The following is a 72,089-nucleotide window of genomic DNA, read 5'->3' on the forward strand; positions in this document are numbered from 1 at the left end:
TTCGTACGATACCATTTCCTTTAAGTCCGTGAAATGTAAAAAAATGGACATTCCTATGTTTTGCAAGAATTAAACGCAATGCCTTATTCAGTTTCTTGTATGATACGTTTTTTTTTCTACAGATCGATTTACTCTTATAGAATACAACAATGCCTAATCAAACGCAAATTATAGCTGTAAATTGCGCTTTTACAAAAAATACACAGTTCTTGAAATATTCTCCAATGAAAGATAAAATTGCTTTTAAAGCAAAATATTACTTGGGGATCAACACTAATTGACTATTATAAAAGAGAATTTATCGTTTTTAAGTTAAGGATATTTATTCGTCAAGATACACTGATATTAATGCATATCGTTCAAGAAAAAAAAGCCTTCATTTGCAGCTTTTACAGTTGCGAATAATACATGTACCAGCATCTGCAAATAACGATCATTTTGCCTTTGTATATTTCGAAAACAAACGGCCTCCATTTAAGAGCAGGTGACGATTGATACAAATAGGATTAAAGACTTTTTTGCATTTCTATTGAAAAAAGCGTCCATCGTACATAGTAAATACATGTATGTTCAACAAACTGATGTGTTGTCTGATATAAAGTTTTTGTTTTGTTGTCGATTTATAGGAATTTGGGGTTTTATTTACCTCTAGTTGTTGTTTATCTTGATAATAATTTTGTTTTGGCATGCATGTTTTATTTGTGTTCGTTGGATTTTTTTCTAATGTTTTGTTTCTTCTTCCGTTTCTCAGTAATGTAATTTTGTTTGTTTTACGGCTTTTTTTTAATTTATTAACTGTTATTTGGTAGGTTACTGTAAAGTGTAGACGTTGGTTCAGATAAATATAGAGTAGGATAATTCAAAACAAACATACTGACAAATTCCTGTACCTACAACAATTCAGACCGCTAGTAAATAAATGCAACCATTTTGATGTCAACACAATTTGAAATGTCTCAACATAAAATTCCTAAGTGTTTTGAATATATTTTATTTCAAATATTTCCTTAAATGCTGAAGCTTGACGATTGTCGCTGGACTTTAAGCCCTTACAAAATATATACTTACTTGTACCAATTTGTTTGTTAAACAGAAAGTGTCATTACTAAGCTAGACTGTGATATCCATTCGACAATTGTTTCAACAAGGACCTTTTTCAGAAAATTCTCAAAAATCATAGGACTTTTTGTGTTTAACTTGTTTGATCTTAAGGTGCATGTATCTTTAAAAATAATATTTATTCCTACCGAAATTGTACAAAAGTACAGCAAACAGAAATAAAATCAAACAATTTAAAGGTGTTTTTTTCTTTGATACATTTAAACGTGTAAGATATGTCATGTTTGATGCATTTATAAATTTAAACAGCTGTCGTTGTCCTTGTTCCTTGAACCCGCTGACGTGCCAAATGAATAAAGGGGAGTTTTGGTAATGTAAATTAAATTTTGATTTTCCATGACAGACTTATACTTGTATTATGGATGTGATTAATTAATCCTTTTAGGTATAAAACATAGTAGTTTACAACAGGTAAGTACAATGAAAAAAATAAGCTCACAAACATAAGTTAATGATCTTCGCTCCTCTGTTAGAAAATAACAAGTTTTTTAACACTTTTATAAATTGATAGTATATAAATAACGAAACTTAAAAAGCAGAAAAAAATGAAAGGTCCGTGTCCTTGTTTTTGAAATATCATCAATTGAAAATTTGGCGGGAAATGATTCTCTTTATATTTTTCATACATATAACATGGACACTTTTTTCTTTCGAAAACGATGAAAATATAACAAGGGTTTTCAAAAGTGGCTTTGTAAACCATATGTAATAAAATTATGAAAAGAAAAGTAAGGGTGAGCGGCAGCATTTTTTTAGGCTATTTATGGATTTAAGTAGAGAGTTCCGAATATCTGACAAAAAGTCACAAACAAGAGTAGTAAACATCCTTAATATATGTGTATGATGTAATGTATTCAGCAGATATTAAGATAAATTATTGCTATCACTTCTTTTCGAAAACGTCAGCAGATTCCAAAGGGGCAATCAAAACCTATAAGTCCTCGGAAAAGGTTTCAAGGGAGCATTCAGAAATTATTAGTCCACGGACAAGATTCCAAGGGAGCAATCAAAAACTATTAGTCCACGGACAAGATTCCAAGGGAGCAATCAAAAACTATAAGTCCACGGACAAGATTCCAAGGGAGCAATCAAAAACTATTAGTCAACGGACAAGATTCCATGCGGGCAATCAAAAACCATAAGTCGACAGAAAACAACAGCATAACAAATAGAAAAACACCAGAAAGACAAAAGTTGAAATAAAACAAATCTTTCCAGTTGATGTCAGTTCAGCATTAATTTCATCAGGAACGACCAAACCCTCCCCCCCCCCCCAAAAAAAAAAATGAAAGCCAATGACGCATAAGTGCTTCAATATGTGAGGAGCTATAAGCCCAAAAAAGAAAATTCCAAATATGTACATTGCTTCAAGACTAAAATGATCGCAAAAAAAAAAACCCCACATTAAATCAGTTACAGACACACTGTGGTCCGATTAGGATATCTAAATTTAATGCCTTGTGTAACTGTTTGGAAAGTGTCACGCTCTATGCACGCAAAGGAACCTTTGCTATAACCTCGTACGCATAGGCGAACTTTTGCAAAGCAAAATGATTGCCTCTTCCAACCATTCCCGTATAATTGTTTGATTCTACAATAAAACACATGCACTATAGCCCTCTTCTAAATCCCCTCACTGATGACGAATAGAACGTCGCTTTAATAGTTCATTGCCAATTCTATATATATATATATATAAACCATATTAATAAAGAATGCTAAAATCACTGTATATTTGACAGTGAATTAGAATATACACTTATAGTTATCTAAGAACAAATGAAGATGTGTGGTATACGTATATAATTAAACTGCAATCACACGACAAAAAAAAACGAATACATTTAAAGGGCAACATGTATTTTCTATTAATAAATAAGTGTCTAATATTATAGAAATGTTTTACCTCTCAATCGTCCTGAATTACCACTTTTAAAAATAGAAATCTTGAAACTTATACAGTACAAATTTTAAAATTTAGCTAAATCAGAAAAACTACATGTAGTAATAAAATATGTCTTTTGGGGTTGTTCTGTATTGTTTGGTTGCTGAATTATTAAACTTATTATATTATATCAAAATGAAAATAATTTCCCGATGAAAAAAATATCGGTAACCAGGTAATTCTTTTTGATTGCTTTTGTCGTCTGTCTCTTATTAGAGGGGGCGGACAGGGTCCCTAATTCCTTCTTCCATACCCTCCAACTTCCAATTTTCTCCCCCTTACTCCCAGATGAAAATCGGTCAATTCTTTCCCCCCAGAATATCCCTATGTTTTGCCCTCTACCCCGGTTTCCGCCCCCTTATTCCCATGTTCCCTTATCCCTGTCCATTCCCTCTTATTGTCTATTTTGAAAGAGTTATCTTTCACATTTTAAGTAACAGAGCGGTAATATAATTACAGTATATGACAAGTTACGTGATTTAAAATATATACAGATCAATAAACTGTTTACTAAAAATTGTTCAAGTCACCAGAATGACAATTTGACAAACACATTAGAAGGAATATCGAAATTGTCCTCTGTAATGTTATGTGTGTTCAATAAAATTTAAATAGCTTGCACTTCTCATCCCCTTTACCTTTAAAAGGTTTAAAAATGCAAGACAACATATTCAGTTCCGAAATGATTGAAATGTCAATGCTGCAGCCTTTTAGAAATTCATACGTAGCATCCATATTCCAGTTGTATCAACTTTTTTTCCGGAAAAGGGAGGGGGCAATTAAAACTTCCCGCTTTTAATCTAGGTGGATCCATGAACTTTGCAGAATCGCCCGAATTTATTGAAATGTTAATTTTTTTTCGTCCTAAAATACCTTAAATATTTGCAACTGAACATACAGCAAACATTTACTTCATAAATGCAGATTTTCGATTTTATGTTTTTTTTTTACATATCTCGAAGACGAATAAATAAGGTTAGATTGAATGTGAGTATGTATTTTATTCAGGACAAACAGAAAAACTGCACTGCCGCCATCAGAGAATCAATTTAATGCTCTCGTTGTTTTATTTAGTTTAAAAAAAACTAATCCACTATATATATTGGGGTACGTAAAATCAGCATCGACAACAATGTATTTGTGCATATTAACTAATGGGAATTTGAAATTGAGAATGAAAATTTGGAATGTGTCAAAGAGACAACAACCCGACCAAAGAGCAGAAAACAGCCGAATGCCACCAATGAGTCTTCAAATCAGCGAGAAAATCCTGCATCCGGAGGCGGGTTTCAGCTGGCCCCTAAATAAAAAAAGTGTACTAGTTCAATGAAGATGGAAGTCACACTAAACTCCAAAACATATAAATGAACTAAAATTAATTATATAAAAAACATACAAGACTATCAAAGGCCAGAGGCTCCTGACTTGGGACAGGCGCAAAAATGCGGCGGGGTTAAACATGTTTTGTGAGATCTCAACCCTCCCCCTATACCTCTTGTCAATGTAGAATAAACAAACACACAGCAATACGCACAGTAAAACTCAGTTTAAAAGAAGTCCGAGTCCGATGTCAGAATAGGTAACAAAATAAACTAAGCAAAATGACAATGATACATAGATTAACAAATGACTACTACATGTAGCAGTTACTGACATGCCAGCTCCAGACCTCAATTAAACTGATTGAAAGATTATGTCTTCACCATATGAAAATCAAGCACAATCCATCCCGTTAGGGGTTTAGTATCATACCATCATAAGATATATGAGAAGAACATAACCCGTATCATTCCAACAACTGGTTTTAGAATACATGTGTTTATTTCCGATGCAAATACCCTATGAGTGAATCAATATTAATACCAAAAAATGCCATCTTTAATGACCTGACAACAGTAAAGTAACTATATCCCTTCTGAATAAGTCTGTTTAAAGGTTTGGTTAGCTTTTGAGGTGAATGTCGACATATTTGTGCTTTGTATAGAATATTACCATAACAGATTGGATGTGAAATACCTGAACGTATAAGATGTCTGCATGTTGATTTATATTTACGAATGATATCCTTGTATCGATAATACAATTTAATAATGTTTTGTGATATCGAAAACCCTGGTGTAATAATTTTTCAGTAATACAGTGGTTTCTTTGGTTAAAATCAAATACGTTGTTACATACACGAGCGAATCGAACAAGTAGAGATATATAAACACTATAAGATGGTAACAAGGGAACGTCACCATATAAAAATTACATTTTAATAAAACTTTATTTCGATTCGGCATAGAAAGGTAAAACAGAATTTGGACACATTTGCTTTCGTCACATATTAAATGTTCTCCTGACTATAATATTAGGGTAAAAGTAACTACTTTAAAAGTTACAATTTACCCGTCAGGAAAATACATTTCTGTAATATATCAAACAATGACCGAATTCAATCGCTTAATATTCTTTAAATCATAATACAAGTAAATGTATTAAAGAAACAAGAATTTCATGTTTATTTTTTTTTTTTTTTTAATATATCGGTTGATATTGCGAACTTAAATGCGTTTTACTTATTAAAATATTTACAATGGCCAATCAAAACGATTGAGAATACTATAGTATGAGTATATAAATATTGCTTTGCTGAGCAGGAAACTCAAAGATTTTACAGGTTTAAGCATTAATTTTTCAAATCAACTGTAAGTATATTTAAACTACATTAAGATTTTAACTTTCAAGTAACAGTCAGCATTCTCTAAAATCTTTTCAGACCCAATTCACTGGGTTAAACTGCAGTTAAGGAAAACCAAGATTTCAAACGAAAAAACTAGGAAAAATTAATTGAAGATAATAAGAAGCCTTTTTTCAGAGTTCAGCGTATATCTAAACTGGAACAAAACTGTAGCATATCTCGTGCAGAAGTTATCATTTATGAAATAAATCAATTGTAAAAAAAATCGGGATGATGCCAGTAATTGTCGAAATTCATGACTGTAAACTGAGATAGCAATTATGTTTTTATGTCCGTATCTGTAAATTTCAGGGAAAGAGTTGACGTGTTTATTGTTAAGAGAATGTTATAAGAAATTTTCAAACATTATCTACAGTTAAAAACATTGTCATAAAAAATTTTACGTTAGGAACTATCATAAACTGTTGTTTCGGAAAAACAATAAATTCACTGACCTTAATTTAAATTTAAATACTTACGCCGAAAGCTAGTTTTGAGTTTGACTTGTTAAAGACACTATGCAAAAAATATGACCAATATACTCGTCTTGTATAAATTGAAGTTCATGCAGATGTATATCTATATTATTGAATAGTTATAGAAAGGTAATGACAATATTAGGTCCGTCGTCATAGATTTGCCTCAACATCCTCAATTTTATACTATTTAAATACCGGAAAAGATGGTTTGACTCTTTTAGGGTGAGCGATGAATATTGGTTGCTTAATGCTCAGTGACAAATATGTCATGCATGTTCCAAATAAATTCAGATATAGGTGCTGCAATATTTATAACCATATTTCTATACCTAGGTCGACCTTTGGGTTGCTAGGTGTATTTAAGTACCGAGTTTTAAGTCAGTTAAAATGTATGTCAATATCTTAAACATATAAGTCATTTGCATTTGCCTGCAGCAGATTGTTATTTATCGTTCTTTTGCTGAACTAGTATACATTATTGTTAAGGAACCAGCTAAAGTCAGTCCCGGGTGCGGGATTTTCTCGCTTGGTTGAAGACCCATTCGTTTGGCAGTTTCTTCTCTTTGATCGGGTTGTTGTCTCTTTTACACATTAACCGTTTCCATTCTCAATTTTATTATAATGCTTATATTTTCCACATTATTATGACGATTTTCTCATTGCTATGATATCATCGTAACAATTCAACTACAATTTGGACCTATCAGAATCATTTTCTAGTTATTCATTGTTATCAGTTACGGACGTTAATTATTTTTCCCCTATTTACGTGACATACGCCCGATTTTTTTAACGGATGATTTCTTCATTAAAGAGTAACTTCTGCAAGAGATACATTCCTGGGGCTTTTTTTCACCAAAAAATGGATCGTAAGTTATATTGAAATGTTCATGTAATGTATTTTCTGTCTTAGGATTTTTTGTGAGATGAGTCGCAGTGTTGTTCCCTTTCTAGATTTACCCATATTAATGCCAAAATGCATAAAGACAATTTTATCTTATGAATTGAAAGAAAGTTATTTTACCTCATTTACCGTCAAACATCTAATGATGCAGTTACAGATTAAGTTTAACTCCAGTTTCAGCAAAATATTCGGTGATATCGGAAATTTTCCCTTTTTTCAAAGGTTATTATTATTTTTGTTTGTAATTTTTTAGCTTTATGAACTGATGTTAATATTAGCGCGTGCCAATTATAATAATATATTTTATTATAATATGTAATGTCGGGTATAATCGTGTATAAAAATACTACCCGAGAATATGATATGGGCACTGTGATCAAAATATTTTAAATTTTACCTGTAATACTATACATGTTTGCATTCCAAATCCTTTACTAGTAATAAATTTTTCCTCGACCTGTATAATTGTCTTTCTGAAGACAATATGTTACTTATATATTTGTAATAATAACTACGGAAATAAAAAATGTAAATTCCCTAACTGCCTGAGACCTATTATATACATATGAAAGTATTTTTTGATTGAAAATTAATTATAAACGTTGACAAATAACAGAACTAAGCATTACACGACTGTAATAAGTTTTACTATTTAATAATTTTATTTAAAACATGACTTACAGAGTAAATTCAGTCCCTGTTCTTAATCACGATCAGCGAACTGTTCTAATTGAATTATCAGTGATACTTTCATAACAATAAATTACCAAAACTTTGATTTTTCCAAAAAACTAAAGATTTTCTACCACAGGAATAGATTATATTAGCTGTATTTACCAAAACCTTTTGGAATTTTAGGTCCTCAGTGCTGTTCAACTTCGTACTTTTTTGTCCTGTTTAACCTTTTTATTCGAGCGTCACTGATGAGTCTTTTGTAGATGATACGCGCGTGTGTCGTGCACAAGTTTAATCCTGGTATTTATGATGAGTTTATTTACGGTCAAGGCTAGTTTATTAAAGTTCTACCTAATGATTGATCCTGACAGTTCTATATTTAACAGTTTTAGACATTACTAGGGTAAAACTGATGCAAACAGATCTATGACTTATTAGTCTGATAGTTTTAAAGAGAGGTTAGAACTGATTCAAACTGTACGTCAATGAGATAACAACCCAAAGACACAATCAACAAGGGACATTATGCATGAAATCAACATACAACCTATTTTAACAGTCAAAAGCAAAATTTAGTACATTAAAATCGACTCATTATTTACTATATAAATGTTCTGACTGTTAAATACACTGTTCAAAAACAAAGAGAGCTAAACATTGGAGGCTGCTATTAGAGCGATTTAAGTTATCTTAATTTTGATTATTGAAATTATGATTTTTAAATTTTTTAGATATTTATCCCTGATCCCTGATTATAACCAATAATATGAAGTATTTCGTCGTTGTTTTGGTACTTTCACTCTGTGTTGCAGGTAAGAGGATTATATATCAAATATTTTGCTGTACATATACAGTTTGAACCTTTATCAAATTTGCATGCGTGTGTACGGTTATTATATGCTACTAGTAGGGTATCTCTGCAAAATTAGGTAAAAGTTGTGCAAAGTGTATATTTTAATACTAATTAGTGCATACATGTATATATCTTTCCGTAAATTTCAAATCTGAAAATTAGTTAAAATTCAAGAACAATACATGTTAGGATTTTGTTTTTTTTTGTTTTTAGTGCCGATCTGATGGATCAAGCCTTTGCCAATTGATTTTCATTATTTGTTCTAAAGAATTCTGTTAGCACACTGTTCCAGTAAGGAGAGGGTTTATCGTTTAACATGCTAAACATTTTGTACGTGCTGGTCCTAATTCAGGATCCTGTAATTTAACGGTTGTCATTGGGTGCTGTATACATCATATATTTGTCGTTGGTTTTTGTTTTTAAATTGTTTCATATTATGTTATCCCGAGCCTTATATAACTTACTATAAGGTGTGGGTTTGCCCATTGTTGAATGCAAAAGAGTGCCCTATATATCGTTGTTTACATCCTCGTCTTTTGATCACTGGTGGACAGTTTTTTGCAAGCATACCACATCTCCGTTTTTTTATCTACCAATTTTGAAACATGAAGTTATGAACTAATTTTCAAATGAGTATAGTTGGTCATTAAATGTAGGATGAAGTTCCCTTAAACTTATATCAAACCAGGACATGTTGCAATGCAAACTTTTTGCCCCTATCCAATATATCCTTATTTCCCAATGGCAGTCAAAATTTTAAAAATTCATCCAGATCGACTCACTTAAAAGAACCTACCTATTGCATTTATTGTTAATTTGTTCTCGTCCTGAACATGCATGAATATTTGTTATGGCTGTTACGTGTAAACAAACAACACACTATCAAACAATTGTCATGCAATGCAAATTCAACTAGCCCGTGATGAACATCAGGTATATAGTGTGACATTTAATGTCAACAAAACTACTATATTGATCTGAAATCGATTTTATATTAGACAAAAAAGAGCATCAAGACGGCACCGCCAGTTCAGCAGAAACAATTTGCCCTTCCATGGCAACTTCAAATTCAAATTGAATGAGTTCGTATTGATCAATATAAATGTTTATTTTAGTGTTTTGTTGATAGTTGCTGGTCTTTTCGTCTTTTTTCTTACAGTCATTGCGGTGTCTTATCTATCTTCAACTGAGAGGTTTTATTGTCCTTTTGGTGTTCTTAATTTCTTTATGAATTTTTTGTATGAAACACAATCGCCTCCAGATCAATAAAGCAGCTTTGTTGACATGAAATGTCTAATTTGTATACCGGATATGTATAATTTAATGAAACAATAAAGATAAAATATTAATCTGCAGCTACTTTGGGTCTATACTAAAGGATGATAGTTGCCATACTGAAATGCCAGTTATACTGATTCAGAATATAAAAATGTGCGGCTACTAAGCTAAACATTTTAACCCAATATCAAAAACTAATAAATAAAAAGACTTCTCTCAAATAAAAGCACTATCTGTATTCCCCAGTCATAGGATTTACTGCTGGATTTAAAAAATCCAGAAAATCATATTTCTTTACCACAGTTAAAACTTCGAATAACATTTTAATGAAAATATATCATAATAAGAACTGTCATTTTACACTTTGGTTATTGGATGAATTTATCCTTGTATACTGCGTATATCAACAAATTAATGATCATGTTTTCAGGATTGCATGCTAAAAAGCAGCATATGGCCCGCTATAATTTCGACCAGTTTTGTCCTCATGCACAACTAAGATGTCATTGGTGGTGTCGATCCTGGGGATTTGATAAAGGAGTGTGCGAAGGGCCTGGAGACACCATGTGTTGGTGTTTTTGGAGTATTGGACCGTAAGTACCGCAAACGTAGCTAGATTTGACTCTGTTTACGAACTACTTGTCACAGAATGTTGAATGATAAAAAAAGCTTATGGTTTATCACAAGTGCCTAAAAAATAGGGCGAGGAAACAAGGGGCAATCAAACATAAGTCGAGGAAAAATAGACATCACCCTAGCCAAAAAGATTCAAAGACGAAATGACAAAACAATACTGAATAATCCACAAAACGAAACCCGGTAGATGAACTTAGTGCACCGGGAGGGAAGTAGTAACTGCTCCCCTAGTTGCTCATAGAAAGGAAATAGATAAAAAGTCGCATTTGATAATGTTATAAGTCGGTAAGAAGAGGAGCAACGTTGGTTCCCATACGAAGGCCGATTGTCCGTTGAAAAGCACGTCCTCCAAACATATTAAGGATTTGGTGGATAAAAAAAACACCCAGTTTTTTTATGATGTCTGTTTCAATTTTGTTTTAATCGGAATTTGTTTTCAACGTATGATTTGTATCTACGTTGGCATTTTTTGTATACAAAGTTTACATTTGTCTTTAAGTTCAGAATAAAGATTAAACGTTGAAGTAACAGTTAGTCTATCAACATGAAGTGTTGGCAATTTATTATTCTGATATATCATATTCGAAAACAGCAAAAAAGAAGAAAAAAATGAAATCAGAATCAAGTTTGATTGAAAAAATAACTGTTAAAACATATAATGTCTGCTTGTACATCTTGCAAACTGAACTTAACCTAAATACAGATAATATGAATAAAATTATATTTGCAATATACGCCTCATGAGACAGCAACCCGACAACAGAAAACTCCGAAAACATCGAGGGGTCAATATTACTGAGATTGCAATAAACTTTTCAGCAGAACCTTTACGTGTATCTTATTATTTCGAGTTAAAAATTGATTCACGATAAATTGTATTAAACTATTATCCAAGCATATGGAAAACGACTACATTTAATTTTGTTTTTAAGAAATAAAATGTTGACGTGTGCTCTATTTGGAAAATTTCACCTCTTAAAATACACAAACGTGAACAGCAGAGTGTTTTATATTGACTGTGATTGAACACTTACATGTAAACTAACCAATACATGTAAGAAGAAAATTTGGACATTAAAGTGTGCATACCAATCAGTGCACACAACATGCATTTATTATACTATAGTGACTTTAACACATACAGTAAACACTTATATGTACAGAAGTTGTGAATATTTAAAACGTATCTAAAACCAAGTAGATTAAACAGAGAAAGATGCAATTCTTAGAATATTTAGAATACATTTTAAGGATTACAGTACCGTCGAAAATATCAACAAATTGAATATATATGTGTGTTATATAAATAAATTATGACATGCAGTTCAGTTCTTAAGTAAATGTGTTGGTCGTTTGAACAATTTCTATTAATGAAATGTTTATATTTTCAGAATGCCTAGTCTTCAAGGAAAGTCAAAAATTGCACATGAAAAGTAACACTTTATTTAATGAATAAAGTATCGTAAACACAAGTGTTACATTTCTCACATAACCTTTTTACTGAAATGCTGTTAATACAATGTATAACTAAAATACTAAGAAGAAATTTCTCACAACTTTCAACAGCAAGGGATACAGGCGTTAAATATATATACTAATTCGTTTAAAATGGGTCTTGATTCAAATAGTCTAATGTTTTTGAATACTATCTGGTCGCTCACAAATGGTGTTTAGTTTTTTATATTTCGTTGTTCCAGTTAGAAGTACTAGTCCTATTGTTACCTGCACTATGCGTTTTTTAAATGTGTTATAGTTTTCAATATATTGCCTAGATAGGCAAACTAGAGAGGTCCGTGTGTAAAACTGGTTAAACACCACCACATTTTGTGCCTATAGTGTACATGTACCAGCTCCAGCTATTAACAGCATGTGGTGTTTGTTGTTGTTTGCCTTTGTTTGAACGTCTTTTTATCGGATGAGTCGGGTGTCCGGAATTGATGGGATATGTTGTATAGTGATCATTAATTTGATGTATTATTACATACATTACATTTCATAGTTTGATAAACTGTTAGTATTACCTTCTCAATGTATTGTCTGACATTCGTATTGAATTTTGGATAGTATTAAAAAAAAACATATGTCATTTAAAGTAACATTTTTATCAAGTTTATTTCAATTGACACACTTGTTCCTTAGTCACGGCCTCCAAACATCGGATTGTCAACTCCTCTTCAAATGTCAACAACAATAAAAAAGATTGATTAATCGAAATATTTAGTCAAATATATATAAAACAAGTGTATTCTGACAAAAGATATGGATACTCAAGTTGTATTCCTAAATACAAAATCAATGTTTAATAATTGTCTCATTTAAGTGGTGTAATAGACTGCAATTTGTTAAGTATTGCCGTGTAGTTAAAAATGAGAATATTGTCGGTTCTCAGTGTTATTTTAGATACTCACAGTTCTTGCTTAATTGAGTTCAATGTTTATTTTTGGTGCCCCTTTTTAACCTTTAAAATTCTATTCTATTTATTCTACCTTTTACGATGTTTTCATCAATGGCAGAAGCAGATCCTAGATTTTCCGAAGAAATTAAAAAAACAAAGGAGACGGTGTACATCCCAAAATGTTTACTTACCATTCTCATGATTCTGTAAAGAGATAGAGGTACGTGACAAAAAGGTTTGGACTGAAAAACAACTGTGAAGGTATAGCAGTTGAGTTCTCCACCTGAGAACTGACCTCCCACCTTCTCACATTAAATCACAAAAATAAAAATGTTTTCCCTGTCTGTGAAGTACATTTTAAAATGATAACAGGAACTTTGAAAAATATTGGACAGGTACAACTGACTACACCAAACACAAACAACCGACTCCTCCGAAAATAAAGGAGGAAAAACAAACAAAAACAAAAGCAAACATAACAATATTATTTGTAAAAATATTACACTGCTCTAACACAGGTTCTAACATGGCGTGCATATGAAAACACAATATGACAGGGGTTCGTTGAAATCATTAAAAGGAGAAATAAATCACTTTTGTTAACCTTTCGATTGGAGGAGGGACGTATATGTCCATAAGTTTAATTCATGCAAGCACCTGTTAATTAGTGTATCTCTTTCAAATAAAACATCGAAGATTATACAGTGTAATATCTTTCTGCAATGGTTACAATGTGACGTCATTATAACATGAAGTTTTAATAGCAGACTTATTCTTGTACTGTTATGAATCACATATTATGGCCAAACTCAGTAAAGACCCTTCTAAATTGTATTTAATTGATAAATTCAACAACACTTACCGTTATCTTAATGATACTTTTTCGTTAAATAATCAAGAATTTTCTGAATATACTGCCGAAATTTACCCAAAGGAACTTATTTTAAATAAATCAAATACAAACGGTAATAACTGTCCTTTCTTAGATTAATGTATTTCAGTTTTACACAGGAAACTTTACATTAACATTTACGACAAAAGGGACAATTTTTCGTTTCCTATTGTTAATTTTCCATTTTTGGACGGTGGTGTTCCTTTGGCACCATCTTCCGGTGTTTAAATATCATAACTCGTTCGCTATGCCCGTGTCTATTTTGACGTTTTGGATTTCAATAAACGTAATCTATGTATTACTGGTAAATTATTAAGTCATGGATTTCGTCATGACAATTTCTTAAAACCTTTACTAAATTCTTCCATAGATACAAAGATTTGGTTTGAAAATTTGGTTGTACCCGCAGAAAACTTATTTCAAACGGGATAACACATCCCAATTTTTACAGAGATGTTGTTTACCCAGTCCGGAAATTTAGATACGATCCAGGTAAACTTATCAATCTTTTAGATAAACTTATTCTAAAATGTTACCAATTCAAAACTGTAATATATTATTTTTATATACATTTACACATCCATGGCTCTACAATATGTCGATACCTGTATCTTTATATTGCACAATGTCATGTTTTTCTCTGACCATGCTGACTGTTCATGACAACTTTACACTAAATCCATTGGATGTTTGATGTGTACTGATTGATATTTTTGTCTTAGATGCATGATTTTTTGGGGTTGTTATTGGCTTTGAACTAGCTGTCCGTAACTGCGAGTACTCTCAGATCTGTACTTGATGTCTTTTTTGTTGTGGGGATGTATAAGTAACCTGCCAAGTCCAGTCTGTTTTTATTTTTTGGCACATGAAATGTGACCATATTAAATTTGCGGCTGCAAGGTTTAAAGTTTTTATCATAAATTTATGGGAGAACCAAATTTTATACGTAGAAGCTTGATCCAAATATGTTACAATACATACACCCTTTCACTTTTTTATGGCGTTTTATTTGAAAGTCAATTTATTGGTTTCATTTAAGAGTTGGATTTTTTTCTCTCGCTTATACAATTGGGAAAGTGTACTAGTACGGCATGAATAGTGGTAAGTTACATTTTACCCGAAACAGCCATGACACTTCACGGAAAGAGATCAAATTCTGAAAATAAATCATGCAAGTAAGCAAATAATGCACATTAAATTTGGAAAATAAGTGAGGACTGGTTATATTTGTGTAAAAACAGATTTGTGTTATACTAGTAGACTAAGTATTTGTTAGATACTCTAATTTTTTGTAGGATATAAGTAGCGAAGAAAAGAACATCGTTATAGATTGCTTACCCTGCAATTTTCTTGATGACATAAAATCCCGTGCCAAAGTTGAAAATTAATACGAAAAAGTGCTAATTTAATCCAAAATTGAGGGTTTTCGAGAACGTCTTTCAGTTAATCAAGAAATAATTCATTGTGGCTTGAATTTATATTGATTTTACCAGGGGTTGGTCCTTTAACCTGAATAGTTTACCTCGTGCTATAGCAAAAGATAAAATATCGCATGAAGGGCCAAGCCGTTGTAAAATCGATATAAATTCCAGCCTACATTACTTATTTCTTTTCCAATGTGACAAAGATGGTAATTATATAAGATTGAAGTGTTATAGGGGAAAGCAAATATTTACTTTGAACAAAAAAAGGAGAAAAAAGTTAGGCAAAACCAGAAGTCGACAAGCGCCTGACTGACGGTGTGTGTCTGGTGCGTTTTATATCCGATCTAACAAAATATCCTACTCGATACGTCCCATTCTAGTTTCAAATCACAGAGGGACAGTTGTATTTAAATCAAAACAAATTTTAAATTTGACTTATATGACCATATATTTTTGTCTTTTGGTTCTTTGTATCGCTTGGAAGCTGTCTCATTGACACATATCCGACATCTCCTATTTATTTTTATTGGAATCTAAACCTTAGTTACTTTCCATAAACTTTATAGCTATCTCTACAATGAAATTCATTACTTGATTTATATAATATATAATTATATGTACAATCTCTACCTATCTGTAACATTTTAGAGATAATAGGCAGACACTGTAAAATTAGTCAAAAATCATAACGATAGTTGCGTGCAACCGAGTTATTGACCTCGGTGTCTCTGAGACATATTTGTTGCAGTCTTATTTTTCAAAGCTGTGATATGGAGATTGAATTGATGTGTAGAAACTTGAATATCTGCAAAATAAGATGCGAATTTACGTTTGATGGGAATAATGAGTTTAAGAACTCGAGGTCAGAGTTTCTCTTTTCTGTTCGAAGTCAGAGAGAACGGTTGTTTGAATTTAAAGCACTGTATTTTGAATGCAGTTTATCGTTTGAAAGTTCAGATTTGATTCGTGTCCAAGAAGAAATAAGGAGAAATATGTTCTGTCTTCTAAAACATTCTATTTACTTAGATTATTGCTTCATATTTCATCACGGGAATCTCAAAACCGACTCCAAAAAAAAAAAGGACAGAAATACAAAAAACAAAACATCAACACCAAGTGTTTGGTAATATGATCGATCTATTAAAGTTTAGTAATATCAGTGGCATCAGTCGTCCTTACCAAATATATCAAGGATCAAATGTTGAATCTGCCAGAGACATCAATAATAAGAAAATGACATTTCTTATATTACATAATGCTGAAAAATACAATATATTGTCTGAACATTTAAAACGATATCACTATAATATCATATCATTTCGTCTTTTACATTACAAACTATGACAAGCATATCATTATTAGTGGATGTGTGTGCTGTGAGTGGATGATGGTATTGCAAGAAAACATTCAATTATTTCGGAGTTCTGACTTGTTTTATCGAGACCTGATCAGAAATAAATTGATGACATGCGGATATGATGCATCACAATAATTTCGGTGTCCTGTTTTTGTATTGTCTCGCCAATGCATTTGAATGGAATCATGGTTTTAATTTGCTCTGTAAAATTATTGTTATTATATTAATTTCACCGTGTGATACTATTGAAACGTTTTTAAAGTAGGATGATAACAAGTCGAAAAACATACAATACAATGGCCAAAAGAAAAACGACAAATAACTGTTTCAATATTACAAAAACACCTGATTCTATATCAAAATTTAGATTCGGTCAAATTTTAGTGGTACAAAATTTACATGGCAAATGGTTAACGAGTTAGGTGATGTCTTAGTGTAAAAAAGGCAAAAGATACCAAAGGGACATTCAAACTCATAAGTCGAAAATATACTGGGAAACATGTACCTCACAAAAACCCGGGGGTGATATCAGGTGCTCTGAAAAGGAAAGCATATCCTTCTATTCATTTAGAACCAGTCGTGTTGCTCGTCTGAGTATAAATCCGGTGATAAGTCTTATTCGGTAGTATAGGTCACATTCGTGGAAAAGGAGGACGGGATTGGGTTACGACGATTGGAACATATCTGTCAAACAGCTATTCTATAACGGTCAAGCAACTCGTGATGGCGTCCGAAAAATTTGTAAAGGGATGATTTCAACTTCACCACTTGGAACTATTGGTGAAATAGGCCTTTTGAGCAACAAACCTCCATCAAAGAAATTCTGATAAGAAACGCAAGCCCTGGAAGAATATTGTATCAACTGGGAGATATATAATACGAATCAATTACAAATCTGATACTACATTATGCTTAATCAATTAATACAATTACTAATAAACGTATTTTAGGAGTAGCACGAAGAATGGCACGTGGGAAGCAGGATCTTCTTACCTTTCCGGAGCACCAGAGATCACCCAAGTTTTAGATGGGGTTCGTGTTGCTCAGTCTTTACTTTTTATGCAGTGTTTTGTCTATTTGTCGTTATTATTATAGCCATGAATCGGTCTCTCTTTGACTATTAGTTTTGATTCTCCCTTTGGTATCGTCCGCCTCTTTTTGACAGTACTCTAAACACTACAAAGAAAGAAAAAGATGGAACAAAAAGAACGCACCAGGGTATGGGTATGTATAAAAGGATGACAAATGTATGCTCCACTAGGCAAATGATAAGCAAAATAATGTTTCCAACGTATAGATTGTGTAAAGACGTTATCAACTGGTCATTCTGTTACAATAAATAAAATGTCTGTCACTATACATCAGGAAAAAAACTTCAATTATGTTGTCTTAACGACTTTTAGAAAAGATGTCATTTATCAGATTAATTAATCGGGGAAACACACGTGTTGCAAAAGGGGATTTTTTTTTAGGACACTAAAGTTTTCCTTTTCTAGGAAATAGTTTATAATTAGGATCACGGGTTGTTACAGCGTAATTAGATACCTTAGACAGGATACAAAATATGTTGAAAACAAGTGCAAAGCTACATTCACAATAACCTTTAAAGTTTTGTATTGTTTAACATAGTAATGAAATGAAGGAATTTTTCTTTAAAACATTAACAATAGGATGGTATATTTATGCATATTTCGATTAAATATTCAGATTCAAACCTGTATTCTAATAATATACTACAACTATAGCATGTGACAAAGCATAAACAAAAAACAACAAAATACATGTACAATACTTTAGTAAATTTTTCAAGAGTCCCTTGTCGTCAGTCATATAGACAGTTTTAAAAAAGGAACATATTTATTTCAATGTATGATATATATAGGGTTGAGGATATATGTCATTTTATCTATATATTAAGTTAATCAATAAATTGTATATTCTCATCTATCAATAATCAAAATAAACTTTTGTAAATTTTCATCAAATTGCTTTAATTTTAATTGTTTTTGGTCTTTTATAGTTTAAATTTCTACTACATTTTTTTGGCATAATAAAACCAACAGTAAATTCCTAAATAAACCAGATTTCGGGAACACATTAAATAGGATCACAGGTATAACATATTTAAATATTTTAGACATTATATTAATATTTTAGGAACAATTCAGGATTTAAGGAAAATAGGTTTTCAAGTTTACAATTATCTAAAGCAGTTATGAGCGAAAAGAATGTTTATTGAAATATTTTACAATTACGATAGTATATATTTATGCATGTTTCGACATACAGGGAAACATTTACATGTAAACATAATTCCTGACATCACATTCTCTTAACTTGGCTCGGTTATCCAGAATGAGTAATTGCCTATATTGAGTCCCGACCATCGTCTGTCGTAGTTAACTTTTGACTAAATTAAAGGTTGTCAGATTAAACAATATTTCCGGTGAAAACAACAGCATCCGATGAGCTACCATATCAAGTATGGCAATCATGACTATAAGAGCTCGACACTAAAATTTAAAGAAATCATAAGTAAGATGCTTGACAATATTCATTCCGTTGCGAAAATGGATACATTAAAATATTAGTCAAATTGGTTCAATAATAAACCATGACCAGTGCCATTTTAAGCATTAGACTAAAATCTTTCAAGGTATTCTACCATTAAATGAAACTTGGTACTGTTCCGTTCAGTACATGTTATGGAGTGTAAATTTCTCTTTCGGTTCGATATGGCGTCTTAGATTGATGAATGTAAAACGTCATTACTCAAAACCATTAATAATTATTGATAGCATAACTTGTTCAAAAACGTTTATCCAATGTTATTGTAAATATACAAATATATCCGGAAATAATAATTTCACAGGCAGAAAATTAACAAAAAGTGGATTCTCAAATCACTGGGTTATCGAGTTGCATCAGGATTTTATAAAAAGAAATAGGGTCAAAACTATTTTTCTGAGGTACATATTATACTCAGGAAAATATTATAAACAAGAAAGAGATGTAGATTATTATTGAGGCCCCTCATGGGGGTGTCCAAGTAATCACATTATATAAATGTTTTGCCAATATAATCACATAATCATTAATTATTTTTTTAAACAAGATAATCAAATAATCAAAAATACAGTCCTAGATTATCAAATAATCAAAGAATCATGAAATATTTGGTCTGGTAATCAAATAATCACTATAAAAACGGCCAAGTAATCACTTAATCAAAAACCCCATGAGGAGGCTCATTATTCTACCTGTCGCATTAGCTCCATACTCTTTTCCTAGATTGTGACATCACTGAATGAGACTAATTATCGAATGAGTAACACGACAGGTAGCACTCATGGAGCAGGGTATGCTTACCGTTCAAGAGAATCTGAGATCACAACCGGTTTTTGGTAGGGTTCATATTGGTCAGTCTTTAGTTTTCTATGTTGTGTTTTGTAGACTATCTTTTCGTCGTTTTTAGTCATGGCGTAGTCAGTTTGTCTTCGATTTATTATTTTGCATATTCCTTTGATAAATGCCACCTCTCTTTTACATCATTATAAAGTAAATATCATATCAGTCTCATTATGATTCCAAATCACTTTTACCTTACCTGTTTTTGGCAACACTTTTCGGAATTTTGGGTCCTCGTCTGACCTGATTCCTGGTAATTTTACATGTCAACAGTTGGAACGTTTGGATGGGAATAGAAAAAGCAAAAGTTATTACACCCGCTTTTATAAACAAAAAAGGAGGGAGAAAGGTGGCATCAGATGATAGACGTCAGTAAATTAATTTGTATAATTCATTGTTGTTGTTCCGAAATCCAATTATTAAAGTATATAAAAGAAAAAAAAAAACCATTTCAATTGCTTGCATTTTAAAGATATACTTATCAGACCACATCTCCTTATTTTTATGTATAAATATTTTGTATTCAAATTCTATGGCTTACATGTACCTTCGTAAGTATGCATTTGTAATTGCAGGCATGTTACACAGATTGCTGCTGCATGTAGGATACTTTTTTAAAGTGCATTTAACAGAACTAATGAATGTTCTATCCAGGAATGACATATCAATACCATAATGAATTGATCACTTGGCTACCAAAGAACACTGCATTATTTAGGCAAAACATAAAATCTTTTTGATGCACGATTTCTAAAAGCTCTTAAGCAGTTACTAATGAATTCAAAACAATAAATAAAGGGCTTGTGATACAGTTGAATGTCTTCAGTGCTGAATACTCTGAATGAAAGAGTAAAACATTTTCAAACAGGAAGAACATGTAAAGAATTATCACGGTGAAACCTTATTGTATGATCACATAACAAATTGGAAGATGCAGTGCCTTTGAAGAAACTATTTACAAACGCAGGGTTTTCTCTTGCTTTTGTACAGCCCATAATTTTTCCAATCGATTTTGAGTCATTGATCAGGGTGAAATATCAAATAGAATTTTTGAATAGTTGAAAGAATTGCAAATCTCAGAGGGTAAGACAAGAAAAATGGCTAGATCAGCACCCATGATTTTAAAACTGGCCTTTAATCGTAGAGTATTAAATGATCTATATACAACAACAGGGCGGAAGAAATCAAAGAAAAGGTGCGAGTTACAAAGAACAAGAAAATTTGACTTGCTGCTTCTCAGTTGTCAATAAAGAAAATAGAGCAAACGGAGATTAAATTAAATACATAATCAACACTATGATTTGGCTTTTTTGGTACTAATGAAAATGAATCTTGAAACCTTCTCAACTGTCCTCATTTGACATTTGATATTTGTTTTCTCATAGATATTTCTTGGATTTGTACATATAACTTGATTTTTTCAGTATATGTTATTAGCGATTTTTAATTGATTGTAGATTTTTGTCAATTTCTACATTCTACAGAGATTGAAAAGATATAAATGTATAAATATCATACGCAAATTTTGCATGTTCTTTCGTATATGTACTGTGTGCACTCATAATGACAGGCATTTTACACAGATCGCTGATGCGTGTGTGTATGTGAAGGGGTTAAAATAATGACACAACAAACCATTACTCCATCTGCAGTTAACAAAACTAGGTAACTGTTCTAAACAGGAATGGCATATCAATGCCATAACAAACCAGCTACAATAGGTCACTTCGCGATTATTGCAGCCATATTTAATAGGGGCAGATTTTGTGGATGGACCGGAGGTGGAAAAAGTAAGAAAGTATGGAAAAACCTATTCTATACCTATTCAATATGGCTGCAATAACTTTGAAAGGGCATATTTTCAAATGAATGAACTACTTGCTTACCAAAGAATGCTGTTTTGCTTCAGCAAAACATAAAATATGTTGATGCACTATTTATTATTTACGATCTTCAGCAAAAAGTTACTAAATGAGTTTAAAACTGAAACGTTAAGAGTTTATGGATACGTTAATGCGTTTAGTGCTGACTACCATGAACGATAGCTTTGGAAAACTTCATGCAGGAAGAACTTGTAAAGAATTTTCTCGGTGAAAGTTTAACAAATGATGCATATACAACATTTGGAGACTAAACAACGTCATTTTGAAACAAATCATAGGAAAGGTGCGAATGACAAAGTACTAAATAGTTTTAGCTGATGCTACTTAATTTATAAAAAGCAAGGTAGCAAATGAAGAGAATGAGTTAAATTAAAAATATAATCAACACAAAATAGACAAGTGACATTTTTCAAAAAGCCTTTTAGTTAATGACTCCAATGCAACGATCTAACATACGGTTATTTTAGTATCTGTACTTTTTTTTTGGCCGTCGTCAAAAATTCGTACGATACCATTTCCTTTAAGTTCGTGAAATGTCAAAAAATGAACATTCCTATGTTTTGCAAGAATTAAACGCAATGCCTTATTCAGGTACTGGTATGATACGTTTTTTTTCAACAAATCGAATTACTCTTATAGAATACAACAATGCCTAATTAAACGCAAATTATAGCTGTAAATTGCGCTTTTACAAAAATACACAGTTCTTGAAATATTCTCCAATGAAAGATAAAATTGCTTTTAAAGCAAAATATATCTTGGGGATCAACACTAATTGACTATTATAAAAGAGAATTTATCGTGTGTAGGTTAAAGATATTTATTCGTCAAGATACACTGATATTAATGCATATTGTTCAGGAAAAAGCCTTCGTTTGCAGCTTTTACAGTTGCAAATAATACATGTACCAGCATCTGCAAATAAGGATCATTTTGCCTTTGTATATTTCGAAAACAAACGGCCTCCACTTAAGAGCAGGTGACGATTGATACAAATAGGATTGAAGACTTTTTTGCATTTCTATTGAAAAAAGCGTCCATCGTACATAGTAAATACATGTATGTTCAACAAACTGATGTGTTGTCTGATATAAAGTTTTTGTTTTGTTGTCGATTTATAGGAAGTTGGGGTTTTATTTACCTCTAGTTTTGGCATGCATGTTTTATTTGTGTTCGTTAGATTTTTTTCTACTGTTTTTGTTTCTTTCTTCCGTTTCTCAGTAATGTAGTTTTGTTTGTTTTACGGCTTTATCTATTTTTTTTTTTATTTATTAACTGTTATTTGACTGTAAAGTGTAGACGTTGGTTAAGATTAATATAGAGTAGGATAATTCAAAACAAACATAATGACAAATTCCTGTGCCTACAACAATTCAGACCACTAGTAAATAAATGCAACCATTTTGATGTCAACACAATTTGAAATGTCTCAACATAAAACTCTTAAGTGTTTTGAAGACATTTTGTTTCAAATATTTCCCTAAATGCGGAAGCTTGACGATTGTCACTGGACCTTAAGCCCTTACAAAATATATACTTACTTGTACCAATTTGTTTGTTAAACAGAAAGTGTCATTTCTAAGCTTAACAGTGATATCCATTCGACAATTGTTTCAACAAAGACCTTTTTCAGAAAATTCTCAAAAATCATAGGACTTTTTGTGTTAAACTTCTAAGTTCTGATCCTAAGATGCATGCATCTTTAAAAACAATATATATTCCTAGCGAAATTGTACAAAGGTACATCAAACAGAATTAAACCCAAGCAACTTAAAGGTGGTCTTTTTCGTTGATACATTTAAAACATGTAAGATATGTATAGACAACATATATCTAAAATTCATCTGTCATGTATGGCGCATTTATAAATTTGTGCTTACAGCTGTCGTTGTCCTTGGTCCTTTAACCCGCTGACGTGCCAAATGAATAAAGGGGAATTTTGGTAATGTAAATTAAATTTTCGTTTTCCAAGAAAGACTTATACTTCTATTATGAATATGATTAATTTATCCTTTCGGGTATAAAATATAGTTGTTTACAACAGGTATGTACTATAAAGAAATAAGCATCACAAACATAAGTTAATGATCTTCGCTCCTCTTTTAAAAAATAACAAGCTTTTAAAGGACTGTTATAAATTGATAGTATGTAAGTAACGAAACTTAAAAAGCAGAAAAAAATGAAAGGTCCGTGTCCTTGTTTTTAAAATATCATCAATTGAAAATTTGGAGGGAAATGATTCTCTTTATATTTTTCATACATTTAACATGGATACCTTTTTTTTCTTTCGAAAAAGATTAAAATATAAAAAGGAAGTTCAAGGATTTTTAAAAGTGGCTTTGTAAACTATTTGTAATAAAATTATGAAAAGAAAAGAAAGGGTGAGCGGCCAAATTTTTATTGGCACTTTATGGATTAAAGTAGAGGATTCCGAATATCTGACAAAAAGTCACAAACAAGAGTAGCGAACATCCTTAATATATGTGTATGATGTAATGTATTCAGCAGATATTAGGACAAATTATTTCTATCACTTCTATTCGAATACGTCAGCATAAAAAAGGGGGACAAGATTCCAAGGGAGCAATAAAAAATTATGAGTCCACGGACAAGATTCCAAGGGAGCAATCAAAAACAATAAATTCACGGACAAGATTCGATAGGGGCAATCTAACCATAAGTCGACAGAAAACAACACCATAACAAAAGGACAAACATCAGAAAGACAAAAGTTGAAAGAAAAGCAATCTTTCCAGTTAATGTCAGTTCAGCATTAGTTTCATCAGGAACGACCAAAAAACCAAAAGAAAAAAAAAAGGAAAGCCAATGATGCATAAGTGCTTCAATACGTGAGGAGCTATAAGCCCAAAAAGAAAATTCCAAATATGTACATTGCTCCAAGACTAACATGATCGCCAAAAAACACCACATGAAATCATTTATAAACACACTGCGGTCTGAATGGGATTTCTAAATTTGATGCCTTGTGTAACTGTTTGGAAAGTGTCACACTCTTTGCGCGTAAAAGAACCTTTCCTATAACCTCGTTCGAATAGGCAAACTTTTGCAAGGCAAAATGATTGCCTCTTCCAACCATTCCAGTATAATTGTTTGCTTCTACAATAAGACACAAGCACTATAGCCCCTCTTCTAAATCCCCCACTGATGACGAATAGAACGTCGCAATAACAGCTCATTGCTAATTCTATATATATATATAGAAACCATATTTTCAACAAAGAATGCTAAATCACTGTACATTTAACAGTGAATTGGAATATCAACTTATAGTTATTTATGAACAAATGAAGATGTGGGGGTATTCGCATATAAATAGACTGCAGTCCAACGACAAAAAAAAAACCGAATTCATTTAAAGGGCAACATGTATTCTCTAACAATATAGAAAAGTTTTACCTCTCAATCATCCCGAATTACCAATTTAAAATTAGAAATCCTGAAACTTATACAACACAAATTGTAAATTTAGCTAAATCCGAAAAAATATAGGAATAAAATATGTCTATTGGGGTTGTTCTGTATTGTTTGGTTGCTGTCTTTTAGTTTTATTAAACTTATTATATTATACCAAAATCATGATAATTTTGCAATGAAAAATATATCGGTAACCAGATAATACCTTTTGATTGCTTTTGTCGTCTGTCCATTATTAGATGGGGCGGACAGGGGTCCCTGATTCCCTCTTCCATACCCTCCAACTCCTAATTCCCTCCTCCTTACTCCCAGATGAAAATCGGTCAATTCTTTCCCCCCAGAATATCCCTATTTTTTCTCCCACTCTTCCCCCGGTTTCCGCCTCCTTAAATCCCATGTCCTCTTATCCCTGTCCATCCCCTCATATTATCTTTTTTGAACGAGTTATCTTTCACTTTTTTTAAGTTACAGAGCGGTAAGATAATCACAGTATATTAATATGACAAGTTACGTGGTTTAAAATATATATATATCAATAAAATTTTTACTAAAAATTTTTCAAGTCACAAGAATGACAATTTGACAAACACATTAGAAAGCATATCGAAATTGTTCTGTGTAATGTTATGTGTGTTCAATCAAATTTAAATATCATGCACTTCTCATCCCCTTTACATTTAAAAGGTTCAAAAATGCAAGACAACATGTTCAGTTCCAAAATGATTGAAATGTTAATGCTGCAGCATGAAAGAAATTCATTCGTAGCATCCATATTTCAGTTATATCAACTTTTTTCCGGAAAAGGGAGGGTACATTTAAAACTTTTCGCTTTTAATCCAGGGGATCCATGAACTTTGCAGAATCGCCCGAATTTATTGAATTGTTTATTTGTTCTCGTCCTAAAATACCTTAAATGTTTGCAACTGAACATACAGCAAACATTTATTTCATATATGTAGATTTTAAATTTTATGTTTTTTTTACATATCTCAAAGACGAATAAATAAGGTTAGATTGAATGTGAGTGTGTATTTTATTCAGAACAAGAAGAAAAACTGCACTGCCACCATCAGAGTATTCAATTCAATGCTCTCGTTGTTTTATTTAGTCTTAAAAAACTAATCCACTATATATATTGGGGTACGTAAAATGAGCATCGACAACAATGTCTTTGTGCATATTAAGTATAGAATACATATTAATAAAACTTTATTTTGATTCGGCATACAAAGGTTATACAGAATTTGGATACATTTGCTTTCGTCACATATTAAATGTTCTGCTGACTTAAATGTTAGGGTAAAGGTAACTACTTTAATAATTACAATTTACCCGTCAGGAAAATACATGTCTGTAATATATCAAACAATGACCGCATTTAATCGCTTAGTATTCTTCAAATTCATAATACACGTAAATGCATTAAAGAAATAAAAATTTCATGTTTAATGATATTTTTTTTTTTTTTTTTTTATATATACATGTATCGGTTGATATTGCGAACTTTTAATGCGTTTTACAAAATATTTACAATGGCCAATCAAAACGATTGAGAATACTATAGTAGGGGTATATAAATATTGCTTTGCTGAGCAGGAAACTCAAAGATTTTACAGGTTTAAGCATTAATTTTTCAAATCAACTGTAAGTATATTTAAACTACAATAAGATCTTAACTTTCAAGTAACAGTCCGCATTCATGAAAATCTTTGCAGACCCAATTCACTGGGGTTAAACTGCAGTTAAGGAAAACCAAGATATAAAAAGGAAAACTAGGAAAAATTTATTGGAGAGAATAAGAAGTAAATTTTTTTAAAGTAAATGTATAAAAGAAACAAGAATTTCATGTTTATTTATTTATTTTTATTTTTATTTTTTTTATGTCCGTAACGGTAAATGTCAGGGAAATAGTTGACGTGTTTATTGATAAGAGAATGTTATCAGAAATTTTCAAAAATATCTCTACAGTTACAAACATTGTCATGAAAACTTTTACGTTAGGAGTTATCATAAACTGTTGTTTCTGAAAAACAATCAAATTCACTGACCCAAATTTCCATATAAATACTTACGCCGAAATCTAGTTTTGAGTTTGCCTTGTTAAAGACACTATGCACAAAATATGACCAGTATACTCGTCTTGTATAAATTGAAGTTCATGCAGATGTATATCTATATTATTGAATAGTTATAGAAAGGTAATGACAATATTAGGTCCGTCGTCATAGATTTGCCTCAACATCCTCAATTTTATACAATCTAAATACCGGAAAAGATGGTTTGACTCTTATAGGGTGAGTGATGAATATTGGTTGCTTAATGTTCAGTGACAAATATTTCATGCATGTTCCAAATAAATTCAGATATAGGTTCTGCAATATTTATAACCATATTTCTATACCTAGGTCGCCCTTTGAGTTGCTAGGTGTATACGTTTCCCTGTGTGTTAAAATATGTGGCAATATCTTTAACATATAAGTCATTTGCATTTGCCTGCAGCAGATTATAATTTATCGTTTTTTTGCTGAACAAGTATACATTATTGTTTAGGGACCAGCTAAAGCCCGTCCCGGGTGCGGGATTTTCTCGCTTGGTTGAAGACCCATTCGTGGCCTTTGGCTGTTTTCTGCTCTTTGGTCGGGTTGTCTCTTTTACACATTAACCGTTTCCATTCTCAACTCTATAATACTGGTTATATTTTCCACATTATAATGACAATTTTCTCATTGCTATGATATCATCGTAACAATTCAAATACAATTTGGACCTATCAGAATAATTTTCTAGTTATTCAATGTTATCAGTTACGGACGTAAATTATTTTTTTCTCTATTTACGTGACATTAGCCCGATTTTTCTAACGGATGATTTCTTCACTACACTAAACGGTAACTTCTTCAAATGATACGTTCCTGGGGCTTTGTTCACCAAAAAATCTTCTAACACTACAAAATGGATCGTAAGTTATACTGAAATGCTCATGAAATGTATGTTTTCTCTTAGAACTTTTTGTCAAATGAGTCGCAGTGTTGTTCCCTTTCTAGATTAACCAATATAAATACCAAAATTCATAAAGACAATTTTATCTTATGAATTTAAAGAAAGTTATTTTACCTCATTTACCGTCAAACATCTTATGATGCAGTTACGGATTAAGTTTAACTCCAGTTTCAGCAAAATATTCGGTGATATCGTTAATTTTTTCCTTTTTTCAAATGTTATTATTATTTTTGTTTGTAATTTTTTAGCTTTATGAACTGATGTTAATATTAGCGCATGCCAATTATTATAATATATTTTATTATAATATATAATGTCGGGTATAATCGGGTATAAAAATACTACCCGAGAATATGATATGGGCACTGTGATCAAAATATTTTAAATTTTACCTATAATACTGTAGATGTTTGGAATGGATTCCAAATACTTTACTAGTAATAAATTTTTCCTCGACCTGTATAATTGTCTTTCTGAAGACAATATGTTACTTATATATTTGTAATAATAACTACGGAAATAAAAAATGTATATTCCCTAACTGCCTGAGAACTATTATATACAAATGAAAGTATTTTTTGTTTGAAATGTAATTATAAACGTTGACAAATAACAGAACTAAGCATTACACGACTGTAATAAGTTTTACTATTTAATAATTTTATCTAAAACATGACTTACAGAGTAAATTCAGTCCCTGTTCTTAATTACGATCAGCGAACTGTTCTAATTGAATTATTAGTGATACTTTCATAACAATAAATTACCAAAACTTTGATTTTTCCAAAAAAACTAAAGATTTTCTACCACAGGAATAGATTATATTAGCTGTATTTACCAAAACCTTTTGGAATTTTAGGTCCTCAGTGCTGTTCAACTTCGTACTTTTTTGTCCTGTTTAACCTTTTTATTCGAGCGTCACTGATGAGTCTTTTGTAGATGATACGCGCGTGTGTCGTGCACAAGTTTAATCCTGGTATTTATGATGAGTTTATTTACGGTCAAGGCTAGTTTATTAAAGTTCTACCTAATGATTGATCCTGACAGTTCTACATTTAACAGTTTTAGACATTACTAGGGTAAAACTGATGCAAACAGATCTGTGACTTATTAGTCTGATAGTTTTAAAGAGAGGTAAGAACTGATTCAAACTGTACGTCAATGAGATAACAACCCAAAGACACAAATCAACAAGGGACATTATGCATGAAATCAACATACAACCTATTTTAACAGTCAAAAGCAAAATTTAGTACATTAAAATCGACTCGTTATTTACTATATAAATGTTCTGACTGTTAAATACACTGTTCAAAAACAAAGAGAGCTAAACATTGGAAACTGCTATTAGAGCGATTTAAGTTATCTTAATTTTGATTATTGAAATTATGATTTTTAAATTTTTTAGATATTTATCCCTGATCCCTGATTATAACCAAGAATATGAAGTATTTCGTCGTTGTATTGGTACTTTCACTCTGTGTTGCAGGTAAAAGGATTATATATCAAATATTTTGCTGTACATATACAGTTTGAACCTTTATCAAATTTGCATGCGTGTGTACGGTTATTATATGCTACTAGTAGGGTATCTCTGCAAAATTAGGTAAAAGTTGTGCAAAGTGTATATTTTAATACTAATTAGTGCATACATGTATATATCTTTCCGTAAATTTCAAATCTGAAAATTAGTTAAAATTCAAGAACAATACATGTTAGGATTTTGTTTTTTATGTTTTTAGTGCCGATCTGATGGATCAAGCCTTTGCCAATTGATTTTCATTATTTGTTCTAAAGAATTCTGTTAGCACACTGTTCCAGTAAGGAGAGGGTTTATCGTTTAACATGCTAAACATTTTGTACGTGCTGGTCCTAATTCAGGATCCTGTAATTCAACGGTTGTCATTGGGTGCTGTATACATCATATATTTGTCGTTGGTTTTTGATTTTAAATTGTTTCATATTATGTTATCCCGAGCCTTATATAACTTACTATAATGTGTGGGTTTGCCCATTGTTGAATGCAAAAGAGTGCCCTATATATCGTTGTTTACATCCTCGTCTTTTGATCACTGGTGGACAGTTTTTTGCAATCATACCACATCTCCGTTTTTTTATCTACCAATTTTGAAACATGAAGTTATGAACTAATTTTCAAATGAGTATAGTTGGTCATTAAATGTAGGATGAAGTTCCCTTAAACTTATATCAAACCAGGACATGTTGCAATGCAAACTTTCTGCCCCTATCCAATATATCCTTATTTCCCAATGGCAGTCAAAATTTTTAAAATTCATCCAGATCGACCCACTTAAAAGAACCTACCTATTGCATTTATTGTTAATTTGTTCTCGTCCTGAACATGCATGAATATTTGTTCTGGCTGTTACGTGTAAACAAACAACACACTATCAAACAATTGTCATTCAATGCAAATTTAACTAGCCCGTGATGAACATCAGGTATATAGTGTGACATTTAATGTCAACAAAACTACTATATTGATCTGAAATCGATTTTATATTAGACAAAAAAGAGCATCAAGACGGCACCGCCAGTTCAGCAGAAACAATTTGCCCTTCCATGGCAACTTCAAATTCAAATTGAATGAGTTCGTATTGATCAATATAAATGTTTATTTTAGTGTTTTGTTGATAGTTGCTGGTCTTTTCGTCTTTTTTCTTACAGTCGTTGCGGTGTCTTATCTATCTTCAACTGAGAGGTTTTATTGTCCTTTTGGTGTTCTTAATTTCTTTATGAATTTTTTGTATGAAACACAATCGCCTCCAGATCAAAAAAGCAGCTTTGTTGACATGAAATGTCTAATTTGTATACCGGATATGTATAATTTAATGAAACAATAAAGATAAAATATTAATCTGCAGCTACTTTGGGTCTATACTAAAGGATGATAGTTGCCATACTGAAATGCCAGTTATACTGATTCAGAATATAAAAATGTGCGGCTACTAAGCTAAACATTTTAACCCAATATCAAAAACTAATAAATAAAAAGACTTCTCTCAAATAAAAGCACTATCTGTATTCCCAAGTCATAGGATTTACTGCTGGATTTTAAAAATCCAGAAAATCATATTTCTTTACCACAGTTAAAGCTTCGAATAACATTTTAATGAAAATATATCATAATAAGAACTGTCATTTTACACTTTGGTTATTGGATGAATTTATCCTTGTATACTGCGTATATCAACAAATTAATTATCATGTTTTCAGGATTGCATGCTAAAAAGCAGCATATGGCCCGCTATAATTTCGACCAGTTTTGTCCTCATGCACAACTAAGATGTCATTGGTGGTGTCGATCCTGGGGATTTGATAAAGGAGTGTGCGAAGGGCCTGGAGACACCATGTGTTGGTGTTTTTGGAGTATTGGACCGTAAGTACCGCAAACGTAGCTAGATTTGACTCTGTTTACGAACTACTTGTCACAGAATGTTGAATGATAAAAAAAGCTTATGGTTTATCACAAGTGCCTAAAAAATAGGGCGAGGAAACAAGGGGCAATCAAACATAAGTCGAGGAAAAATAGACATCACCCTAGCCAAAACGATTCAAAGACGAAATGACAAAACAATACTGAATAATCCACAAAACTAGATTTGACTCTGTTTACGAACTACTTGTCACAGAATGTTGAATGATAAAAAAAGCTTATGGTTTATCACAAGTGCCTAAAAAATAGGGCGAGGAAACAAGGGGCAATCAAACATAAGTCGAGGAAAAATAGACATCACCCTAGCCAAAACGATTCAAAGACGAAATGACAAAACAATACTGAATAATCCACAAAACGAAACCCGGTAGATGAACTTAGTGCACCGGGAGGGAAGTAGTAACTGCTCCCCTAGTTGCTCATAGAAAGGAAATAGATAAAAAGTCGCATTTGATAATGTTATAAGTCGGTAAGAAGAGGAGCAACGTTGGTTCCCATACGAAGGCCGATTGTCCGTTGAAAAGCACGTCCTCCAAACGTATTAAAGATTTGGTGGATAAAAAAAACACCCAGTTTTTTTATGATGTCTGTTTCAATTTTGTTTTAATCGGAATTTGGTTTCAACGTATAATTTGTATCTACGTTGGCATTTTTTGTATACAAAGTTTACATTTGTCTTTAAGTTCAGAATAAAGATTAAACGTTGAAGTAACAGTTAGTCCTTCAACATGAAGTGTTGGCAATTTATTATTCTGATATATCATATTCGAAAACAGCAAAAAAGAAGAAAAAAATGAAATCAGAATCAAGTTTGATTGAAAAAATAACTGTTAAAACATATAATGTCTGCTTGTACATCTTGCAAACTGAACTTAACCTAAATACAGATAATATGAATAAAATTATATTTGCAATATACGCCTCATGAGACAGCAACCCGACAACAGAAAACTCCGAAAACATCGAGGGGTCAATATTACTGAGATTGCAATAAACTTTCCAGCAGAACCTTTACGTGTATCTTATTATTTCGAGTTAAAAATTGATTCACGATAAATTGTATTAAACTATTATCCAAGCATATGGAAAACGACTACATTTAATTTTGTTTTTAAGAAATAAAATGTTGACGTGTGCTCTATTTGGAAAATTTCACCTCTTAAAATACACAAACGTGAACAGCAGAGTGTTTTATATTGACTGTGATTGAACACTTACATGTAAACTAACCAATACATGTAAGAAGAAAATTTGGACATTAAAGTGTACATACCAATCAGTGCACACAACATGCATTTATTATACTATAGTGCCTTTAACACATACAGTAAACACTTATATGTACAGAAGTTGTGAATATTTAAAACGTATCTAAAACCAAGTAGATTAAACAGAGAAAGATGCAATTCTTAGAATATTTAGAATACATTTTAAGGATTACAGTACCGTCGAAAATATCAACAAATTGAATATATATGTGTGTTATATAAATAAATTATGACATGCAGTTCAGTTCTTAAGTAAATGTGTTGGTCGTTTGAACAATTTCTATTAATGAAATGTTTATATTTTCAGAATGCCTAGTCTTCAAGGAAAGTCAAAAATTGCACATGAAAAGTAACACTTTATTTAATGAATAAAGTATCGTAAACACAAGTGTTACATTTCTCACATAACCTTTTTACTGAAATGCTGTTAATACAATGTATAACTAAAATACTAAGAAGAAATTTCTCACAACTTTCAACAGCAAGGGATACAGGCGTTAAATATATATACTAATTCGTTTAAAATGGGTCTTGATTCAAATAGTCTAATGTTTTTGAATACTATCTGGTCGCTCACAAATGGTGTTGAGTTTTTTATATTTCGTTGTTCCAGTTAGAAGTACTAGTCCTATTGTTACCTGCACTATGCGTTTTTTAAATGTGTTTTAGTTTTCAATATATTGCCTAGATAGGCAAACTAGGGAGGTCCGTGTGTAAAACTGGTTAAACACCACCACATTTTGTGCCTATAGTGTACATGAACCAGCTCCAGCTATTAACACCATGTGGTGTTTGTTGTTGTTTGCCTTTGTTTGAACGTCTTTTTATCGGATGAGTCGGGTGTCCGGAATTGATTGGATATGTTGTATAGTGATCATTAATTTGATGTATTATTACATACATTACATTTCATAGTTTGATAAACTGTTAGTATTACCTTCTCAATGTATTGTCTGACATTCGTATTGAATTTTGGATAGTATTAAAAAAAAACATATGTCATTTAAAGTAACATTTTTATCAAGTTTATTTCAATTGACACACTTGTTCCTTAGTCACGGCCTCCAAACATCGGATTGTCAACTCCTCTTTAAATGTCAACAACAATAAAAAAATATTGATTAATCGAAATATTTAGTCAAATATATATAAAACAAGTGTATTCTGACAAAAGATATGGATACTCAAGTTGTATTCGTAAATACAAAATCAATGTTTAATAATTGTCTCATTTAAGTGGTGTAATAGACTGCAATTTGTTAAGTATTGCCGTGTAGTTAAAAATGAGAATATTGTCGGTTCTCAGTGTTATTTTAGATACTCACAGTTCTTGCTTAATAGAGTTCAATGTTTATTTTTGGTGCCCCTTTTTAACCTTAAAAATTCTATTCTATTTATTCTACCTTTTACGACGTTTTCATCAATGGCAGAAGCAGATCCTAGATTTTCCGAAGAAATTAAAAAACAAAGGAGACGGTGTACATCCCAAAATGTTTACTTACCATTCTCATGATTCTGTAAAGAGATAGAGGTACGTGACAAAAAGGTTTGGACTGAAAAACAACTGTGAAGGTATAGCAGTTGAGTTCTCCACCTGAGAACTGACCTCCCACCTTCTCACATTAAATCACAAAAATAAAAATGTTTTCCCTGTCTGTGAAGTACATTTTAAAATGATAACAGGAACTTTGAAAAATATTGGAAAGGTACAACTGACTACACCAAACACTAACAACCAACTCCTCCGAAAATAAAAGAGGACAAACAAACAAAAAACAAAACCAAACATAACAATATTATTTGTAAAAATATAACAATGCTGTAACACAGGTTCTAACATGGCGTGCATATGTAAACACAGTATGACAAGGGTTTGTTGAAATCATTAAAAGGAGAAATTAATCACATTTGTTAACCTTTCGATTGAAGGAGGGACGTATATGTCTATAAGTTTAATTCATGCAAGCACCTGTTAATTAGTGTATCTCTTTCAAATAATACATCGAAGATTATACAGTGTAATAATTTTCTGCAATGGTTACAATGTGACGTCATTATAACATGAAGTCTAGCAGACTTATTCTTGTACTGTTATGAATCACATATTATGGCCAAACTCAGTAAACACCCTTCTAAATTGCATTCAATTGATAAATTCAACAACACTTACCGTTATCTTGATGATACTTTTTCGTTAAATAATCAAGAATTTTCAAAATATACTGCCGAAATTTACCCAAAGGAACTTACTTTAAATAAATCAAATATAAAAAGTAATAACTGTCCTTTCTTAGATTAAGGTATTGCAGTTTTACACGGGAAACACTACATTAAAATTTACGACAAAAAAGACAATTTTTCGTTTCCTATTTTTAATTTTCCTATTTTGGACGGTGGTGTACCTTTGGCACCATCTTCCGGTGGTTTCATATCACAACTCGTTCTCTATGCCCGTGTCTATTTTGACGTTTTGGATTTCAATGAACGTAATCTATGTTTTACTGGTTAATTATTAAGTCATGGATTTCGTTACCACCATTTCTTAAACCCTTTACTAAATTCTACTATAGATACACAGATTTGGTTTGGAAATTTATTTGTACCCATAGAAAACTTATTTCAAACGGGATAACACATCCCAATTTTTACAGAGATGTTGTTTACCGAGCCCGGAAATTTAGATACGATCCAGGTAAACTTATCAATCCTTTAGATAAACTTATTCTAAAATGTTAACAATTCAAAACTGTAATTAGATCTTTGAATATTGTTTTTATTGGTATAGATATTGATTTTCCTATCAGTAAATTGATATCAAACTAAATATTATTTTGATATACATTTGCACATCCATGGCTCTGCAATATGTCGATACCTGTATCTTAGTATTGCACAATGTCATGTTTTTCTCTGACTGTTAAAGACAACTTTACACTGAATCCATTGAATGTTGGGTGTGTACTGATTGTTAGTTTAGTCTTAGATGCATGATTTTATTTGGGTAGTTATTGGCTTTGAACTAGCTGTCCGTAACTGCGAGTACTCTCAGATCTGTACTTGATGTCTTTTTTGTTATGGGGATGTATAAGTATCCTGCCACGTCCAGTCTGTGTTTTATTATGTGTATTTCTGCTTTGTATCGATATGATGAGTTGAGACTTTTTTTTTTTCGTTCTTATGTTGTACTTTTACACTACTGTCCAAGATTGGGGAGGGATGGCGCCTTCAAACTAGTTTAACCCCGCCACATTCTGTATGTGCCTGTCCCAAGTCAGCCAATCGGTGGTTGGCGTTTGTTGCTGTATATCATATTTGTTTCTCGTTCATCATTTTGTAAATAAATCAGGACGTTAGTTTTCTCGTTTTAATTGTTTTACATTTGTCATTTCGGGGTCTTTTATAGCCGACTATGTGGTATGGGTTTTGCTCAGTGTTGACGACCGTACGATGATCTATAGTTGTTAACTTCTATGTCATTTGTCTCTGGTGGAGAGTTGTCTCATTGGCAATAACACCACATCTTCTTAATTTTATATATTTTGAAAGACGTCATATTTGGGCTTTCGATGTCACAGAAGTCCAGCTACCGTATTTTTTGGCGCATGAAATGTGATCATATTAAATTTGCGGCAGCAAGGTTTAAAGTTTTTATCATAAATTTATGGGAAAACCAAATTTTATACGTAGAAGCTTGATCCAAATATGTTACAATACATACACCCTTTCACCTTTTTTATGGCGTTTTATTTGAAAGTCATTTTTTTGGTTTCATTTAAGAGTTGGATTTTTTTCTCGCTTATACAATTGGGAAAGTGTACTAGTACGGCATGAAAAGTGGTTAGTTACATTTTACCCGAAACAGCCATGAAACTTTACAGAAAGAGATCAAATTCTGAAAATAAATCATGCAAGTAAGCAAATAATGCACATTAAATTTGGAAAATAAGTGAGGACTGGTTATATGTGTGTAAAAACAGGTTTGTGTTATACTAGTAGACTAAGTATTTGTTAGATATTCTAACTTTTTGTAGGATATAAGTAGCGAAGAAAAGAACGTCGTTAGAGATTGCTAACACTGCAATTTTCTTGATGACATAAAATCCCGTCCCAAAGTTGAATAATAATACGAAAAAGTGCTAATTTCATCCAAAATTGAGGGTTTTCGAAAACGTCTTTCAGTTAATCAAGAAATAATTCATTGGGGCTGGAATTTATATTGATTTTACCAGGGGTTGGTCCTTTAATCTGAATAGTTTACCTCGTGCGATAGCAAAAGACAAAATATCGCATGAAGGGCCAATCAAAATCGATATAAATTCCAGCCTACATGACTTATTTATTTTCCAATATAACAAAGACGGTAATCATATAAGATCGAAGTGTTATATGGGAAAGCAAATATTTACTTTGAACAAAAAAAGGAGAAAAAAGTTAGGCAAAACCAGCAGTCGACAAGCGCCTGACTGACGGTGTGCGTTTTATATCCGATCTAACATAATATCCTACTCGATCGGTCCCATCTAATTTCAAATCACAGATGAACAGTTGTATTTAAATCAAAACAAATTGTAAATTGACTATTTTGACTATATATTTTTGTCTTTTGGTTCTTTGTATCGCTTGGAAGCTGTCTCACTGACACATATCCGACATCTATTTATTTTTATAGCAATCTAAACCTTAGTTACTTTCCATAAACTTTATAGCTATTTCTACAATGAAACTCATTACTTGATTTATATAATATATAATTATATGTACAATCTCTACCTATCTGTAACATTTTAGAGATAATAGGCAAACACTGTAAAATTAGTCAAAAATCATAACGATAGTTGCTTGCAACCGAGTTGTTGACCTCGGTGTCTCTGAGACATATTTGTGGCAGTCTTATTTTTCAAAGCTGTGATATGGAGTTCGAATTGATGTGTAGAAAGTTGAATATCTGCTAAATAAGATGCGAATTTACGTTTGAAGGGAGTAATGAGTTTAAGAACTCGAGGTCAGAGTTTCTCTTTTCTGTTCGAAGTCAGAGAGAACGGTTATTTGAATTTCAAGCATTGTATTTTGAATGCAGTTTATTGTTTCAAAGTTCAGATTTGATTCGTGCCAAAGAAGAAATAAGGAAAAATATTTTTTATCTTCTAAAACATTCTATTTACTTAGATTATTGCTTCATATCTTATCACATGGAATATTTTTGAAAGTGTAAAGTACCATTGTAGTGATATATGAAAGGGATAACGGGAATCTCAAAATCGACTCCTTAAAAAAAGGACAGAAATACAAAAAACAAAACATCACAACCAAGTGTTTGGTAATATGATCGATCTATTTAGTAGAAGTTTAGTAATATCAGTGGCATCAGGTGTCCTTACCAAATATAAACATTAAAAAACCATACGAATAGTCTATTGTGTAGAATGTGTGTTATGGTAAATGCTTTGTATTTTTGTGTGCTATGCCTAATTTTGACATGCCATCGACTGGTTTTAGAATAAAATGTGTTTAGTTCCGAAGCAAAATTCCTATGAGTGAATCAATATTAAGTCCAAAAAATGCCATGTTTTATGACCTTAGCTTTTGAGGTGAATGACGACTTTTTATATTCGTGCCTAGTATAATATATCACCATAAAAAATTGCATGTGAAATAACTTAACGTATAAGATGATTGCACGTTGATTTATATTTACGAATGATGTCCTTGTTTTGACAAGTTTGAGATATTGAAAACCCAGGTGTAATAATTGTTCTGTTAAAATCAAATACGTTATTACATACACGAGCGAATCCAACAAGTTGAGATATATAAACACCATATAAAGCTGGTGCCAATGGAACTTCATCATCTAAAAATGGATAATTAATAATATGAAATAAAAAAATCATCTCTTTTATCATATATTTTAGTATTAAGCTTCCCGTCAAGATATGGGTATCAAAATCCAAGAAAGAGCAGTGTTCATTACTAGTATCACCGTTATTAAGTCAGTTCAACAGAATAACTCTCTCTCGTGTACAAATTGAAACATGTACGACAACGTTTTAATACATTTCACTAAGCTTTATCATATGCAAACTTTACATGGTTTTATCAAGGATCGAATGTTGAATCTGCCAGAGACATAAATAAGAAGAAAATGACATTTCTTATATTACATAATGCTGAAAAATACAATATATTGTCTGAACATTTAAAACAATATCACTATAATATCATATCATTACGTCTTTCACATTACAAACTATGAAAAGCATATTATTATTAGTGGATGTTTGTGCTGTGAGTGGATGATGGTATTGCAAGAAAACATTCAATTATTTCGGAGTTCTGTCTTGTTTTATCGAGACCTGATCAGAAATAAATTGATGACATGCGGATATGATGCATCACATTAATTTCGATGTCGTGTTTTGTATTGTCTCGCCAATGTATTTGAATGGAATCATGGTTTTAATTTGCTCTGTAGAATTATTGTTATTATATTAATTTCACCGTGTGATATTATTGAAACGTTTCTAAAGCAGGAAGATAACAAGTCGAAAAACATACAATACAATGACCAAAAGAAAAACGACAAATAACTGTTTCAATGTTACAAAAAACCTGATTCTATTTCAACATTTAGATTCGGTCAAATTTTAGTGGTACAAAATTTACATGGCAAATGGTTAACGAGTTAGGTGATGTCTTAGTGTAAAAGAGGCGAAAAATACCAAAGGTACATTCAAACTCAACAGTCGAAAATATACTGGGAAACACGTACCTCACAACACAAAAAAACCGGGGGTGATATCAGGTGCTATGAAAGGGAAAGCATATCCTTCTCTTTATTTAGAACCCGTCGTGTTGCTCGTCTAAGTACAAATCCGGCGATAAGTCTTATTCGGTAGTATAGGTCACATTCGTGGAAAAGGAGGACGGGATTGGGTTACGACGATTGCAACATATCGGTCGTCTTCTGTCAACCAGCTATTCTATAACGATCAAGCAATTCATGACGGCGTCCGTACAAATTGTAAAGGGGTGATTTCAACTTCACCACTAGGAACTATTGGTGAAATAGGCCTTTTGAGCAGCAAACCTCTATTAAAGAAATTCTGAGAAACGCAAGCCCTGGAAGAATATCGTATCAACTGGGAGATATATATATACGAATCAATTACCAATCTGATACTACATTATGCTTAATCAATTAATACAATTACTAATAAACGTATGTTTAAGAGTAGCACGAAGAATGGCACGTGGGAAGCAGGATCTTCGTACCTTTCCGGAGCACCAGAGATTACCCAAGTTTTAGATGGGGCCATGAATCGGTCTCTTTGACTTATTAATTTTGATTCTCCCTTTGGTATCGTCCGCCTCTTTTTGACAGTACTCTAAATACTACACAGAAAGAAAAAGATGGAACAAAAACAACGCACCAGGGTATGGGGATGTATAAAAGGATGACAAATATATGCTCCACTATGCAAATGGTAAGCAAAAAAATATTTCCAACGTATAAATTTTGTAAAGACGTTATCAACTGGTTATTCTGTTACAATAAATAAAATGTCTGTCACTATACATCAGGAAAACTACTTCAACTAATTGTCTTAACGACTTTTAAAAAAGATGTCATTTATCAGATTAATTAATAGGGGAAACACATGTGTTGCAAAAGGTAATTTATTTTTGGGGACACTAAAGTTTTCCTTTTCTAGGAAATAGTTTATAATTAGGATTAGGGGTATTTACAGCGTAATTAGATACCTCAAACAGGATACAAAAGATGTTGAAAATAAGTGCGAAGCTACATTCACAATAACCTTTAAAGTTTTGTATTGTTTAACATAGTAATGAAATGAAAGAATTTTTCTTTAAAACATTAACAATACGATGGTATATTTATGCATGTTTCGATTAAATATTCAGATTCAAACCTGTATTCTAATAATATACTACAACTATAGTATGTGACAAAGCATAAACAAAAAACAACAAAATACAATACTTTAGTAAATTTTTCAAGAGTCCCTTGTCCTCTGTCATATAGACAGTTTTAAAAAGGAACATATTTATCTCAATGTATAACATATATAGGGTTTAGGATATATGTCATTTTATCTATATAAATTAATCAATAAATTGTATATTCTCATCTATCAATAATCAAAATAAACGTTTGTAAATTTTCAACAAATTGCTTTAATTTTAATTGTTTTGGTCTTTTGTAGTTTAAATTTCTACTACATTTTTTTGGCATAATAAAACCAACAGTAAATTCCTAAATAAACCAGATTTCGGGAACACATTAAATCGGATCACAGGTATAACGTAATTAAATATCTTAGACATAATATTGATATTTTAGGAACAATTGAGGATTTAAGGAAAATAGGTTTTCAAGTTTTCAATTATCTAAAGCAGTTATGAGCGAAAAGAATGTTTATTAAAATATTTTACAATTACGATAGTATATATTTATGCATGTTTCGACATACAGGGAAACATTTACATGCAAACATAATTCCTGACATCACATTCTCTTAACTTGGCTCGGTTATTAAGAATGAGTAATTGCCTATATTGAGTCCCGACCATCGTCTGTTGAAGTTAACTTTTGACTAAATTAAAGGTAGTCAGATTCACCAATATTTCCGGTGAAAACTACAGTATCTGATGAGCTACCATATCAAGTATGGCAATCATGAATATAAGAGCTCGACACTAAAATTTAAAGAAATCATAAGTAAGATGCTTGACAATATTCATTCCTTTGCAAAAATGGATACATTAAAATATTAGTCAAATTGGTTCAATAATAAACCATGACCAGTGCCATTTTGAGCATTAGACTAAAATCTTTCAAGGTATTCTCCGATAAAATGAAACTTGGGACTGTTCCGTTCAGTACATGTTATGGAGTGTAAATTTCTCTGTCGGATCGATATGCGTCTTAGATTTGATGAATAAAAAAAGTCATTACTCAAAACCTTTAATAATTATTGAAAGCATAATTTGTTCAAAACGTTTATCCAATGTTATTGTAAATATACAAATATATCCGGAAATAATAATTTCACAAGCAGAAAATTAACAAAAAGTGGATTCTCATATCACTGGGTTATCGAGTTGCATCAGGATTTTATAAAATGAAATAGGGTCATAACTGTTTTTTGCGAGGTATATATTATAGTCAGGAAAACATTATAAACAAGAAAGAGATGTAGATTATTATTCTACCTGTCAAAACAATAGCTCCATGCTCTTTTCCTAGATTGTGACATAACCGAATGAGACTAATTATCGAATGAGCAACACATCAGGTAGCACTCATGGAGTATGTTATGCTTACCGTTCAAGAGAATCTGAGATCACAACCGGTTTTTGGTAGGGTTCATGTTGGTCAGTCTTTAGTTTTCTATGTTGTGTTTTGTAGACTATCTTTTCGTCGTTTTTAGTCATGGCGTAGTCAGTGTGTCTTCGATTTATTATTTTGCATATTCCTTTGATAAATGCCACCTCTCTTTTACATCATTATAAAGTAAATATCATATCAGTCTCGTTATGATTCCAAATCACTTTTACCTTACCTGTTTCTGGCAAAACCTTTCGGAATTTTTGGTCCTCGTCTGACCTGATTCCTGGTAACTTTACATGTCAACAGCGGGAATGTTTGGATAGGAATAGAAAAAGCAAAAGTTATAACACCCGTTTTTATAAAAAAAAAAAAAAGGGAGGAAGAAAGGTGGCAACAGATGATAGACGTCAATAAATTAATTTGTATAATTCATTGTTGTTGTTTCGAAATCCAATTATTTAAGTATATAAAAGAAACAAAACCCATTTCAATCGCTTGCATTTTAAAGATATACTTATCATTCAACATCTTCTTCTTTTTATAATTAAAGATATGTATAAATATTTTGTATTCAGATTCTATGGCTTACATGTACCTTGGTAAGTGTCCATTTATAATTGCAGGCATGTTCCACAGATTGCTGCTGCATGTAGGATACTTTATTTAAGCTGCATTTAACAGAACTAATGAATGTTCCATGCAGGAATGACATATCAATACCATATTTATACCGACTAGAATGTTTAAATGAATTGAACACTTTGCTACCAGAGAACACTGTATTGATTTGACAAAACATAAAATCTTTTTGTTGCACGATTCATAAAAGCTCTTAAGCAGTTACTAATGAATTCAAAACAATATATAAGGGTTATAAAGGGTTTGTGATACAGTTGAATGTCTTCAGTGCTGAATACCCTAAATGAAAGAATGAAAATCTTCAAACAGGAAGAACAAGTCAAGAATTTTCACGGTGAAACCTTATTGTATGATCACATAACAAATTGGAAGATGCAATGTCTTTGAAGAAACTATTTACAAACGCTGGGTTTTCTCTTGCTTGTGTACAGCTCATTGTTTTTCCAATCGATTTTTAGTCATTGATCCAGGGTGAAATATCAAATAGAATTTTTGAATAGTTGAAAGTATTGCAAATCTCAGAGGGTAAGACAAGAAAAAATGGCTAGATAAACACTCATGATTTAACTTTTAAAACTGGCCTTTAATCGTAGAGGATTAAATGGTATATATACAACATCAGGGTAGAAGAAATCAAAGAAAAGGTGCGAGTTACAAAGAACAAGAAAATTTGACTTGCTGCTGCTTAGTTGTCAATAAATACAATAGAGCAAACGGAGAGAAATATAGATGAAATTAAATACATAATCAACACTATGATTTGGCATTTTTTGGTACTACTGAAAAAGAATCTTGAAACCTCCTCAACTGTTCTCACCGACATCACCATATACACAGGGCATTTGATATTTGTTTTTTCATATATATTATATACATTATGTACATATAACTTGATTTTTTCAGTATATATTATTAGCGATTTTTAATTGATTGTAGATTATTGTCAATTTTTACATTTCTAGAGATTAAAAAGATATAAATGTATAAATATCATACGCAAATTTTGCATGTTCTTCCGTATATGTACTGTGTGCACTTATAATGACATGCATTTTGCACAGATCGTTGATGCGTGTGTGTATGTGAAGGGGTTAATGTAATGGCACAACAAACCATTACTCCAGCTCAATTAACAAAACTAGGTAACTGTTCTAATCAGGAATGGCATATCAATGCCATAACAAACCAACTAGAATAGGCCACTTCACGATTATTGCAGCCATATTTTTTATTATAATAGGGGCAGATCTTTTGGATGGACTTGAGGTGGAAAAAGTAAGAAAGTACGGAAAACCTATGCATGTTTCAAAGCAACTGTTCTGTTTGAATGATACTTTCCCTTGTTTTTCAAAGAATTTTCACCTCCATTATGAAAATATGTCCCTTATTCCATATGGCTGCAATAAATGTGAAAAGGCATATTTTCAAATGAATGAACTACTTGCTTACCAAAGAATGCTGTATTGCTTCGGCAAAACATAAAATATGTTGATGCACTAATTATCATATACGATCTTCAACAAAAAGTTACTAAATGAATTCAAAACGAAACGTTAAGAGTTTATGGATACATTGAATGCCATTAGTGCTGAATACCATGAAAGATAGCTTTGGAAAACTTCAAACAGGAAGAACTTGTAAAGAATTTTCTCGGTGAAAGTTTATGGATACATTGAATGCCATTAGTGCTGAATACCATGAAAGATAGCTTTGGAAAACTTCAAACAGGAAGAACTTGTAAAGAATTTTCTCGGTGAAAGCTTTACAAATGATGCATATACAACATTTGGAGACTAACTGTCTTTGAAACAACTGTTCACAACGTCATTTCGAAACAAATCATAGGAAAGATGCGAGTGACAAAGAACTAAATAATTTTAGCTGCTGCTGCTGCTCAATTTATTAAAAATAAAATAGCAAATGAAGAGAATGAGTTAAATTAAAAATATAATCAACACTATATAGACAAGTGACATTTTTCAAAATGCCTCTTAGTAACTACTCAAATGGAGCGATCTAACATACGGTTATTTTAGTATCTGTACTTTCTGTTTTGGCCGTCGTAAAAAATCCGTACGATACAATTACCTTTAAATCCGTAAAATGTCAAATAATGAACATTCCGATGTTTTGCAAGAATTAAACACAAAGCCTTATTCAGGTTCTTGTAAGATACGTTTTTTTTCTTCTTCTAGAAATCGAATGAATCTTATAGAATGGAATAATGCCTAATCAAACACAAATTATAGCTGTAAACTATGCTTTAAAAAAAAAACAGTTCTTAAAATATTCTCCCATGAAAGATAACATTGTTTTTAAGCAAAATATTACTTGGGGATCAACACTAATTGACTATTATAAAAGAGAATTTATCGTGTGTAGGTCAAGAATATCTATTTGTGAAGATAAATTGATATTAATGTATATTGTTCTGGAAACAGTTTTCTTTTGCAATTTTTACATTTGAGAATAATACATGTACCACCATCTGCAAATAAGGATTATTTTGCCTTTTTATGTTTCGAAAACTAACGGCCTGCGCTTACATGTAAGAGCAGGTGACGATTTATTCAAATAGGATTGAAGACTACTTTGTGCTTCTATTAAATTAACCCATTTCTCTCACGTCAGTCTATTGTTCTTACTGTAGATTATTTATTTTTTAAGAATCCACTTACCACTGTGTTAACTTAAGATAACTTATATTATAACTTTTAACTTTTAACTGACGATTCTTTTATCCCCGCAAAAACGAGTTCCATATGTGGGGTTCGAGATCGCGCGTATTTTCATCCTAATTCAGTACAGTCATGATACCACTATACCACTGTACCACGAGTGCTAACATAAATTACTATTTAAATTATATTTTTAAAGCGCGTAATTGTCAATAAACTGGATTTTTGTCTCATTGATAATTAGCTTCTGTAATTTATGAAATATATATTTTGTTTTGGTTTGTTCATGTTCTTTTAAATTTTTTTTTAATTTTTTTTCTTTTGAATGCTATTTTTTTAAGGAAGATTATGTTCTACATTTGAACGTTCTTGAGTATAGTTATATAACAATATCAAAATATAAAATGACAAGAGAAAAAATAAATAAAACATTTTCTTTAATATTTTAAAAAAGAGTTTATTCCAGATGTCAGGTTTGAACATTGGTCGATTTTTAACATCATCATAATGAAGAGAATCTTTATACGATTGTAGCTATTATACAATAGTTGTAACCATTATAAAATCAAGTAATTGTATATATCAGTACAATTCCTTGATAAAATAAACATCCATATGCCCATTACACTTGCTAATTTTAACTTTCAATTTCCTTTTTCATCATAACAAATGCTTATTTATGGTTTTAGTTTTATAATATTATCATGCTATCAATCAATTTTTCTTTGTTTGATTATAAATGGTCCAAATATACCAATCACGTCAACATTGAACGTACCATAATTTAAATAAAGTGTGATATAAAATCCAAGAGTGTAAAATTATTTCTTTGACAGTGAAAAAACACAAACAAAATCATCGCCATTATATGAAAACGAAATATATAATACCTCTAAGATTAAAACAATATTTTGGTGGAGAAAAAAATTCATTCCGGGTTCAAGGTTTGAACTCCTTACTGTTAAAATCAACCTTATGACATTCGTTGCCAACGACTAAACGATCACGGCTATGAAACGCGTGATTGAAATTTTATAAAATCAACATAATTATACATTTGTATCAGTAGAAATTCTGATGGGGATTCGGGAATGCGTACCACAGATAATACTAGCTTATTGACTGATTGGCGATGGATGTCAAATGTAATAACGATAAAATAATCTAAACTTAATGAAAGGGAAACAGTTTCAACAAAGTTTATATATAATTGTTCAATAAAACCTTTAGCACATAATTTTCTTTATTTTGGAAAGTAACAATGAAGCTACATGAAACGGTAGATTTGTGGCAGTTGCGCTAACCTTACACATTTGGATTAGTACGGCTTGTATTTGTTTAATTTTTAGAGATTAGTACGGCTTTTTTTATCTTTACTAGAGATCAGCTAATTGGGAGCCAGACCTCATGCAACTTAAACATTTTGCTAAATACTATATATATAAATTTTAAAGGTTCTAAATTTTGGTAATTAAAATTTTTAAACTTTTCAAAACAAGATAAATAAGTTCTGAATATTAATATATGTCTTTATAAATAAATCATGAATACCTAAATCTATTCAATTTTGATAATTTGTAATGATATAAACATTAGATGAAATAGTTATTAACCAATATAAAATTTGGAGTTAAAAAGGGGAGCTAACACCCCACTTAAATTATATTTAACCTATTTGTACTTGTCGAATGTCTAAATATAGATGTGAATAGTGTGGATATAATCATTTCCAACTATTATAGAATAAAAAAAAAACAGAATACGAAATTATCTTTATGAAATTTCGTTGATTTATTTTCAAAACATTAAACAGACAGTCGTTTTACTAGAAATGGGTTTAGCTAGAGAATTTATAAGAAGGAGTGGATTCGGAAACGATAATCAACTTGCGACTAACTTTGATTATCGTTTACAAATCCACTTCTTCTTATAAACTCTCTAATAGAAGCGTCCATCATACATAGATAGCAAATACATGTATGTTGACATTTCAACAAACTGATGTGCTCTGATATCAAGTTTTTGACTTATAGGAAGTTGGGGTTTTATTTACTTTTAGTTGTTATTTCAATAATCATTTTGTTTTGGCATGCATGTTGTATTTCTGTTCGTTAGTTTGCTTGGATTTTTTTTGTACTGTTTTTGTTTCTTTCTTCCGTTTCTCAGTAATGTAGTTTTGTTTGTTTACGGCTTTATTTATTTTTTTGATTTATTACTAGTAACTGTTATTTGGAAGGTGACTAAAGTGTAGACTTTGGACATGATTTCATGGGGGCAATCAAAAGCTATAAGACAACAGAAAACAACACCATAACAAAAAGAAAAACAACAGAAAGACAAAAGTTGAAAGAAAATCAATCTTTCCAGTTGGTGTCAGTTCAGCATTAATTTCATCAGGAACGACCAAAAACCAATAGAGAAAATTGAAAGTCATTGACGCATAAGTGCTTCAATACACGAGGAGCTATAAGCCCAAAAAGGAAATTCCAAATATGTACATTGCTCCAAGACTAACATGATCGCAAAAAAAGAAAACCCACATGAAATCATTTATAGACACACTGCGGTCTGAATGGGATTTCTAGATTTGATGCCTTGTGTAACTGTTTGGAAAGTGTCACACTCTTTGCACGTAAAAGAACCTTTGCTCTAACTTCGTAGGCATAGGCGAACTTTTGCAAGGAAAAAGAATGTCCCTTCCAACCATTCCAGTATAATTGTTTGCTTCTACAATAAGATACAAGCACTATAGCCCTCTTCTAAATCCCTCACTGATGACGAATAGAACGTCGCAATAACAGCTCATTCACAATTCTATATATATAGAAACCATATTTTCAACAAAGAATGCTAAAATCGCTGTATATTTGACAGTGAATTGGAATATAAATTTATAGTTATTTAAGAACAAATGAAGATGTGGGGTATACGTATATAATTAGATTGCAATCCAACGACAAAAAAAAAACGAATACATTTAAAGTGTGACATGTATTCTGTATTAATAGATAAGTGTCTAATATTATAGAAAAGTTTTACCTCTCAATCGTCCCGAGTTACCATTTTAAAAAGAGAAATCTTGAAACTTATACAATACAAATTGTACAGTTAGCTAAATCAGAAAAAGAAATACATGTAGTAATAAAATATGTCTTTTGGGGTTGTTCTTTTTTGTTTGTTTGCTGTCTCGTTGAATTATTAAACTTATTATATTATATAAAAATGTTGATAATTTCGCGATGAAAAATATAAACCAGGTAATACTTTTTGATTGCTTTTGTCGACTGTCGCTTATTTAAGGGGGCGGACAGGGGTCCCTAACTCCCTATTCCATACCCTCCAACTCCCAATGTTTTCCCCGTTTTCCCAGACAAAAATCTGTCAATTTTCTTTCCCCAGAGTATCCCTATTTGTTCTCCCCTCTTCCCCCGGTTCCTTCCCCCCTTAATTCCCATGTTCCCTTATCCCTGTCCATCCTCTCTAATTATCTTTTTTGAACGAGCTATATTTCACTTTGTTAGTTGCAGTGCGCTTATAAGCAAATCACAGTATATGAATATGAATAGTTACGTGATTTGAAATAGATACAGATCAATAAACTTTTTTTCTGAAAAATTTTCAGGAGACCAGGAATCACCTGGAAGACAATTTGACAAACACATTAGAAGGAATATCGAAATTGTCCTGTGTGATGTTATGTGTGTTCATTCAAATTCAAATATCATGCACTTCTCATCCCCTTTACATTTAAGAGGTTAAAAAATGCAAGACAACATGCTCAGTTCTAAAATGATTGAAATGTCAATGCTGCAGCAAATCAAATCAAATCTTTTTATTGGTGTAAAATACAAATATTGGGTTGTTACAAAGACAAATAGAATCATGTGCAAAACAGTGTAGGCGAGACCATTGATTGGCGCTCTAAAATATCCCATTGACTGGGTCAGATTAGGTGAACGTTCGTCTGTAACGCCCACAACTCACGACGTATTTATTATAAACATTTAAACTGTGGGGTTGCCAAAGGGTCTCAGTATATATACGAACTACAGTGCACAGTATATTATATACATATTTTATTTGCGATCATAAAATGTACGAAGTCGTCCATTACTATGTAAATTGGGTCGATTAAAATAAAAGCTGAATATGTTTCTGTTGCCAAGGGTTTTTCACAAGTATAGTAGTTAGCAGAAAAGATCACCAAACTATACATTGTATACTGAACTGCGGCCAAGCTTAGCGAATGGTCGTGCAACATAATCAGTCAAACAAACTTTATTAGATTAACTCGTTAAGGAACGATCGTTTTCATTGTTCAATTAGCACATACTTACAACTTCTCGTCCAATCAAATTGCTTATATTTGCCTTCTAATTTTCATAGTACATACTTTTCCTGTGTACTAAGTAACTACGCATGAATGACCACAAGGGTAAGATTTCATTGTATCGTAATCAAGATATTTAAAACAAAAATTGCCACTGGCTATTTTGAAATAAAATGCTGTGTTCCAAATTAAATTAAATAGTTTGTAATTAGTTTTCACGTTGATTTTTAAATATCCTGCTATTAAAATCTTTGGATCTAAAAATTTTTTTTGACAATTGCAAATTTTATCATTTAAATAAAGGGTAATACATATGGTTCTTTATACCTTGATTACAGTACAACGATATCTTAAAATTATGATAATATATCATCCATGCAATTACTTTGTACACAGAAAAGTGTGTACTATGAAACCTTGTGCAGGAAAATTAAAGCTACTTGGTGATAAACTTTCTTAAGGAAGGTGATCTATTTCGTCACGAATTGATTGATTTATTGATTATTGGTTGCTTAATGTCCAGTGGCAAATATTTCATGCATGTTCAGGACGATGTCATGAATTGAAAAACTGTGATTATGTCCGAAGATGATGTGCCACCTATATATATATATAAACATATTCTGATAAATCTTTTAGTTTTTACTTTGAAATAATAAAAAAAAAAAAAAAACACAAAACACAAAACCTATAATCTCTGATCTATTGGTAGTTGCTTTTTAATGCCTATCTGCTAGACTATATCTATGGGGACAAACTATCTCTATGTTTCAAATTTATTATAGCTTTAGTTTTACTGTGAAATTAAAAAATGTTTTCAAAACATGTAAAGCTTCCACTGCAATTTAATTATTGCCTGCTTTTGATCAATTTATTTTGTCATCTTACCATGTAAGAAGAACATGTATAGTAAAACACCGCTTTATATCAGTATACATACTTACACCAGCAGCTACCATCTTTTCATTCTGGAGTGAAGGGCCTTTTGAAATCACATATTTTACAATAATACTAGTGAGTAGATTTACAAAACTTCGTTAATGAGCTCCTTTTTACAAACACCTGTGATACAAGTAGTCAGCCAAAATAAACTATCAATAGACCAATTAAAAGATTACTCGAGTTGTTAATATGTGCTAAATTGGATAGTCTATGGAAAGATATATACTATGAAATTAAGAGCTCGGGGCAAGCCCCTCGGTCTAAATTTCATAGTATATACCTTTCCATAGACTAACCTAGACTTCAAACCTTCGACCTCACACCTGCGAAAATAGAACACTCGTACTATAAAGCTGAATGGACTGATCAGTATTCACGTAGCCGGTCAAGGTCGTTAAAAACTTCCATCGTCGTATTCACGTACATGATTGTGTTCTTGATTATCCCATGGCAATTCTAGCTTTTATACATGTGCATGTAAAATTTTAAACTTTAATCTTAACAGTCACGTCGAAATATTTAATTCAACTGTCTCCTCTCAATTGGTTCTGGATTAAGGGAGCTACCATTTTATTTTGATTGGGGGTAGGGGACTTGGATGAAACATCCTGACTATATTTATTAGTTTATCCTGATTTTTTTTACATAAATCGTCATCCTGCCTTTTTTTTGTCAAGTTGCTCACCCTGCCTTATCTTTTATCCAATGGACTTGATGAATTAACGTTGTACTTGAAATGAAACCGTACTTAACTACAAAAATAACCAAATTACATACTAAAGATATTGCTCGATTTTTATAGTAAATGGGTTTGTGTTATAAACTGTCATGTTCATTATTCATATTCTTTCATAAGTTTTAGGATAGTGTGATTTATTTCTGATTTAGTTTACCTGATTTTGAAAAAAAAATCCCGAAATTCTAAGTAAATTCAGAACATGTAACCAGCCATGCTTTGTTTAGAGAAAAAATGGAGATGGCAAACCATGGCACAGTGGAAGAAAATGTACTTTATAAACTCCAGCGATATACTTTCTTAATTTATAATTAACTGTTTTGCTATCCTCGGTTGAAAATTATATATTGTAAATATTTAAATAGTTGCATAGAAAACAATCAGTTTTAAACAGTGTGGTTATTCACTAAATGTATTGATAAAAGGTGACTCCATTTTTGTACATACTTTTACAGTAGTCATCCTTAATTTCTTAATATTTCGTTTATAAGTTTATCATACATGTATGATTTTGTATTTCATTTTAATACGCACGCATGCCACACGTTACTTTGGCGGATAGTTCAACAATGTTATGCAAAGCTCTATTCTTACGGTATGAAATTAAAGGATAAATTTTCAACCAATTAAAGTCGAAAACAGTACATTTATATAGTTCCTTATAAACTACGACATTTCTCACAAGTATTTATTTATTTTTTAGTTCCACACATGCAAAAATAAAATCTTCGCCGATGAAACATTTCAAACCTTTTTACACCAACATGCCTTCACTGAATTCATTTGAATTTCGTGGTGACCATGATAGTACATTGCATAGTACATCTATATTCACGTGCACACATGATACGATCTTTCGGGGACAATTTGCTCGTTTATGACACGTCATTTCTGAATGACCAAACGCTTAGCTACTTTATTTTCGTTTTATAGCATGAAAACAATAAAAGAGGAATGTGCAACCCATCATAAATTTAAAATGGATCAGTATTATGAGATCCTTATTATAAGTAACTACGACATTGTCAGGATAATAACCTAGCGTCAATATGAAAGAAATTAAAGTGGTTCATACATTCATCCGTATAAAGCCGCACATGTATTTTATTTTATCCTTATATTTTTCATAGTGCGGTACAAGTGCTGCATGCATAAAGAATATTACTTAACACAAATTATTAGTATAATATTTCGACCCCACTATTTGAAATTCACAAAATACTTATTTAATTATTTCTACCAAAAATCATTGTTTTTTTACGTTCGTAGTAACGTAGTACATTCCATTGTCGGTCACCTGTGTCAATTCACGTGCACACTACAATTGTTGTTGTATTTAAATCTTTCGGCCAATGAAATGAGACGTTACAAGTTGTTTGTTTGTGATACGCCAGAATGTTATCAATGAATTAGCAATCGCTAAACTTGACTGTACCTATTCAAAAACGTAAATGCAAATTTCATAAGGCTTGATCCAAATAGCCTTTTTACTGTCTAATAACTTGCAAGTACGAAAAAGACAGGAAAGAAGTATTATATTTTGTCTATATGTTTAGTGTTTGCACACTTTTTAAAGTTGATCATGCATTCGTTCTAAAATAAAATTTTGACCAGATAAAAGTTAAAAGATGACATAATTGGACAACCGCAATTGTTAAATCGCTTTGACGTCCGAAAAAAAGATAATAATCAACACATCCATTGTAACTTTTAAAGCCAGTTAAATCCTTTTTTGCTGAAAGAACGTCCGATATCATAAAAATTCATTATCAAAACATAACAAAAACACAAGTAAAGAACGTTTAAGTATTCAATATAAATCAAAACACAAAGGTTATTCCTGATTAGTTTTTCGAATTATTTTATTTAGACGTTGAGACCCTTTGGTGACCCCACAGTTTAAATGTCTATAATAAATACGTCGTGAGTTGTGGGCGTTACAGACGAACGTTCACCTAATCTGACCCAGTCAATGGGATATTTTAGAGCGCCAATCAATGGTCTCGCCTACACTGTTTTGCACATGATTCTATGACAATATTTACAAAAATTCAATATACAATGATGACTGACATTCATATTATATAAGTATATCATATATTTATATTTTGCAGCATGAAAGAACTTTATTCAAAGCATCCATTTTTCAGTTGTATCAACTTTTTCCGGAAAAGAGAGGGAAAGGGGGGGGGGGGGCAATTAAAACGTTCCGCTTTTAATCCTGGTGGAGCCATGCACTTTACAAAATCGCCCGAATTTATTGAATTGTTAATTTGTTCTCGTCCTAAAATACCTAAATGTTTGCAACTGAACATACAGTAAAATTTATTTTATAAATGCAGATTTTAGATTTTATGTTTTTTACATATCTCGATCTCGAAGTCGAATAAATAAGGTTAGATTAAATACGAGTATGCATTTTATTCAGAACCAGAAGAAAAACTGCATTGCCACCATCAGAGTATTTAATTCAATGCTCTCGTTGTTTTATTTAGTTTTAAAAATATAATCCACTATGTATCTCGGTGTACGTAAAATGAGCATCGACAACAATGTATTTGTGCATATTAAGTATAGAATACAAATTAATAAAACTTTATTTTGATGCGGCATACCAGAACTTAACATCACAAGACTTATTACTTTTACTGTTCAATCCTTTTTATCTAATATATGACCTACAGGGTAAATCCAGTCACTGTTCTTATTAACGATCAGTGGACTGCTCTAAATTACATTATTTAGAACTCTAGAACAGATTCTGACAGTTTTACCCTATGACAGATTTCAACAGTTCTTCCCTAGGACAGATCCTGACATTTCTACACTAAAACAGTTTAAGACAATTCTATCGGCTTGGAACTGATTCTGACAGTTTTACCCTAAAATTCTTCTAGGGTAAAACTGCTTAGTCTGACAGTTTTAAAGAGAGGTTAAAACTGATCCCAACTGTACGTCAAAGGGATAACAACCAAGAGACACAAACAGTCAAGGGGAATTATGCATGAAATCATACAACCTTTTGTAACAATTAAGAGCAAAATTTTGTACATAAGAATCGACTCCTTATTTACTTAATAAAAGTTCTGACAGTTAAATACGCTGCTGAAAAACATAATGAGCTTTACATTGGAGGCTGCATTTAGAGCGATCTAAATTATTTTAATTTTAATTATTGTAATTATGGTTTTTATATTTTTCAGACATTTATCCCGTATCCCTGTTTATAACCAAGAGTATAAGGTATTTCGTCGTTGTATTGGTACTTTCACTCTGCGTTGCAGGTAAAATGTTTAGATGTCAAATATTTTTCTGTACACATACAGCTTGTACCTTTAACACACTTGCATGCGTGTGTAAGGTTATGATATGCTAGGTTATCTGTGCACAAATTACGTAGAAGTTGAGCAAAGTGTATAATCTTATATTCACTAGTTTACACAGAAAATTACTAAAAAATTAAATACCAATGCATTTTACGATTTTTTTTTTTTTTTTTTTTTAGTGCCGATTTGATGAATTAAGCCTTTGTCAATTGATTTTCAATATTAATTCTTATGATGTGCTTTTAATACACTGTTACATGAAAGAGTGGGTTTAGCGTTTTTTAACATGTTTAACATTTTGTACGTGCTTGAATATGAAGTTCCTTTAATCTAATATCAAACCAGGACCTGTTGTAAGGCAGAATATTTTGCTCCTATCCAATAAAGCCTTATTTTCCAGTGGCATCAAGACGGCACCACCAGTTCAGCAGGAACAATTTGCCCTTCAATGGCATCTGAATTCAAATTGATTGAGTTTGTATTGATCAATTTAAAGTTTTTTGTTCAGTATTTTGTTGACTTTTCGTCTTTTTTCTTATGGTCATTATGGTGTGTTATCTATCTTCAACTGAGAGGTTTTATTGCCCTTTTGTTGTTCTTATTTTCTTTTATTATTATAAAATGACTATTTTTTGTTGATAGGATATGTCACAATGTATACCTGATAGGTATGATCTAATGAACCAATAAAGGAAAATATTAATATACAGCTACGTTGGGTTGATACTAAAGGAATGATGGTTGCGATACTATAATGCAAGTTATACTGATTCAGAATATCAAAATGTGAGGCTGCTAAGCTAAATATTTTAACCCAATATCAAATGAATTAAAAGGCTTCTCTCAAATAAAAGCATTAGCTGTATTCCCCAGTCATAGGATTTACTGCTGGATTTATCCAGAAAACCATATTTCTATACCCCAGTCAACACTTTGAGTAAAATTTGGATGAACATATACAATAAGAACAGTCAGTTAACACTTTTGTTTTTGAATGAATTTATCCTTATATAACGCGTATATCAACAAATTAATTATCATATTTTAAGGATTGCATGCTTAAAAGCAGCATATATCCGGCTTTAATTTTGACCAGTTTTGTCCTCATGCACAACATAGACGTCATTGGTGGTGTCGATCCTGGGGATTAGATAAAGGAGTGTGCGAAGGACCTGGAAACACCATGTGTTGTTGTTATATGAGTTTTGGACCGTAAGTTATGCAAACGTAGCTATATTTGATTCTACTTGTAACAGAATGGTGATTGATAAAAAAAGAAAGCATAACAGCGCTTTTTAAATAGGGAGAGCACACAAGGGACAATCAAACGCCATAAGTCGAGGACAAATAGAAATGACCCTAGCCGAAAAGCTTAAATGACGAAATGACAAACCATAGTCCACAAAACACTACATAGTATACGAAAAATTGAGCAATATAATAAAACCCGGTAAAGGAACTCAGATGATCCGGAAAGGTGGGTAATTATTGCTCCCTTTGTTGCTCATGCCTAAAAATAGTTGAAAAGTCGCATTCGATAATACTATAAGTCGGTAAGAAGAGGAGCACATTTTGTTCCCACACGAAGGCCGATTGCCCCCCTAGCATATTAAACATTTGCTCAATATAAAAAAAAAACACCCAGTTCTTTAATGATGTCTGTCTCAATTCTGCTTGAATCTGAAATTTGTTTTCAAAGTATGATTTGTATCTTTGTTGGCCTTTTTTTTTATACAAAGTTTAAATTTGTCTTTAAGTTCAGATACAAGAATAAACGTTTAAGTCACAGCAAGACCTTAACGTAAAGTGTTGTCAATGTATAATACTTTTACATCATATTCCAAACATCTTATCTGTTCTTTATTCCGCGATAATAGCGAAAAAGAAAAAAACATTGAAATAAGAATTAAGTTTGATTGAAAAAAAAAAATTAAAATATATAATGTTTGCTTGTACATCTTGCAAAAACAACTTAACCTAAATATAGAGAATATGAATAGAATTATATGTGCGGTATACGTCCCTTCAGACAGCAACCAGACAACACAAAACTCCAAAATATCGAGAGGTCAACATTACACAGATTGCAATATATAAGTGTATCGTATTATTTCGAGTTATAAAATTGATTCACGATAAATGGTATTATACTACTATCCAAGCATATGGAAAACACTCTGCGAACGACTACATTTATTTCTTTCAAGAAATAAAATGTTGACGTGTACTTTATTCTTAAATAATTACCTCTTAGAATACACAAACGTGAATAGCAGAGTGTTGTATTCAATATGATTGAACACTAAAATTGAGAAATACAATGTAAAAATTGACATTAAAGTGCGCCTAAAAATCAGTGCCCAAACACGAATGTTATTTTACCTTTAACACCTACAGCAAACAAGTATATGTACAGAAGTTGTTAATATTATAATAATTAGTATTTTAAAACAAATATATTAAACAATGAGATATGCATTTCAATTCGTTTGATGTGTTTGAGCTTTTGATTTTGCCACTTGATAAAAGACATTCCGTTTTGAATTTTCCTAGGAGTTCGGTATTTTTGCAATTTTATTTTTTTCTTGGAATATTTATAATACATTTTAAGGATTACAATACCGGCGAAAAAATCAACAAATATATGTGTTATATAAATGAATTATGACATATGGTTTAGTTCTTCAGTAAATTTCTTGGTCGTTTGAACAATTTCTATTAATGAAATGTTTATATTTTCAGAATGCCTAGTCTTCAAGGAAAGTCGAAAATCGTACATGAAAAGTAACACATTATCAAATGAATAAAATATCGTAAACACAAGTGTTACATTTCTCACATAACCTTTTATTGAAATGCCGTTATAACAATGTACAGCCAAAATAATAAGGTCTTTCAACAATAAGGGATACAGGCGTGATATATTCACTAATTCGTTTAAAATGAGTCTTGATTCTAATAGTCTAACGATTTTGAGGACCAACTGGTGGCTCACAAATGATGCCGATTTCATTTCAATTTTATGAGACGTAATAAAAGCTGCAGCACTAGCTAGCTTTGGCTAGCTTCCCAAAGTAACGAGTACATTCTGACCCTATTTTAAATTAAAGGTCTTCGTTTTTTTTTTATATTTCAAGTTGGTGATCATTCTTTTGTTATCTGCACTATGCGAGGTTTTTTTTAGTATGTTTTCGTTTTCAACATATTGCCTAGATAGGAAAGTGGAAGGTGCGAGCGTAAAACTGGTTAAACACATCAACATTTTGTTCCTATACATGTGCAAACTCCTTCTATCAAGACCATGTGTTGTTTGTTGTTGTTTGCCTATGTTTGAACGTCTATTTTTTGGAGGAGGTGGGTGTTTTGGGTTAACTTCATACGTATTGTCCAATACTTTTGCAGATTATCCTTTTAATGAATATCTGCTTGTATGTTATAACATATTACATTTTATAGTTGGGAAAACCTAAAAAAGTATTAAAAATAATATAGTCTCATGCTCGTATTGAACTTTAGATAGTATTAAAAAACTTGTCATTCCAAGGAAAATTTATATCACAATTGTTCCTTGGTCACGGTCTCCAAACAACTGATTGTCAAATCCCCTTCAAATGATGACAACAATCAAAAGAGATTGATTGATCGAACTATTCGGTCAAATATATATAAAACAAGTATATTCTGACAAAACGTTAGGATACTACAGGTGTATTCGTAAATACAGAAACAGTGTTTAATTGCCTAACTATAGTTGTGTAATGGTAACTTCCACCTCTCTTTTTAAATGAATGATATATGTATTTACATATATATTATATCAGTCACGTTGTCATACCAAGACACTTTTACCATAGCTGTATTTGGAAAAACCTTTCGGAATTTTCGGTCCTCAGTGCTATTCTAGCGTACACAATTCTAATCCTGATATACATGATGAGTCTAGTTATCAAGCCGTACTTCTCTTGTTTCGGCTTCTTCCGTTGATAAGAGATTATTTTCCATAGAGAAAAAATATAAAATATAGAAATGAAAACAGAAATTGTCTACTAGACGTTTATAACTCGCTGAAATTGGGTTTGCATGGAATATGTTCACGCAACTTTCTGATGAAGACATTTTTATATATTTTGGTTGAACGTTCTTATATCCTTTAATGCTAACCTATCTAAAATTACCAATAGATACCTTCGCATTATTTAACCAGGATGTAGTAGTAGGGTTAAGACAATATAAAATATTATTAACTGCGCGCAAGCCATGAAACTCTGCATAGTACATTTATTGTTTCGGGATATCACCTTTTAAATCAATGTACATGTTTTTCATTTAAGTTTTTCTAATCTTTTAATAACTCAGAATCTTTTATTTATCTACTATGTACTTATTTTAAAACAGAAAAAAAAATATAACCGCACTGCTGGTTATTTCATATGTCAGCAACGGGAACTTTTGAATAGTAAGAGAAAAAGCAAAAATTACCAACACCACGTTTTAAGAGAAAACGGAGGGTATAAGACGAGTCTAGTCAGGAAAGTAATATGTATACAGTCAAACCTGTATTAAGCAGTCACTCTTGGGAAGTATCAAAAGTGACCGCTCAAGATTCCGATTCCGACATAGCCCGTGGCCGGGTCGGATTAATATGTTTTAGTGTTTTCAATCGATAGAGTAATCGGACTTGGGAGCAGTGAAATAAAAAATAGCGGATCCCCGGCGATGTTAATTTGAAGAAAAGATTGAAATATGTTGATATTTTCATTTTGACTTCGATATTGACAACATATATTTTTCGTCATGAAGATTTTTAGTAGTTAGAAACATTATGACCGTTGTTAAAAGTTAAAATGACGATTTCGTTCGGAAATAGGGTGACCGCTGACTGTGTTATACCGGTGAAATGAGTTTAATTGTTTAGAGAAAACGTTTGGGAGGGTCTGAAATCGACCGTTAGAGGCAGGTTACCGCTGAAACGAGGTGACCGTTAGAGGCAGGTTACCGCTGAAACGAGGTGACCGTTAAGGCAGGTTTGACTGTACTGTTGATTCATTATCATTCGTGCGATACCAATTTTCTTGGATTGTGCGGGTACATGTATATGTGAAGAACTAAGTAAACTTGAATGTTCAACGAAGTTCATTTTTTTCATAGCCTGGTATGCTGATTTTTTCAAAACCACGAAATCAAATATTCACGCAAATACTATTATATATTTACTACTTGGCTATGAGAGAGTGCTGTATTGATTTTGCAAAACACAATCTTTTGATGCAGAATTATCATACATTTTATAAATTTTAACTTGGATGGAGAGTTGTCTCATTGGCACTCATACCACATCGTCTTATATCTAAGTAGGAAGAACTAATAAATGATGCATTTAATTACTTCGGAGCTTAATATCCTTAAAGAAAGCGATGGAAACATTTCAAACAGGAAGAACTCATTACAAGGATTAAAAGGGTTTTTTGGTGAAATCTTCACAAGTTATACACATATTATAGAAAATTCAACGTCACGCTGCTTTTTCAACTTTAACGTCTGAAAACACACGGCATACATTTTGGCATATATGTTATAGATTTTTTTTTTTAATTCCCACTAACCCTCTATAACCAATTGTGTAAACAAAGTAATATTAATACTGTGCTGCAAAATATTGTGTACACTTTTCTGCTTTTGTTTTGATTTATTTTTTATTTTATTGGGCCATAAACCAACTTATAGAAATTTGTCACTGCTCTACAAACCAATCTTTGTGTAAAGCTTAAAGCAGGTATGAAAAAGAAGATAAAACTAGAAAATATTCTGCGTTTACAGAACAGACAACATTTAGAGAAATGTAGTATCTTTGTAGGAACACGTCAGAAGATTGGATACTTCAACTCTTGAGCAGCATAGATAAATCAAGACCAAATAAGTTGTATATATCGCATCTTTAAACTTAATTTAACCCTCTTTGGAGAGTGCCATTACTAAACAAGACTGTGATTTTCTTAAGAAAATTGTCCCAAAGGTATTTTTAAGAAATTTCTCAAAAGCCATAGACCTTTTGTATTAACCTTGTTCGATCGAAACGTGCAAATATATTTAAAAACTAGAGGCTCTAAAGAGCCTGTGTCGCTCACCTGCATCTTCAACAATGGCCACTTTTTAGTAAGAATCATCTTTAAAGGGGAATATCTCTATTAAGAATTAAATGGCAACTTCAGTCATGTTTAAATATTTGTAGAAATTTTCCTGCTGATAATTATCTTTTTTAAAGTTTCTATTTATCTATTACAGTTTTCAAGATAATAGGCAAAACATGCAAAAAATATGTTAAAAATTATCATTAAAGGGCAATAACTCCAATAACGAGTCAACTGAAGATTTCGTTCATTATGTCTTATTTGTAAATCTTGTCTCCCTGATCATTTGTGCTTATAAAATTTTATATTTTAGAGTTTTCAAGAGAATAGGCAAAAATAGAAAAAATAGGAAAACTCGTCATTACCGGGTAACAACTTCAATAAGGAGTCGACTAGCGATTTTGGTCATGTTGACTTATTTGTAGATCTTATTGTGCTCATTATGTTTGCCTTTTAAAGTTTTTATCTATCTATTATCATTTTGTGGGATATTAAACAAAAACGCAAAAAATTGATACAAATCGTCATTCAAGGGCAAAAACTCAAATAAGGAGTGAATTGAAGATTTCGGGCGTGTTGACTTATTTGTAGAAGCTGTCGTGTTGAGTTTTGCTCTTTAAAGATTCTATCTGTTTATTGTTAGGCAATAACGTAAAAAATTGGTAAAAATCATCATGGAAGGACAATAACTCTAATAAAGAGTCGTCTGACGATCTTGATAATTCGACATATTTGTACATCTTGCCTTCTTGATTATTTCAGCTATTTAAAGTTTCTGCCTATCTGTTATAATTTTCGATAAAACGGGTAAAGTTTTTTAAAATGGAAAAATCTTCATTTAAGGGCAATAAGTGCTAGTTGTCAGGCTGGGTCATCGGACATATTTGTAAACAAGATATACTTATGATGATTGTGGCCAAGTTTGGTTAATTTTGGCTCAGTAGTTTCAAAAAAGATTTTGTAAAAGTTAACAGACGACAACGGACGTCAAGCTTTAGGGCCAGGTGAGCTAAAAATAAGTCCTAGCGAAATTGTAGTATAGTATAGCAAACAGAACTAAACCAAAACTCAATTTAAAGATTGTCTTTTTCCTTGATATATTTATAACATGTTAGATTTCTATAGACAACATATGTTATTCGTCAACTGCCAGCGTTTTGAGGCATTTATTTGTTTATTTATTTAATTCGTCCTTAAATCTGTCGTTTTCCTTGTTCCGTTAACCCGCTCACTTGCTAGATGAATAAAGGGGAATTTTGGCGTGTTAAATTATATTTCCATTTTCCTGAAAGACTTATATTTGTACTAAGGATGTACTTTGCTTATCCTTTTAATCATTAAACATAGTGGATAACAACAGGTTTATACAATTATGTTTCACACTTATGTCCTTATTAAACTTGCTGTTGTTGTTATGTACATTTCTTTCCCACTTGTCTGTTCTATTAATAAATGATATACAAATAAGGCAAGACGAATTCTTATACTAACAGGCACGATGACTATTACATATATTCAAATCTATCAATGTTCTATAAATGTCCGTCAATTAAAAAGTATGTCCTTAATAACACTGCGACTATATAAAAATAAATATGAACAGGGAATACATTTTGATTGTTTTTGGCGTCTGTCCTTTATTGGTTTTTTACAATAATCTTTTAATTTATTAGTTACACCACGCTCAGATAATCACAGTATATCAATAAATGATAAACTCACTAACTTTAATATTTTTATGAATGATCTACTTTTTTTAAACAAAACGACTGTGATCCCTTCACACTGAAGCACACAAATATTGGAAGTGTCTTGTGTGCAGATGATATATTGACAATATCTGAATCTAAAGAGGGTCTTCTATCAAATTAAAACCATTTATCCTAATACTGTGATAGATGACTGTTGACAGTAAATTGTCAAAAAACTAAAATTATGATTTAACGCACAAGTAATAATAGGAAACATCTGAACCATTCTTTTGATTATAATTGTGAGAAATTAGACCATATACAAAAGTTTAAATTTCTTTGGAATATCATCCGTCAGAACGGAAATATTATTCATTCTGCACAAGAGTAAGCCAAAACATCTATGAAAGTTATGTATTCTATGAAAAAAATATTGTTATCCAATTGATCAAACCATTTATTTAACTCACTAGTTAGACCAATATCAACTTACAACAGTGAAATATGGTATATGGATCATATATACGCATCCTTTTATAAAGCTTCAATTAGAGGATATAAAAACAATAAAAAAGTAGACGCTCTTTATTTCATTGACAAAAGTCCCCTGATAAAGAACTAAATAGGTTTAATAAGCTAACTTTAGGAGTAAAAAAATGCTCTTGTAACATAGCTGTTCGGTTAGAATTGGGCAGCTATCCTATTGATTGCATTATAAAAAGACAAACTCTTCTTTTTCATGATATACTTTTAAAGGAAGAAACTAGCCCGCTACTAAAAAAACACTTGATTTATCCAAAATTCTACATAATTCAGGCATTTATTCATTGTAAACCTATGTTAATCATGTAAAAAATCAAAATGTATAAGTTTCTTCTAGCTTAACAGGTTGATTTTTGTATTCAAATTACATTGGGCATAATTTCGATTTTTAAGGACTGTATTGTATGAGTAGTTGTATTGAATTCGTTTAAAAGAATATCGATTTCAGCTGGGACTATTATATTATTATAGTCCCAGATTTGAGTTTGATATAATAAAACAAAATCTTCAATAGCAAAATAGATGTCTTTTTTGTTATTTTTTTGTTGAATAGTCGGGTAGGAATATTTTCATATTTAATTAATAATAACATGCATAATGGATATTCAAATATTTGCAAACTGGATTTTACAGTATTTAGTCGTAGAATATTTCTTTCATACAAATGTGCATAATTTCTTTTTTTTTCATAGAATTTCACATGGGATGAAACGGATTCCATATTCTTATCAGTTCAAAAGACTCAAAATAAGCTAAAAAAGAATTTGGGTGTGGGGGTGCTGGCTTTAAATTAAAACTTAAACCCCGTTTCAATTGGTCTACGTTTTAAAGATTTTCTAGTATGAGTATGGACAAGGACATTCGACGGAATTATTTATATTTCAAATAAAAGAGTATATACCAATAGGTTTTACTTCATAATCATGAACAAACATTCCTTTTTTAATCGCATCAATCATTTATAATCATGATCGTTTATGAAAACATATATGTATATGAATGGTACATACAGTGGTTCAATTTCCAGTCGCTATCCCCTGTACAATATTTTCAGCAAAGTCCCACCCTTTTTTATTTAAAAGCTTATTTGTACTAGAATTCTCTTGACTTCACCAACTGTGGGTGGAAGGAAAGGATAACAGAAATATGAGAACAAATTGTCTTTTTTTGTTAAACGTTTAACAAAAAGCGTATGTGTCCAAAAAAAAAACACGATTCTAAAAATGTTCTGAAGATAGGTGTTCAGGGGAGCAGAATTTCAGCTATGTCAAGATTAATCTCCAGCAAAAAGTGTACCTTTTTGGCAATTATTATTTTTAGAATTTATTTGTTAGATTGTTGCCATGTGTCCCCCATTTAAAAAAAAATTGTGGAGGGAAGGAAGGTTTATTTACAAGGACATTGGCTTGTCTATAATTAGTCTCGGCTAAAATTTTGTTCATAGTCACATTATTTGCTTTTTTGCTCTCTTGCCGATTACTGTTACAGTGTAAGTTATGGGTTCATTTAGGTTGCAAAACATTACACATTTTATTGTCAGTTTTTTAATATATTATGCTGGAAATTTCTTTCTTTTGAACCGATTTTTCTTTTCATAGGAGTATAATTATCATGGCTTATAGTCATGGAATTGTAATTTCTAAAGTAAAGTTTCTACAATATAGATAGCTGCAGTTTCTTTTTTCTGGAAGAGGGACGCATTTTTTTTTTAAATAAAATGTCTTAAAAAATGCATCGCTTGTTTTAAAATGGAATGGAAAAAGAAGTTTGTTTCTACTGAAAATTATTCTAATCTAATAAATTTAATTTCAAAATGTTTTCATTTAAGTTGTCCCGAGATGACGTTCAAATGACGACTGTTTGATGTCTTATTATGTGTCAAGTAAATTGTTTTAGGTTCCATTTACTGTGCTTATTCAGTAGGCTTTGGGTATCACAATAGCAATGGCTCAAACAGTTTACCAAATTGCAGTTTGAATTCTTCTCAAACAAATTAATCAACTGGTAAAATATTTTAACAAATTGCTTCAGTGAAAGGTTGTTAGTTTGAAGTGAGAGCAATGAAAGAAAAAGTAATATTTACCATCCAACTCCAGTTAGTTGTTGTCTATGTCATGAAATTCAAACAAAATAATGATTTACTATAATATGAGTCACTGGTTTGAAAAGGCACAACTTTGACATGAAAACTTCTAGTCTAAAATTTTTTATAGATAATTAGTTTAAAACATTAATTTGTGGATCAATAATTGATAGCTTTGTTTTCTAACAGCAAGTTAGTGCGCATTTGTAATCTGGATATTTTTTTTCTAAAGCAATTACTGATCTGTTAATAATAAAGGGAAATAATTTACATTACTGTATAATCAGCAAAATTTTGTTCTGTCAACTATCAACTTCCTTCATTTTATAAGTAATTTGTTTGTAACATTATTTCCATGATTATTAAACTATCATCCTCTGTTCTGAAAAGAACACTGAAATTCATTTTTAAGATGATTAAAATTTTAAAAAAGACCTGTTAAAAACATATTATGGGACACATTTAAAGCTCTATAAATCATACAGATTTATCTGTAAATTAAGAGGGTATCACCAGTTCAGTAGTCAGCAATTCTGTGTTGACATGAATTTTCAATGATATGGTCAAAATTATAGATTAACTGTTTTGCAAATTTTGAATTGTTCAAAATACTAATGATTTTCTACCACCGAGGATTAGATTACTTACAAGCAGTATTTGGCAAAACCGTTCGGAATTTTGTTTCCTCAATGCTCTTCAACTTCATACTAACTTGGCATTTCAATGTTTATTCGAGTCGTATTGGTGAATCTTTTGTATGCAAAATCGTAAGCCTGGTGGTATCTGATTAATTTTTAATATACAATGACTGAATAAAATCATTTCCCTTTAATGCAAGCAGATCAGTAATTATTTTAGAAAATATTATCCAAATCACAATTAGACGATAACTTGCTGTTAGAAAACAGAGCTATAAATTATTGACCTTCAAAACAATGTTTTAAACTATTTATTTATTAAATTTATTTAGGATAGAAGTTTTCATGTCAAAGTTAGACCTTTTTAAACCAGTGAGTCATATTATAGTAAGTCATTATTTTGTTTGAAATTCATGACATAGGCATCAACTAACTGGAGCTGATTGGTAAGTATTACTTTTTTATTTCACGGCTCTCACTTCATAATAGCAGCCATTGAAGCAATTTGTTAAAATATGTTACTAGTTGATCAGTTTGTTGGAGAAGAATTCAAACTGCAATTTGGTAAATGTTTTTAGCCATTGCTATTGAGATACCCCAAAGCCCACTGAATAAGCACAGTAATATTAATATTAGGTAGCTGCACAATACAGGAAATAGCCTAATTTTATGTAAGCAGAAAGCTGCTCGAAAATACCATCTCCCATTATCTTCATGTGCACACGACATAAATTTGTTAAAATGTGTTCTCTTTATTACAGCACACAGCTAATATGGTGCCGATCCATTTAAGAAGGCGGGGCAAACGGTCATTGGTATCCAATGAATGTTTACAAAGTGTTGAAGAGCGGTGATGCTCAAACACATCGAATTACATTGTCATAAATCAATGACAATGTTGTATAAACAACAAAAGGGGCTACTACATAATCACGATTGTGTAATCCTAATTAAAAATAAAGCTTTGCAACCACGGTCATGATAATGAGTGTAAAACATACCGACAACGTTGGCGGTCAAAATAAACGTCATTTGCGCAATTTCTTCGTGCTCATGTTTTATTCTGAAGGAATTTTAATAATTAACAACAAAGAATATGCAAATATTATACATAAATGAAATCTGCTTTCTATAAGCTTTCTTTTCATACCGAATTTAACTAGAAAAAAAAAACAACCATCAATAAATATTTGTTTTTCCTAAGACTGAAATAGAGAAAAATTGATTGTCTAGGAAAATATTGATACCTTGCTATCCCTATTTATAGAAACTAGTAGATACAGAAAAAATCCAAGACAGTTAAGACTATGTACACATTGTGGTGTATTAGATGACGAATTTTATTTCTTTTTTAAATGTAAAATTAATGAACAATTAAGAAAAGATTTTTTTATTGAAGATAAATATAATAACTTAAACCATATAGATAAATTAAAACAAATTCTAAATCCTGAAACAAAACAGGATACCAACAAGTCAGGCTCCTTTTTAAAAAAGTCACCAAGACTGAGGCAGCGAGTCTCTCTCTCTCTCTCTCTCTCTCTCTCTCTCTCTCTCTATATATATATATATATATATAAAGAAAAACATGATTAAGGTAAGATGCATATGTATTGTTTATTTTCATTGTTTGTTATATATGTATGTTTGTAAAATGTAAAGTAAAGTGCTATTCAATAAAGAATTAATATGTCAAGTTACGACTTTTAAGATTATACAGAATGTAGTGTATACTGAAAATAAACACAGTAGACGGAAAATCGAAATTGTGCTGTGTAATGTTATGCTAGTACAAGCAAATTTAAATATGCGCATCTCATCTCTTTTTCGCTGAAACGGGTTAAGATAATATGTTCATTACTGAAACGACTGAAAAGTTAATGATGCAGCATTCAAAGAAGTTCATTCATATAGTATCCATATTTCAGTTTTATTCTTTTTTTTTCAGGGGGCAGTCTAAAATGTCCAATGATAATCATGTATGAGTCATGCACTTTGCAATTGATTGATTTGTTAATTTGTTCGCCTAAAACTGTCCGAAATGTTTGCCACTTGAGACTTGACCTAAAAGAAACGTTAAACGATAAGGTGTCGATTTTAGATTCAATGTTTCTCTCACATCTAGAAGTCGTAAAAACGAGATAGAATTGGATGTGCTTTTTCATTAGAAAAAGCTGAATTGCACTGCCGCCTACTGGTGTGTAATTTTGGGTAATTGTAATTCATAATTGTGTTGGTTTATTTTAAAAAAAAATTAAGTTTTAAAGTTATCCACTATAATCATGATCAAATGAGCCTCGAAAACAATTATTTTGTGAATATAATGTATAAAATGCCAAAAACAATATTTGTGAATATTAAGTATATAATGTATAATGCATACATTATATAGAGTGAGGATACATTTGCTTTCTTAACAAATTAAATGTTCTGCTGACCACAGTATCACGGTAAGGGAAACTACTAAACAAAATACAATTTACCCTTCAGGAAAAAACAGTAATTTATTAAACAATGTCCGCATTTAATCGCTATATATTCGTTAACATGTGGTATAATAATGATAAATACGACTCTTTTTGAAATGTTTTATTTTTAATATCGGTTGACATAGTGAACTTTTACTGCATTTTCCTTAACATTTTCAATGACCAATCAAAACGTTTGTACAACCTTGAGAAAAGTATAGTAGAAAAGTATATAAATACTACTCTGCTGAGCAGGAAATTTCAGGATTTTACAGGTATAATCAGTTTCAAATCAACTGTAAGTATAAATTTAAAATACAATGAGCTTTTAACTTTTAAGTACATGTAATTGTCAGCATTCACTGTATGTATAACTATGTTTTTTTATGTTTTTGATCTGTTGCTTTTCCTTCAAAAGAATGAATATCTGTGTTTCTAGCGGGCTCGCTTGATATTCCAGCTGATAAAGTCAGTATCGAAAACAAAAATGCCATTATATTATAAATATGTATACAATAGAAAATAGTTACCTTTTTGTTTGCTAAGTGTATAATTCTAGCTATTATATGAGAGGGCCAAAAAGGAGTATGATCAACAGCTAGGTTACATAAGTGACACAGGTAAACAGTGTTTATCGGTGAAAAAGATTCCATTCTCTCTCAAACCAATGACATTTTGTAACGAACGATACTTTTCCGTTTAGTCTGTTTTTATACTAAAACAACTGTTACATCTATATACCTGACAAAATGTCACTCGTTTTATCAATAACAATAACAATAACAATATACTTTATTTTGAAACACTCCGACACATATACATGTGTAATAAAAGGCAAAATACGTAATCACATTTATGGTTGCTATAGAACAATGTTAACATAATCATTATTATCATTATCAGTATTACTCATACCATCAGCTGTAGCAACATGCCAGCAGCGCCTGCATACGGAGTATATATCTCCCAGTTGATACGATACTCCAGGGCTTGTATTTCCTATCATGATTTCCTTTATAGAGGGTTGCTGCTCACAAGGAAGCTATTTAACCAAGAGTTCCAAGTGGTGGAGTTGGAATGATCCCTTAGTAAATTTAACGGACGCTATCACGAGTTGGTTGACCGTTACGGAATATCTGTTTCACAGATGATATCGGATTTGTTCCTAAAGTCGTTACTACAATCTCGTCCCCTTTTCCCGAATGTGACCTACGGAATTAGACTTATCACGAAGTATGTACTAACATGACCAACACGTCGGGTGCCACATGTGGAGCAGATCTGCTTACCCTTCTTGGGCACCTGAGATCACCCCCCGTTTTTTGTGGGGTTCGTGTTGCTTAGTCTTTAGTTTTCTATGTTGTGTTTTGTGTTCTATTGTTTGTCTGTTTGACTTTTTCTTTTTTATCCATGGCGTTGTCAGTTTATTTTCGACTTATGAGATTGAATGTCCCTTTGGTATCTTTCGCCCCTCTTCTGTAAATATTCTTGATCAAACATATGAATAGAAGGAGATGTTTGGTATACGTAAATGAGACAGGCACCCAACGACACTGATGTCCAAAAGACATTCAAGGTCAACGTGCAGACTATTCTAACATTAAGAAGCAAAGGTTTATACATTTACATTATTATCGACTGATATTACTGAATAAGTGTTCTGATTTAAAACGTGAATTGTTAAAAATATCTTTATATATTAATCGGAGGGTGCATTCACAATGATGTATAATCATGATCATAATTATTTTAAATTCAATTATTGTTATGTTTTTTATATTTTTCAGATATTAATCCCGGATCCCTGATTATACCCAATAACATGAAGTATTGTACATGTTTTGTTGTATTGATACTCTCACTATGCGTTGCAGGTAAAATGATTAGATGTCCAACTGTTAGCTGTGCACATACATGTATCCAATTTACATATGTAACATAAAGTTATCATATATGTTAGGGTATTTCCGCAGCGTACACATATACATCTTGCTGCAAATGAAAATAAATTAACATTTGTTAAAATTAAAGAAAAAAGAAAAAAAAAACATGCAAAGTTATTCAAAGCTTGAAGTTTTTAACTAATTTATGAATTATTATCATGATTATTGCTAGTAATTTTAAAAGAAGAAGGGCCAATTTCCCTTTAATTTATTTCAAACTAGGGCCATTTTTCTAACAGTTTTAGTTCCAATCTTCACCTTTACTCACATTATCACAATTTCTTGTGGTTCCAGTGAACAAATGCATGGAAAATTTACCCTGCACATGTACTTCTTAAAAGATACAATTATAATGAGGAAATACTTTTACTAATTTTTGAATAAAATAACATTTTAAGAACCTAGTCATACCTTCTTAAAATTGTCTTCAGAATAAGTAATTTATCGTTTCAATAATTTAGAAAATTTGCTTATCTGTCAATTATATACTGATATATATGTGCAGTAAACATAAAGCTTTATAATTAGTTTTATGAATGCTATTATAAACAACAAGTATTAAAACGAATGTTAGGTTTAAATTAATTAATGCACAATGTTTGTCGTATCCACAATCCCCTCCTGTCTTGTTTGTGACACCAATTAATAGACGAAAGTGTAGGATGATTAAAGTCACATTCGATTGGAATGTGGAAGTTAAAACCGCTGCCTAGCTTACAGAGAGTGCCACGCTATCTGCACGTTATTGAACCCTTGGAACAGCTCTTTGAGGGATCCGTGGGTGAACTGTTGTAAGGCAAGGTTTTTGCCCTTTATTATACTTTTTTTTATCAATGGCAGTCAAAATTTCAGTACTTCTTCCCGATCGACTCACTCGAAAGAAATACCTATTGCATTTATTGTAAATTTGTTATCGTCTTGAACATACATAAATATATGGCTCTGGTCGTTAAACCAACAACAAAATATCAAACTATTACCTATCAATGCAATTTTTCATTGACTTGTTATGTGCATCAAGGCGGTACAACCGGTTAAGCAGGAACAAATTGCTCTTCTGGTATCTATGATGAGTTTATTTCCATGTCATCTGAATTCGAATTGATTGAGTTTGTATTGCTCAATATCAAGGGTATTTTAAGGGTTGAGATGAGTTGTTTGTCATGTCGTCTTGTTTATCTTCAACTGAGTGTGTTTTATTACTCTTTTTGATTTTCTGAATTTCTTTCAGAATAAGAAAAAATGTCTATATTTTGTCTTTTTTCAAAATCGCTTCCAGATCAATAAAGAAGCTTTGTTGACATTTATTTGTCTCAATATATACATTGTTATAGGTATTGTTTAATAAAAAAAATAAAGGAAAATACTGATCTGTAGCTACTTTCAATTGTTCCTTAATAGGTAATGTTCTTTGCCATACTGTAATGCTAGTTATACTTATTCAGAAAATACAAATATTCCG

The 72,089-nt window shown here is 31.5% G+C and overlaps 1 protein-coding gene and 1 long non-coding RNA gene across 3 annotated transcripts in view; both read left to right on the forward strand.

Annotated features, from left to right (window-relative positions):
* Positions 1–5,726: 5,726 nt before the first annotated feature.
* On the forward strand, positions 5,727–31,799 carry LOC127729953 (uncharacterized). 2 transcript variants are annotated; one of them, XR_007994907.1, is made up of 3 exons: positions 5,727–5,754; positions 29,814–29,894; positions 31,643–31,799. It is a non-coding gene; the product is annotated as an uncharacterized LOC127729953 (long non-coding RNA). The 2 variants fall into 2 exon arrangements; XR_007994906.1 differs by lacking the exon at positions 5,727–5,754 and adding an exon at positions 27,022–27,049.
* Positions 31,800–68,952: 37,153 nt separating this feature from the next.
* The window catches only part of LOC127729952 (uncharacterized), a 4,594-nt gene continuing 1,457 nt past the window's right edge, over positions 68,953–72,089 (forward strand). The window contains exons 1-2 of the mRNA XM_052237939.1: positions 68,953–68,982; positions 70,472–70,558. Of these exons, the coding sequence (XP_052093899.1) occupies positions 70,507–70,558 (52 nt within the window). The 5' untranslated portion in view covers positions 68,953–68,982; positions 70,472–70,506. The remainder of the gene's footprint in view (positions 68,983–70,471; positions 70,559–72,089) is intronic.

The sequence above is a fragment of the Mytilus californianus genome, unplaced genomic scaffold, assembly GCF_021869535.1.
Source record: "Mytilus californianus isolate M0D057914Y unplaced genomic scaffold, xbMytCali1.0.p SCAF_2, whole genome shotgun sequence".
Classification (NCBI taxonomy): Eukaryota; Metazoa; Mollusca; class Bivalvia; order Mytilida; family Mytilidae; genus Mytilus; species Mytilus californianus.